The sequence below is a fragment of the Cydia amplana genome, chromosome 11 (assembly GCF_948474715.1).
Source record: "Cydia amplana chromosome 11, ilCydAmpl1.1, whole genome shotgun sequence".
In the NCBI taxonomy this organism is placed as follows: domain Eukaryota; kingdom Metazoa; phylum Arthropoda; class Insecta; order Lepidoptera; family Tortricidae; genus Cydia; species Cydia amplana.
In genome coordinates this window covers 14,883,013-14,955,101 of record NC_086079.1, presented here as the reverse complement: position 1 = coordinate 14,955,101, position 72,089 = coordinate 14,883,013, and the positions used below count along the sequence as shown (strand labels likewise).

Sequence of the window (72,089 nt, the reverse complement as noted above, 5' to 3'; positions counted from 1 at the left end):
GCGGGCAAAATGGACGAGTCGACTCTTGCGCCGCGGCGTCTGCGGGGCGCGGCGCAGGTGGGGAAGGGGAGCCCCGCTGGCGGGGCGACAGTCTTCGGATTTCACCTTCCCTTACAGTATATTTTGAATTTGAATTTAATTTTAAACCGCTTACATTGACAAAGAATTGAAGAATGTTGAATAGGTAAACGAAATCTAATGACCTGCCATTTATTATATTTATTAATTAATGTGTTTACTACGTTACTATTTTCTACGTTAAAAGTCTTATTTTATAAACGTAAATTCTTACAGTTGCTACTCCTTCTAAATCGTTGGAGGTAGATATATTTTATACTGGTTCAAAAATATAGGTTTATATATTGCACACCTTAACTGCGTCCCAGATTTTTGCGACCACCAGAGTTGAAATATGTAATTTGAATTTTTATAGCCCCTCTGTGAAATAATACTCATACTCAGTTTGAGAACATCTTAACGTTTAATTCAATAACTGTTCCGCAATTATGACCGACACATTTATAAACGACCATCAAACCTTAAATCCCTTCATAATTAGCAGTGTAGCAGTTAACCAAACATTATATCCGACGTATCGACAGTCGAAAGTAAATGACTTATAATACATGTGTTTCGACCAATATGTTATTATTAAATGTATCTTACACGGCCCCATAAAGACTCTCATTAAAATTGATGAGACCGTACCTTATGATTAATCCCATACATTCTATCTTACGAAAGAAATCACCGCGTTGAACTAAACGTTATTTCATTAAAACATACTTAAATCAAAAAGTGAACGATAATAAATATATGGATTTTTTTGTAAAATGAAAGTGGAGTTACAAAGCTGAAAAATCAATCCGAAAAAACTGTTTTCTTAAATTGGCTTGTTCACTGCATGCTTAAAATGTCATTCGACAGAACTTGCTAACTATGTAAACAAAAGTTACTAGTAAATTGACATTCAGTGTCAATTTTAGAATGGCGGTTTGTTTACATAGTTAGCAAGTTCTATTGAATTACACTTTACTACTTTACATCCAGTCAACCAAGTAACCGGTTTTTTCTTGTTCTTTATTTTAATTATGACCAAATAATAAAATAAGGATTACCTAATATTCATCGTATTTTCGATTCAATTTTAAATTTCATTTCGAGTGTAGGTAACTCTTTGTGCTCGGGCAACCAATTAATAATATGTAACGTTAGTAATAAACACCTACATACGAATACGTATGTATTAAGAGGTACGAAGTACGAAGTATATACAAAGTAGAAAATTAATTCAATCTATAAACGGTTCATAATATTTTAGATAGCACAGTGCCCGTAGGTATGTGACAATGCGAGCGCGCGAATCAAAACGCATCGTGTGTGCGCCAAAAATGGGTGGGCTCGGTATTTTTGTCTAATTTCGGTTCGAAGTTCCTGTTACGAAGAAGTAATTAAAGCATGATCAATGTCGCATAAGAAGTTGTCGTTAACAAGTAAGTAGTTTAAAATAGGTGTACAGTGAGCAAGGGCCTTTAAAGTAAGTGTGTGATTGCAATACGCTCGAACTAATTGTCGAGCGGCAATCACTGCGTCGGCATTCGGCGACACTTCGATTTTCACTCAGTTTCTTAGGGTTCAGTTATCAAGCATAATATAACGCAATCGCTAAAAAATATATAAAAGATTATTAATTATATCGTTTCGTCCAGGGCCCAGTCCCAGTTTTGTACAACTGGAGGGTCAGATGGCAGTGTGCAACTTGCGACCTATGTAAAGTCTACGCATTATTATTTGTAGGTTACTGCCTTTACAATGCTGCCAGGAAAGCGTTTGTGCTTTGATGTAATAAAAGAGAGGGGGAGGGAATATTCAAAATGGGGGTATTTACCATGTAGGTATATTTGTGTTTTTTTAGAGTTCCCGATATTCGGGCACAGTTGCACTTGCCATTATGCCCTTTATCGCTGTGCAAGTCGGAGATGATGACACATGTCTTGAAATGGTACGTAGGCTTTATAACCTATGTACATTTTTTTAATATATAATCAGGTGTTATTTTCCATATTAATTAAAACAATAATATTGTTATTGTGCTATTCCGCGATATAATAGCGTGCAAGTTAACTAGTGCTAACCTGTGACGGTTAAAATGCGTGTTGCAATTTGCAATGTAAAATATGTAATTGCATGAAAAATTAATACGCAAGTGCCTGAGTATAACGAGTTAACACTAATTGACTAGTACGTTGTTCTATCCCTAATATTGTTTTATTTGCTACAGATCGTGTTAAGTTTCGCGCCAGCTCACTCTTGTCCGCTTTTTTACGATGAAGCCGTTAACCACGCCGTTTAGCGCTTAATCGCCGTTTAAGTAAACTTAACGCGCAATTAGTGGCGATAAACGCGGTGCGCGTGCGCGGGAGCTGGTGGCAAAATTGCGACATTATTTGTCACGTTCTGTTCACGTTCATCAATTGTTTTCTGTTAGCTGTATCTTTGTCTAAAGTTTGCCAATAAAGAGTATTATTCTATTATATCTATTTAATCTAATACATACAGTACCGACAGATGGGAAAGAAAGTTTCTTCGCGCAGCACGTGAAAGCCCCCTAGAAAAACGAACCGACAATCTAAACAACATCGCAGGGAACCGTTTGACAAGGGTAACATACGACTAGTTGTTGGAGGTATATATATATATCACTGCTAGATATCAGATTATCAAGATATAGGTACTGACCTATTATATATCTTGATAATGTTAATGATAAAAAAGCTGATAAGTAATTTAAGTTTTTAACTCGGTCATTTCAATTAGTTCAAATTCGCAGGTACCTGATATATAAGATATTTTATTGATGCATATGTTTTTAGATAAATAGTTATAAATAAACTCAGCTAGGTATAAGAAGTTTCACATCTCATGCAATATTTTATCAATTCAATCGCCTTACAAGAAACAAAAGTTGGTCGCTAATAAAACCACAATTAAATATTTGACATGGTTAAAAAATATCGCCTCATCTTTTAACCTCGTAAAATATTGTCAGCTCCCGGGCTAGAAGGAAATTATAATTTTATTTGGTCACACTATAACTGTCAGCCAACGATCTTGCGCAAATTGTCATAAAAGATTTCCTGGGAACCCGAGCAGATACAGTGTGAAGATTTTATGTAGTGGATTGAATTCCTCATGCTCAATATATCCCCATTTCTGAGTAGAGTATGTGCGGAAAGAGATGAGTCGTGGAATGTATGAGCTTCCTTACATTTCAAGACTCTTCTCTTTCCGCACAGACTCTATCACTCTAACGGTACTCTCAGTATCATTTCCTAAGAGTTTTGTATGGTTATTTGTTAATATCCTGCAATCAATACATATAAAGTCTTACCAATCTAACTCTGTATAGCATATGCAATAATAAAGTTTAAAAATGTCATAATTATTGTCAAGTTTCTATGTAAATATGACGTTTATTACGACACTTCCTCACTTTACTCTATTCAAGTTGGTGCAAGCTTAGACGGGCTCTTAAAAGCTTTGCTGATTTTTTTTTGTTTAAGACACTTTTTACTAATGTTTTTGTTTAGGTCATTCGGTCAATTGTGTATCTAAAGAAGGGGTGTCCCTCATTACACATTAATCCATATTTAGAATACAATACGTATCGCCAATATTTGAGCTATATTAAATACATATTATCCAGGTCATTTTCATCATTAGTAGATAACATCCAGAATAGGAATTTGAAAGTTACTTCCCTCGTACTTCGTTATTTAAAGTTAGTTTTCTCTCAATCGGTCGTTCTTTATATCCCCGCCTCTTTAGTATTTGATAGAAGACATAATTACAGCAATAACTTGCGGGCCGATGGTCGATCATGTCGCATAGTTGGCTATAATCGCCATAGATCTAGTTGGTCTCGTTATAAATCATGGAGTTTTGCGTTCGGATACGTGTAGAAAGGGAAAAATAGAACATATGCCGTGTTTTTTTTTTAATTACCGGAAAACATATCAGACAGCAATTTATTAGCTATATTTGTATCTAGATTTACGAAAAACCTTGCCCCCTTATTCTCATTTTAATTTAAGGATTCATTATATTTAACTAAGCAGGTCGACGTCTCCATCAGTATTAAGTAAATCTGTTTGTTGTTTAAAAAAACGGATAAATTACGCGGAAATGTTTTTGAAAATCTACATCTATAAAGAATATCAGTTTTGAATGATTCAAAAGTTAGTTTCACTAGACTTATATCGACCGGGATATGAACCGTGATTACCTTTTGTTTTCGAGCTCCCGATATTTCGACGCAGTTACATGCATCTTGTTTACGGGTAACGGGTGGGTGTCAAAGTTGTGTAGACCGCGCACGGTCCACCCTCACCAAGGTTGTAAGTTAAATCACGGTTCATATCCCGGTCGATATAAATCTAGTATAAAGTATTTTTTTTATAATTCTGTTTTTTAATTTGTTTGATTAATGACGGAAATTATAAGTTTATCAGCAATACTTCTTCTTCCTTGTCGTAACCTCATGGCTGAGGGACGTGACGATTGTAGGCACTCTTCACCAGTGCTCTCCAGGCCGCTTTGTACTGGGCCTAGTGCATGCTAGCCTGCAGTGTGGCGTTTGTCACTAACGTTATTCTGTCCGCCCAACGTGTGGACAATGGACATACGTCCATCCCTACGCTTCCTTGCCATGCGGCCAGTCATAATGAGCTTTTCCAAGCTATCTGGCCCTGTCCTGCTCAGATGGCCGAAGAAGCCAAGGTACTACACCTAGGTAGTTGTTACAGTTACAGTTCGTACATATATCCGAACGTTCTCATAGACAGTGCTCATTAGCCGCGCGCGCATCACGTAGCGCCATTATTGTATGGACTCCGCGCGTGACAATATGCCGATACAGTTTTGTTCCTAATGATGTCCGATCGGAACATATTTGTTTTTGACCGTCCCTATACGTGAGTAATGTACGAATTGTACGATACATCGCCAATATAAAGTGGTCTATTAAGTAACGGCTGTCTCATTTAACCCATATATGCGCACTGAGCCGTGACTCACTAGAAAAAAACTCCGTGTTACTCATTAAAATGAGCTCCTGAGCATATCCTGTAATCTCAAGGATTTTAGGTAGTACTGGGCTACTGGGCATATGTTTGACAGATTGTAGACTTTTATAGGGAAATAAGAGGGAATAATAGGAATAAACAAGACATAATGTATGTTGTACAAAACTTTAATTAGATATTGTTAAAATTGATTGTCCTTGATTTTCACCCAGAACGCATAAAACTAATTGAAGAATTTTTTTTTCAATGATATCAAACATATCTTTTTGTCAAGCCAACCAATCTAATATCACGTAATGTTTTGAACATTGCTTAGGTAACGTCTCGAGTTTGATAAATATGATGAAAATGAATTCAAACAGATGGCAAACGCAAAACTGAACAAACATTTCGCAAGCACAATACAGGCATTAAATATTCTAATGCATGTGAGAGAGATCAGCGATCGATATCTGGAGATATCCATCATGAGATAGACGCACCCGGTTGTCCGTCATTTGTCGTCGGACGTCAGGCTTTGGTGGGCTTTAGTCATAGACTAGGAATCCTCTAGACGGAGTTTAGAGCAATTATTTCATGAAACCCAAGCTGCCAAAAATACTGGGGTGCGGGGGACGAGGTGAGCGATGAGCGAGTCCCGTGCCGTGATTGGTCCGTTCAAAGACACGGACGTCACACAAAGACACTTTGACTCGAAAATGCATGGAGTAAAACTACCGTATATTTGTGGCAGAGGGGGTAGCGCTACTATGCTCAGTCTAGAGGATGTCTTGTCTGTGGCTTTAATGTAATCGGTACAGACGACTCGGATTAGAATTGCGTTATTCATACGGCAATGACAACAGACAAGCGTGGTCAACTTGAGCACCTAAGAGATCCTTCTGTCGACCTAAAAGCATTGGGACTTGTAATTTTTACTTGAAAATGTATGACTTGTATTTTCCTCGAATAGATATTTTTTTTACATACAAATATATAAAAAAATATTTAAGATTTTAGAGGAAAAACATATAAGCTGAAATTAAAATGGTATTTTGCGTTATGCGTCATAGAATAACGAAATTTATATGGACAAGTTCAAATCCAGAAACGTAGATAGGTGTGACTAATTAATTTAAGTGTGATCTTCTTTCTTTCAATCTTTAAAAAATATATTATTGTTATTTTTTTATATATTTGTATTATTCATTAGTAAAATTCGTACCCGTACCTAATATTAAGTAGGCTTATAATATTTAGGCTAAGACAAGACATTTTCTACAAAAAAAACTAATACATATCAAATTAATTTGGCCTCGACTACAATTTTCAGATATAGGCATTGGAAATTAACTTTTGATATAAATTATATAATACAATTAATGATGGAACAGGTATCACTGAAGTAATTTTAAGCAACAGGTACAATTCAGACAGCAATTTCAAAATATTCAAATAAGCACAAACGGCAATACCTCAACAAATCACACAAATACTCGCGGTTAAATTATCGAGTGGATTCTCACGTCCCGTCACAGCTAATAAAATTTATGTCACAGCGGAATCGATTCATCGGATGCACAGTCGATTCTATTCGGAATCGAATGCGTGTGAGGAAAATTATTAGGCGTAGCGGTAGGCGTGCCACCTGCCATGAGCGGCGATAGTCATCTAAGAACTCGGTAGGCGAGTGGCTGGCGTGCGTACGCAAAACATGCAACCTTGCGTACCTACTGCACAGTATGCAACTATGTTTTTAAATACAATACTTACTAGAAATCTTAATGCAGTTTTGTAATTGTAATGACTATTTTATCGCACTAAACGATTGCAATGAATTCAAATCCTACTAAACTTTTAATTTCTTGTACGATTAAGAGTAACGGAAGATTATATTTTCCAATCTGAATCAATACCAGAAATATGTTTGATTTTAATATAAAGATAAATTAAAATCAACAATGACAAACAACACCTGACAGATAAAGGCCCTTTCACACGCAACAATTAGTGTCAAATTACACAAAATATGATTTGTGCCAACATTAACAATATATTGTCCTATAAACAAACAATATCGTTAACCGGTGTCAAAAGCGACACTTAAATTTAACTGCACCGTAAAGTTAATGACAAAAGAATCGTTAAAATATAAAGCAATAATTATTGAACAATCATTATAATTGACGTAAACGTATGCTCGTATTATTTTATGATCCAATTCATATTGAATAAAGTTTACGGCACAAGTTTAATGTGGGCTGTTCATTAACTAAAGGTTTAACTGTCATATTTGTCGGTGCCTTTCCGGGTTGTTAAGTTGCCTACAATTTAGTATTTATAAATCAAAGGTATTTTAATGTGATGTGACGGCAAGCGTTTTTAATCTCATAATTTATATTGTTTATGTGCGACATCCGTGGTGGAAAACTAAAAGCAAATGGATCACGCTTAACATGGTAAATATGTAATGTAGTCTTAATTTTATTTTCGTGCTAAAATAAGTCGTGCCAATGTATGACTGTAAAGTCGCCTAATGATTGCTGTCATAGACAACAATCGGTACCTACTAATGAATTAAGATAAGTACCTTAAAAAGCTCGAAAAAATCACCCATACTGTGACCAAAACCGACCGTCTATGCTTGACCTGCGCAATAGATAATTGAGCATAGACGATGTAGAGTAAGGTCATCCAAGTGACTTAGGGCCACATGAACCATCCCACTAACCCGTGGTTAACCGGTTAAACCAATTTGATACTGAGTTAACAGTTTAACTGGTTAACCCCGGGTTAGTTCCCACTAACCATCCCTGGTGCAAGTGGCGCTTAGTCAATACGACGCCAGTACCAGGTTGGTGTTAAAAGGCAAAAAAATATCAAATGTGGTCAGTTTTAGTTACTTAAAAAAAAAGTACCTCCTAAGACCCTGCGTAGAAAAATTTTGTACATATTCCAAAATCTTTTTTGAACTTTTATTGAGTAACTAAGGGTTCTAAATTCAAAAACAAAACAAATGCTACTGAGTCTCAAGAGACTAAAAAAATTGGTCTGTCTGAGTCCCGGTAGCCATCTTAGGCGACCCTTTTCACTATATATTTTTTAATATAGTTAAAAATAAAGGTTAATTGTTATTATCTCAATTGTTTACGTGACATCGATCAACAAGCATGTCCTCAAAAGCCATAAACATAAAAAATAATTTTAATATGTGACAGATTTTGAGGGTAAACTTGTTGATCGACCAATATTGCTCAAGAAAGAAATTATGTCAATCGTTATGTTTAATGGCTCCTCTACGCGATGGGCCAGCGCCGGCCACTCCAAGGGACGCCTTTATGCGTTAGAGGGAGCAAGTGATATTGCTATCTCATTCTACCGCATGGCTGCGTCCCTTGGAGTGGCCGGCGCTGGCCCATCGTGTAGAGGAGCCATTATGTTTAAGTTTTATGATAAGCGCGGCCGTGATGGTTGGCTTGACCTAAATTGTGTTGTGACCTTAATTTTGAACCCTGTTTTTTATCATAAAAAATACATTGGTAAGTAAAAACTAATTAGGCTAAAGTTTATGGCTTAGAAAGCTTGAAAGTGATTCATGATATTTGAAATGCATTTGTAATACTGCTGTGCCCAAAGCTTATTTCCAAAATATTCAAAGATGATTTAAAGATGTAACGTCGAAATTATTCTCTATCCAATCATGTTTTGATTACAGTTACAACCTTGGCAATATGAGTAGTCAAACAATTTTCTTGTATTGTTACTTTCGCAACAACAAATCGTTTTTGTTGAAAAATAAATTACCTAACGTTAATTTGAAGGTCATTGGCTATAAGATATCTCTTAACCGTTTAGATGCAGATGCCATGACATGCGTGTCAGCAATATTTTTAATATGTGGCGTATAACATGATAGGCGTGCCATCCGCAACGAATACTGGAATCGCCGCCACAACCAAAAGTTACTCGTACTTTGAATAAGTATAAGTATAGTATTTGAGCTGATATCTCAGGATCAGCATTAAATTGTACGATCAATTCAATTCCTTTAGCTTTATAAAAGTTCTAATATTCTTTTAAACAGCTGGCTCGTATTGAAATGCAGTGTGAGCGTGCAACGGTCGCCGGGTCAAAGGCATAACTCTCGCCTCGCATGCCAATGAGGGTATATTTCAAACTGGCGTGTGGTCGCTTCTTCATACGGTACTTCTATTTCTATATTTTTAACGGAATTCTGGTTTTCGCTAGCGCTGTTGCACTTCTAACACTTGCTGTTCTGTTGTTTTATGCGAATAATTTGTATTTGATCCTCACTTAACTCACTTGTTACTTTGACATCGAGCATTCGCGATACATAGTAAATTGCGGACGCGTCCGAGAAGATATTCGTATAGTCTATGGTATAGTCAAGGAATTTCATTTCAGTACTATTTCGTGCATTGTCACAGTCACTATAGTATGAGGTCCCTAGCGACTTCCATATTGATTGTCACTGTGACAAAGTACGAAATTCTTTCACTGTACATATTTATATGGTTCAGTTTCGGTAAATAAATGTAATCTTGTACCTACCGGCCAGTCTCCAAAATGAGTAATCCTTATTGAACCAAATCCGACACTTATGATTATGTTATGCTTAAGCCCACTTGCACCAATCCACTAACCCGGGGTTAACCGGTTAAACCTGGAGTTACCATGGTTACCAGTACCATTTGACAATAGGTTAACGGTTTAACCGCTTAACCCTGGGTAAGTGGGATGGTGCAATTGGGCCTTAATGGTTAACGATGTAGGGTTAACATAAATTTTAAAACAAAAAAGGTCTTTATGACCTAGATTTTTAATTTTATTTTTGTGTAGGTACCTACTTATTTATTATATTCCACTATTCAAACATTCAGCAGATGTTGAATTGTATGGATTAAAACATCTGCTATCACACCTTAGATTTCCATACACGCGAGGAATGTGTGAACGTTCATAAATAAATCGACTCCCGCGCAGCCTATTTACTAATCAATTAACCAGTATAAATTGACCCTCAAATTCATACTGAATTTTCGTATTTTGAAGTCAGGATAATGTTAGAACATCTATAAGAAGTGTACAGTAAGAATAGTGAATTACCAGGGCAGAAGCTTTTGATATGGAAATAATTGATAGGTAGTTAATAGGGGTCTATTGTCATGTTTATTTCTAGAAGGCTGACGATCATGCGATCTAGTAAAACTGCAATAATATCAATGAAACTAAGCGTTTCTTGTGTCTTTTCTCGTAAAAATTTGAAATTTTAACTAAATTGATGTCGAGAAAACTAGCCCAACCTCGATTTTTCCCACTCGAATTCAAAATTAAGCTTTTAGCCCTACCGAGTTAACATTTTTTTATTTATTTAAACTTTTTTGCACAAAAAACCGAAAAAAAAAAACAAATGGCAGACTTAATGTCTAATGGCATTCTCTACCAATCAAACATAGAAGCTTTGAATGGCCTGATTTTGCGATATTTCTGCAAGTGAAGAAATTTGCAACATTCCTCAAAAGCTATGATAAAAAACAATGTAATTTTGCAAAGGTCTTAGAAACATATTGGTTAGTTATAGCTACATCTAAAATCGTCTTAAATTTAAAATCGTTTAATGGCAACAACTTTTTTCTTTGCTACAACAAACAAACGAATTCGCCTCCTCAATTCCCCTTACACACTTATTATCATCGCATAATACGAAATGCTCCATAACGGTCGGTGTAACGAGCACGTGAAATATTAGCGCGGCTCGATGATGCATGGCGCATTAAGGGAGTCATTACTGCATTCCTTGATAAATGCCCGATTTTCGGCCCTTTGGGAACTGGGTTACGCCATAGAAGGTGCAGAAACTCACTTAGATTAACTACAATCATGAGCTGAAAGAGAAAGTCAAACGTTCCAAGACAAGCAAATTTTAACGCAATGAATACGTTATCAGTACCTAACAGGCGATTTGGTACCTCCGGCTGCCCAACCCACCCTGAGTTGCACCAACTACGCTTGAAAAACTGTTAAACGACACTGCAATGAGCTATGAAATTTCCCGTACCTACATTAAAATTTAGTAAGACTTTTAATGGTGGCAGATTGTTTAGTATAATCCAGTTACCGAAAGGCTGTACACTGGTAGACTTTTAAGGATTTCTTCAACGACCGATCGTTGCTTGCATTGCATGATTTTCTGAAGCGATCTTGACCAGACCGTCGGGCCGTCTTGTTTATGGGCTATCCCTGCTAAGTAAGTTTTTGCGTTTTTATGACATGCCTACATATACGCTTTCCGTTCTTACAAATTTGTGTATCCCTCTTGGCATTTGTGTATGACACGGCCATAAATCTTGATCTATCAGCAAACTCATTATAATGGTATTCTAAGTCGAACGAAAAGCGGTCGTCCCCTTAAGGCGCATGCGCCTAACAAGTTCAGTCACGCTGCGATACCAATACAATAATTTAATTTCCATCTCTCCATACAATAAAACATTTATATTGTCGCTTCCGTATTAGCCTGAAGTGCATTTAACTTCTCCGCAACTGTGCTAAAACGAATCATAAGGCTTGGAAGATTAGGTTGAAATTCCTTTGGAAGTGGGAATCATTGTCGTGCATTATTTAATACCGATATTACTGGTGGCGTGAAGAGTGAATAGCGTAGTAATAAAAGCCTAGTTACTGAGGCATGATGGTGATACTTGAAATAAGGTGACGTTATTTACAATTTGTTTTGAAGCTATTGATTTTGACTCTCGTTTAGATTTTTTCTGCTTTATACGGCACGACAGAAGTTTGAACCCACGATTGTTGAGCACCACAAATATAGGAAAGATTAATAATCAATGGGAACTTAGAGTGATATAAGGACATATAAGGCGCGAAGAAAGAGAAAAAGATTTGATAAAAGACAAAGGTATCAATAAAAACTGCTGTATACATATAAATACACCTACATATATATAGCTAACATGAACAAAAATATAGGTGTCTACCAAAATCCCTTTTCTGCCTGATTCCAAAGATACCTCTCATATAGAATCTAACCCTTTCATTCAACTTTACAATCCTAAATTTGCTAATATGTTTAATCCTAAGACAATCGATTATTGGGTAAAACTGAAGCCTGTAGCGCGATTATGACTAACGGGCGGACACGCCATACATCAAAAATCATTTGCGTTTAGATGTGCGCACGGCACGTCTGTACACGCGTCATTGTATATGTGTGGGTAAGTCGCTTTACTGAAAGTACGCCAGAAGTGCGCCAAATTATGGCCAGATTCGTGTCGCGGGGCGAGGTAATGCGAGTCGAGGCGGGGCGGTGCGTGGCCGTTCTGTATGATAATAGAATATAATATAATATAATTTAGAATAGAATAGAAATAATATTACTTATTCTGTGCTGACGCCGTAACTTGCACCACACCATACCGTAGTATATCGCTGTGCAACGAGTTTGCAAGTAGAGGAGATAATTGTATCACTCCTGTCTGCTGGCGTTACATTTAACAATTTCAGTTCCCACACCTTGTATGGAGCTTTTGTATGAATCTATTATTTGTTCAATAACTGTTTGTATTGTAGGTTATGTATATCTGTTTGGGTGTGAGATGCGTTGATTGCGATTGGGTTCTTTATAGGTAGTCTCTCTAAACAATTGATGAAATTTCGCATAATATATCGGATCAACTTATTACTAGTAGGTTTATTTTCATCCTTAATTTTAATTGAAGTGAATGTTTGTTGCAAGTTAGCAATAACCAGTTTTTTGCGTACAAAGTCGCGAGCAAAATGTATTAAATTCTCTCATCAGATCGGGGAAATCCTGAAGAAAGGCCAGGTTAAGACCACCCTAAACCGGCGAGCGTGCATGTATGAGGAATGTTATGAAAGTAACGGAAGTGAAAGAGGTATGTCAAGATCGTAGCAAGTGGAAATCCGTGGTCTCTGCCAACCCCCCCGGGAAACAGGCGTGATTATATGTATGTATGTATTCAATTAGTAATTTAGTAAGTACTTATATGGCATACGTAAAAGACATAGGCAAAGGAAAAATTTACTACATTTCGAGTTTTATTACCTATTTAAAATGAAATATAAGTAGTAATCATTTATTTACAAACAAGATATATACAGTGGTATTACTAGAATAAATTAAAAACTAGCTTAAATCTAAAATAGGCCCTTGAGGCATTGTACCAAGGATGCTGGCGACATTTCCTTGCTGTATCGCAATGCTGATACGTTGTGCGAGGTAGCCGCCAGCTCTTCGGTCACCAGTTACGTCAACCAGACGCTTTGCGATTTCTGCGAACAACTTATGCGCGCTGGGACCCCATGGACCTAGAGTTTGATATTCTAATTTTCCACCAGGTGCGAAGAGATTGCTGTTTACTTAATATAAATTATGCATATTTTCAAAAACTATTTTCTTTATCCTTTACAGAAGTAATAGGTACAATCTAATCAAAAGTTTACAAAGATATAGGAACTTTACAGTATTCAACGATCCCTATAAAAAAATAGAACGTTGATCTCTTAACGATCGATGGTCAATTTAAAGACAGGTCCAAGCGAGACAAAAAACAAAGATCTTATTGTCAAAATGGCCGCGTCACGATTCTTAACACATTTAATTAGGTACATTGTGATCCTTACAATTTGATAGCAATTTCGTATCTGTAACGCCGGTCTGGTTTTAACATGCATTGTTAGTGTCGAATGATCGACATTGGTTTTTGGTTCAAGAGTGACTTTACATATCGACCGGGAGGCCAACTCAAACTTACATTTTGATGTCAAAATGAAGCCATTTTGTTATCGTTCGTCCGTGCATCTCGCTTGGGCCAATACTATAATGTAGTGTAAGGGTAAAAACACCAGAGCACCATTTTAAACAATATTTATTACGGAATCACAATAATAATCAGAGTTTTGGACTTAGGTAATACGCAACGCCGATGACGCGCAAAAAACCGATCTCTAGATGACAGACAGCATAGTGTTGCTCTATCCCCGGTTCTCGTAGTGATGTCAAGACCGCTGTTTGACGATGCCGCCTTTTAGCTCGGCCATCGCCTGACCCGACCAGCGCCCCGCAGGTCACTGTCATCAGTGCAGCCACTGAAGTCTGCCACAGCCAACGCAGTCGCAGCAAGCTGGGTCTTCACCAGGTGGATGTAGCCTCCACCAGTTCAATATTCTGCGAATTGAACAAGCACCTTTTACGCTCAGCCGATATACAAGCCTTGGTCCTTTTGAGTAATTCGACTCGAGTTCCGTTGAAACGGTCTATTTCGTTATTGTCAACTTACACCAAGATATTTAGTTCTATTTCAGTCGAATTGGAGTAAGGGCTTAAGCCGACTGAACCAAATGTAAGAAAGCATGACCAGGCTAGGTACCAAATAATCCGTGGTATGAGAGGTGTTAGGATATGCAAGTCTGCTCAGCACTTGCTTGAAATACACAAAAGGCTTAATTCACGTGCATATGACACCAAGAGGATATAAATACCAATTAATTAATTATGCAAAATAATAAAATATTGCGATGAGCGTGACATCTAGCGGCAGGTAGATAAACCACCCCCTTTTTTTGTAACACCATCTAACATAAATTATTTTCTTGTGAATAACGTCATATAACTTTGAAGGATTTATTAGATTTTGATAAATTTCTAGCATGTATACCCATGCAGCTAACCCAAACCTTCCATTGAGCGGTGCGTTCATACTGACCGCTTAACGTAACAATGACTATTTGTGTCGTTTTAAAAGCAAAGACTTGGAACAAACTCACAATTGGCTTCTCCGTTGTAGGATGTAAGACTCCCTCGCATGCACGCACAAAAATGCGTACAACTCGTGAGAGGCTAACATGGGACACGTCTCATGCATGTGCGGAGCTGCCTAGGCTAGGACACCACTGCCCTTGTAGGCGCAACGACCGTAGAAGTCGGCCCTTCACGATAAGGTTGTCACGGAGCCCGGTGCACGCACTCGCTCCAACTGGGTATTTCGAACAGGCACTCCCTCCAACTCTACTGGATCCGGTACTTCGCCAGCGATCCCTAGAAGGTATAAGTGCAAGCAACCCTTTCAAGGTAACCTTGAGATCATCAGTCTTAAGGTCATTAAAATATCCTTTTGTAAACAAGGTCTCAAGCCAACCTCTCAAGGTCAACAACAAATAGTACGATACGATATAGATAAAACATTCATCGGTAGTAGAAATAATGGTCCTCTTAAGGATAATATCATATCACATGCAATGGTCCGCCTCTTAAAGCCTGCACTGCAGATACCAGGAACAAACTAGCCTGTTAAAGATAGTCTTGTATCACATGCAATGGTCCGCCTCTTAAGGCCTGCACTGCAGATATACCAGTAACAAAATTAGCCTATTAAGGATAATCTAAGCTCACATGCAACGATCCGCCTTTTAAGGCCTGCATTGCAGCAAATACCCGTAACAACCATCCTCTTAAGGATAGTCTTATATCACATGCAATGGTCCACCTCTTAAGGCCTACACTGCAAATACCAGTAACAACCATCCTCTTAAGGAAAGTCTTATATCACATGCAATGGTCCGCCTCTTAAGGCCTACACTGCAAACACCAGTAACAACCATCCTCTTAAAGATAGTCTTATATGACATGCAATGGTCCGCCTCATAAAGCCTACACTGCAAATACCAGTAAACAACCATCCTCTTAAGGATAGTCTATATCACATGCAATGGTCCGCCTCTTAAAGCCTACACTGCAAATACCAGTAACAACCATCCTCTTAAGGAAAGTCTTATATCACATGCAATGGTCCGCCTCTTAAGGCCTACACTGCAAATACCTGTAACAACCATCCTCTGAAGGATAGTCTTATATCACATGCAATGGTCCGCTTCTTAAAGCCTACACTGCAAATACCAGTAACAACCGTCCTCTGAAGGATAGTCTTATATCACATGCAATGGTCCGCCTCTTAAGGCCTACACTGCAAATACCTGTAACAACCATCCTCTGAAGGATAGTCTTATATCACATGCAATGGTCCGCTTCTTAAAGCCTACACTGCAAATACCAGTAACAACCGTCCTCTGAAGGATAGTCTTATATCACATGCAATGGTCCGCCTCTTAAGGCCTACACTGCAAATACCTGTAACAACCATCCTCTGAAGGATAGTCTTATATCACATGCAATGGTCCGCTTCTTAAAGCCTACACTGCAAATATCAGCAACAACCACCCTCTCAAGGATAGTGACAAGCAACAGGCCGCTCCTTAAAGCCTCTGTTGCGATTACCGGCGCCAGGAAGTAGCCTATTAAGGATAGCATCCCTTGCCAAGACTAAAGTAACAGCCCTTCTTAAAGAGCACATAATAATTAAAGCTCTATAGCAGACATTGAAGAGAGTAAGTAATATAAATAAAATAATCACTCAGTTCTCAATCCGAGTGTCTAATAAAATTAATCAAGCACAATGTGTTTATTTTAGTCGGCAAACCCGTTAACAAAACACATAAGTATGACAACAGTAACCCAGTTCTAAATCTGGGATAAAACAAAATCACAACTCGATTCCAAACTCGAGAGTAAGTAATATAAATAAAATAATCACTCAGTTCTCAATCCGAGTGTCTAATAAAATTAATCAAGCACAACGTGTTTATTTTAGTCGCCAAACCTGTTAACAAAACACATAAGTATGACAACAGTAACCCAGTTCTAAATCTGGGATAAACAAAATCACAACTCGATTCCAAACTCGAGAGTAAGTAGGTAATATAAATAAAATAATCACTCAGTTCTCAATCCGAGTGTCTAATAAAATTATATCTCAGTTCCTAATCTGAGAATATACTCGTAGTCAGTTCTTAATCTGAAAACGGTACCTGAAATAACAGCATTTGCCCTTAACATGGGAAATATAAAATAATAAGCAGTTGCTACTATGCAACCAATTGTAAATGATCATGTGCAACTTGGCTTGCCTCTTCCGTGCCCCTAAATAAAGGCAACACTCTTACTATACCAACATTGAACTACAGTAGAGCCTGAACAGAAGTTCATGTTATCGAGGTTCCTCTCTTACCCAGGTTCGCCTTATCGAGGTTTCACAAATTGTATTTTTCAACCATCATGAAGTGTATATTGATAATGACCAATCAGTCAAATCATGGCACATATGCTTAAACCATAAAGCTTCCAATCCCAAGACACACATGGTTGATTTTCTCCAGCTGTGTATGTGCATTTTATGTGTAGATAACTCAACACATCATCATCCAGGTTAACTTATACCTGCACAAAACTAAATAATTTTGTTAAATGCCATGCAAGCACACATTGTAAGATAAATGAGTTCATAACATAATAAACCACAATTTATGCATTTTTCAAAACAATGAAATACATACTTAGTGAACCCACAAAATTTGCGAAACATATTATTATTTATAACTTCTGATTTATGAAACCCAGAAGTAATAAAAGTGTACTGTTTATTAATGCAAACGGTACCATAACACACTACAAGTTCAGACGAAAACCGTCAATAACTTCAAACAGTAGCTCATGACATGATACTCTTCGGTCAATGTTCATTAGCAGTGAATGGGTTAAAATAGTTATTAGGAAAGCTTTAACCAAGCTATTTACCTTCGTTTAATATTCACCCATAAAACACTTATCGGACTGGAACGTTTAGAGTCCAGTCGCACTTGTATGTAAAAGACATGTATCATGTAGACCGTCAATATCCATATTGACTCCTGAAAGTATTTACCTCGCTTACCATTAGCAACAACCTGCTTTACCAGTGTCATACTCAGCTCAGTAAATATCTTGTTCAATATGTCCATCTCTTTGACAAGATTTTAACCTTGGAAATTCATCAAACTTCATCAGTAATAAAGTTTTGTTATAATAAAATGCATCTGAAACATACTGTTAGAACACAAATGATTATCATTGTCAATAACTCAAACACTTGACAATGTCATGCCAATAAAACTTTCATTAGTTTGGTAAGTCTGTTTAAATATATGTCTTTGGTTCATATTATAACATGACATTTTGTGAAAAATATTTGCAATGCAAACTTTAACCAACATCCCAATGAACAAAACAACAACCACAACATACTATAAGCTGTATGCAATTAATTTGTATAAACATTCATAAGATTTTTCATACATAGAACCAATCAATAATATGTACAGACAGAAATTTTCTCAACATCTCAAATGATTTACTGCCTTATTTATCAGTATGTCTGCAGCTTAATGTTAATTGCAAAGATGCAGGAGGTTATATGTGAAATGAACTGTCTTAAAATATTCAGTCCGAGGAGGCTCCGGATACATAGAGTGACTACATTTGTCACAGACACTACTAACCAGCTTGAAATAAATGTCACCTTTCGCTTATTCACAAAGCGCATTTTACTAACCACACACAGTCAATGTAACACGTACTGACCGTTAGTATACATGTACAACATGAACAAACATTTTATTTCTAAATAAATACCTCATTTTCCATGACATCGGAGATTAGTCACTTATCAACATATTTTCTCCATATAATGAATTAGTTGAACACTAGGACATATTATACCTGGCATCCATAACCAACTAATTTTGAAATATTAGCCATGTCCATCCGGGTTCATTACAGAGGCCTGACCCGATAGCCACTCTAGTGCCTTCAACGACGGTATGGTCGTACAATTCAAGAATCATTGCTGTCAAATTTCTGGAAATTACACAGACTAAAAACATACCAACAAAGCATTATTTCAGTTGCAATAAGCATGTGTAATATCACACACACACAAACACATATGAAACAACAAGTAATTTCTCCTCATTGTTGTTGTAACCAATATTCCAGTGTTTTTGAAAACTTGTAATCTATTTTAATTTGACTGAAAGGATAAAGTATTAAATAGCACTCATTGTTAATCATGAAAGCATATTACCACCATACATATAGCATCAATCAAGGCTACATTACCAAACTTGTTTTATATGCTTTTTACTTGAATGTAAATTTCACCACGACACAGACTTTAGAAAATGTTCATAGCATTTTGTTAATATGTCATGTAGACATACTTAATCACATTATGTTATGTATCTGAAAGCACATAGATTACAAGAATAACACAACATATAAGTGAGGCAGTGAATATTTACCACTATGGCCCCGGAGCATTGTTAGGTGTTGGATCAACACAGACTTCTTACCTGAGTTAACTTTTACCTGAGTTACTCTGTAATCCCAAGGATTTATTTCATTCATACCAATATCAAAATTCAATTGTACCTAATGGTATCTGTCAGCTTATGTCTTGTGATCTTCTGCTGTGAATATTGTAATACATACATGCCAGCAGCTTTATTACACTGTCAATATGTATTATTTTTGACAGTCATGATCATTGATGTACATAAACTGAAATAGGTATCTGAAATCAAACACAAAACACACAAAACACACGGCAAAGGTACGATACGCCAGCCAATAGCCGGCACAGGTTAGTTTTGTAGGCTATTCTTGTAGGTATGATTTTGACACCAATCTTGGACTTTGTATATTTAAGTCCCTAACTGATGAGTGGTGTTGGTGCATTTACTCATTACAATCAGATTAACGATCAGAACAATGAAACAAGGAAGGACTACGCGCGGTAAATTTCGTAATGTCAATTTCGACAAATTATATCGTAGTAGGCGAGGAATCACTATCGCACTTCTGAAGCTGTAAGGGTAAAAACACCAGAGCACCATTTTAAACAATATTTATTACGGAATCACAATAATAATCAGAGTTTTGGACTTAGGTAATACGCAACGCCGATGACGCGCAAAAAACCGATCTCTAGATGACAGACAGCATAGTGTTGCTCTATCCCCGGTTCTCGTAGTGATGTCAAGACCGCTGTTTGACGATGCCGCCTTTTAGTAGGTTAAAGTGAAATGGACGCGCAAATGATAACAAAATGACAGCATTTAGATATCAATTAAGTAAACGTTCGAATTGGCCTCTAACCTCTTGGACAGACAAACATGGAGGTGATTATTATAACAGTGTACAGTTTTGTACATTTTATACACGGAATATTAAGCAACTTTTTTCTTGTAAATTGTCAAAATCTACTGGAAGTTACGTTGTTACATTGCACTAGTTACATTGCATACCTTCTCGGGTGTGCAATCCAAAACGTTGTATGGATCAGTACAATCTGTACTAAGATCCGAATATATTCTGATTGCAAACTCTACCCCACACTAATTAACACCTTAGTTGTGAACGTAAACACATGGGCGAAGCGGCGTTCCTTTCATGATTGATTCAACTCATACTTAGATCCTTTTTTTAGGAAGAACTACTGCCGTATTCGAACTTAAAGATATTCACAAGAGACGACACGTACTAGATCCATTCTAGATACGTTATAGTTTAGATTTCAACTAGTTCTCTTTTGCAGCGCAATTCGGGCAACCAATGTCACTTTTACGTTAAATAGAGTTTGATATCTATTAGATGTGAATTGGATCTCCAAGTCATATCTTGTGGAAATCGTTCAAGAGTATCTCCAGATTTGCGCAAATATCACATTTGACTGGTTAGATCTTAAACATATCGTTATCGTATCTTGGTGATGTCTAAAAGATATCTAATAGATGTCTATTTCAAAATCCGAATCGGGCCCCTACATCTGATTCCAAGTACTATCGTCCACACAGTTAACTGAAAATTCTTAAACTTACTCCAAGGACATAAGTTTTACCGACAGTCAGTTAAAAGTGTTGCTGTAAGTACAGTCGCGTTCACAAACATCTTTACAAGCCAACGTTTCAAAAATATATTGAAACGCCTCTAAGACACTGACAATAAGGTCGTGTAAATATATTTTTAGAACTTAATGCCTTGTAAAGATGTTTGTGAACTCGACAGTACAACCGATTTAAGACGCCGACGGCGTGTCAAGTAAATAGCTAATAAAGTTTGTGTCACATTTAAGGGCCAGAATTGAACCTGTCGCTATTACTTAGTATGGCAAGTTGAGGTTGGAGTTAATTTACTTGGAATCACGTACGCTGCAGTAGTAACGGCGCTGCTTCTATGGGCAATATGCGTTTAGTCACATTTATACGTTTTTAAGCATTTTGTTAAGGGGAAGCTACTCTCTTTTCCGATTATTGAAATAATTATGACGCAATGACTTTACATACTCGTGCGTATGGTTCGTAAAGATTATTGACTAGTTTGACTACCTAATAATATTAAATTCAATTTATGTGTAGTAGTAGTACCTAATATATTTAGTAGGTACAACAAATTAAGAGATTAAGTATAGTATAGCTTCTATTAAAATTTGTTATATTATATTTTTATACATATTATAGGTACAAAAACATGGCGAGGTGTGAAAACTTTAGCGTCTTATGCAAGAGCTAGTTTATTCACCATAACCAGCCTCCAGACCCTGTCCAAAAACAATTGTTTTATTGTAAAAGGTAATACATATATGAGTAATATAAAATAATCACGGAATCATTAATAAAATTATATTTAATCATCGAACCCGCTCACAAAATTTCACCTAATACGACATTTTTGCCTAAGCTGAAACGGAAACTTTCGCTAACGCTCGATCAATAAATTAAAAAAAAAAACGATGGGCCTTCTTAGGCACGGGTAGCTTACAACTTCCCCTTGACATTGCCTCACAATTGCCACCCCACTTCTAACACCAGCTCTATTTAAGGCTACATTAGTGTAATTACCGAGAAAAACCCACTCTTATTAGCCCAAAGGCAATTTCTCACCTCGCGCACATTTTATACAGGAATGTGCATGTAAAAACGGACGAAGTATTTCTCAGAATGTCGGCAAAGGGAGTAAAGGCGAATTAGAACTAATCTTCTGTAATAACAGGTGAGTTAGGATGTCCTCTGTGTGTAATTGGGATCTATATCTGAATCCCTAAAATCTTTTCTCCTATCTTTGCATTCCCTAATATTGTTTGTCATAATGATCAGTTGTCCTAACACTAAAGACCCTAATTTTGGTTTCCCTAATTATTGATTGTTTATCCTAATCTTATTAAGCATATTTTCTTTTAAGCGAGGGTCGCAGTTCTAACCCTAACCTAACCTACTTTTGTGGCAGCAAGTTCTAAAACCTAACCATTTTTCAGAACCTTGCATTATGGAAAATAATCGTTATCACAATTGATCGTTAGGGCATGTGCCCATTAGGACAAACCAGTTAGGGCAAGTGACTTTAGGACAAACGTTGTTAGGGATTCAGAATGACACCCGTGTAATTGAGCGTTTAATTAAAAAAAAAATGTTATTTTGCCTATGGAGCACAGCATATTAGGTGTGAAACTAGTTAAGATATCGCATCCGGATATATCACGCTGCGCTTTAAAACTCAAATTATCTAAGAATAGATGTAGCTAGCAATGTGCAAGTTGCGGATTAACATACTCAAAATTCTCATGCAAGTTTTCACTAAGAAAGTTTCAAAAATACCGAGAACATTTCATGGTAAGGCTCACAATCAAATTTTCTTATGTGGAGATACCTATTTTATATCTTGATATAAAATTAAATTATGTATGATTTTTATACATCTTAGGGGTCCTCCATTAATTACGTCACACGTTTAGGGGGCGGGAAGGGGTCAAGAAAATGTGACATGTTGTGACATGGGGAAGGGGGGAGTCACAAACATTGTGATGTCACTTTAACTTCATCAGTAACCGAAAATTAATTTATATTTTTTTATTCGCTGTACAGTTAAATAATGAGATTTTGGATGTAACTTTCGTTGTGTTATACAATTACTAATATTTATATAGGTATCAAAAATAGGTATAAAAAAAATAATGCCGAGTTAATATTGTCGATTTCGTTGAAAACAAAAGTGCCTAAAATGTGACGTCACACTAGGGGGGGAGGGGTTTGCAAAATGTGACCAAGTGTGACAAGGAGGGGGGAGGGGTAAAAAAACCTAGAAATTCGTGTGACGTAATTAATGGATGATCCCTTATAATAGATTTTACGAAGTTTTTCAGAGAATATTTCCCCCAAATACCTATCCTAATAGTAATATTTTCGCCATATGAGACATTTTCAAATAATTTAAATGTAAAATTCACAGTAATGTAGATGTTTAAATTCAGTAACACTGGAAGTTAAATTACTTGGGTTTAAAGGGTCGTCAAATCTCGAACGACCCTTTTAAAGTGTCATTAATAATATTTACATTAAATGAAACACGATTTTTATGATCGTCAGAATATATCGTTCTGATATGGACGATATCTCAGCATAAATACGCAATAAAAATCAATTACAACATTGCATGCGTGTTTTATGTATTTTAATTTTGAAAGTAAAAAAAAAGCTGTCAAGTGCGAGACGATGCATGTTTTATGTTAGTATTTTAATATTGAAAGTTAAAAAAAAAGCTGTCAAGTGCGAGACGGAATTTGGCAATTTTCTGTTTTTGTTGCTAAGCAAAAACTTTTCTTAGTGTAGGTAATGTAGGTAGGTATATTTTTTTAGTTAAAATCTAAGTACTAACACTTAATTTTCTGCATAACGCATAAAATAAATTAGTATAACTAGCTGACTGACTAGCCCGCGCTCAGGTGCCAAATAGAATAATTAGGACCTTTTTTTGCAGGTAAGTAGCACGTGCGGTTTTACTGAACAATAGACAATAGGATAAGCCTTCGGGGTCTACTAGAAAGCTACAAACTATAATATCGCGTTGTTTTCCTACTTCAAGCAAAATTGTCCATTGGAATAATCACGTTTTTTTAAATGTTTGTTTACCGATTATTTGGTGCTAGTCTGAAGGTTGCAGTATGGTGTCTTTTAATTTAATATTAACATACATTTTTCGTGGCACTATCTCCTTTTTATGTTTCTCTGTTTTTTATAATTTTCCATTTTGTGTTTGTGTTAACGAATATTTTTTTTCTATTCTATTCTATTATATTCTACATAACGCAGATTGGTTTTCAAGAAACATTTCAAAATGAAATTATTATGAATCCCCCAACCCCAAACAGGGCCAACGTACCTACAAGGAACCCTAAAAGATACGCACAGTGAAAGCATATCATGAAAAATAATGTGTTGGAACAATAACATTTTACAATCAGTCCGATCGATTCATTTTTGGTATCGAATCGTTGCCCTGCTTACACATAAGGGCGTATCTTTATACTAAAACCTTGGTGACGTATAATTACGGTTGTGCGGTATGCATGAGATTTTTAGCGAACCAGGTTATCGGGATCTCAGGATCCGTAACAATAGGGATGTTTCCTGTGTTAAAATAAATTACTTTACACCAGAGAGCAGTTGACACAATTTTTATTTATTAATTCAGTTACAAACTAAGGTGACTTGACCGTGACGTCACTTGTGGAGTTCCCATAGTGGCTAGAGTCAGACCGAGAAAAGTCTGCAGCGATTTTGATAGCCCACGCAGTGCAAGTGTCATTTTAAACGTCAAACTTCTATGAATTTATGACGTGTAAATAACACTTGCACTACGTGGGCTATCAAAATCGCTGCAGACTTTTCTTGGTCCAACTCTAATCGTATTGACAGTTCGAAAAAAGAAACTGATTTGACTAATAGAAAGTACTTACTGCTTGGCAAAAAAAAGTAGAAATAAAAAAGTGACAACACTGTAGTGTCGTCCCGTTTTCTTATATAAATTGGTTTGAAAGGGACGACTGTTGCCACTTTTTAATTTCTACTCTTTTTTGCCAATCTGTACCATACATATTGTCTAGTCAAAGAGTGCTCTTATACTGGTTGGCCTAAGCGACTAATAGCCGCTCGGCGTGCGATTATAATAACAGCCCTGGTTGTTACGGCTTTTTATCCACAGATGGCAGCACCATCACATCGATTGGTCACGGACCGATTTATCTGCCGAAATCAGTTGATTGATTATTAATGCGTAACAGAATTTTTAATTTAATGTTTTTCAGTGAAATCCCGGTAACGTTGTTCTTAATTTATTGGTGGTAATTAAAAGTTATTATTTTTATGAGCTTGAGAATGATCTGTTTGGCCATGACTTTAATACAGATATAAAATAAGTGTTGTTATTTTACGGCATGAAAAATTGGACACTAAAAATGTACCAAAAAAGTATTTAAATTAAATGTACATAATAAATAGCATAAAAGCATATTTTCACTCTTAAACTGGCTTTCCAACAAAAACATGACGAATTAAACTGCGAAAATGCTGCAAATATAAATTATTTTACTAATTTAACAGGTCTTTTGAATAGAAGTTTTCTGCCATTTTCGATGAAGTACCTACCTTCGCCGACTGCCATAACCATCCCGAAATTAGTTAATAGGTAGGTACTTAAAAAAAAACAAATGGGCGTTTTTTTTTTGTTGTCCCAAACACTTTTTTTTCAAATTTGGGTTTTTTTTATGTTATTTCTACTCAGAATCACGAGCACTTTCTATCCTAATAGGAGAAAAAAAGTGTCCTAAGGTTTTTATTTCCATTCCGTCACCATTTTTCATAGACTTTGTATGGTGGTCGCGTAATGGAAAGATCGAAAAATGTATGGAAATTTTGGGACACTTTTTTTCTCCTATTAGGATAGAAAGAGCTCGTGATTCTGAGTAGAAATAACATAAAAAATCCCAAATTTGAAAAAAAAAAGTGTTTGGGACAACAAAAAAAAAACTCCCAAGTGCGAGTCGGACTCACGCACGAAGGGTTCCGTACCATTACGTAAAAAATGGCAAAAAATTCACATTTGTTGTATGGGAGCCCCACTTAAAAAAAAAAAATATTTTTTGTTATAGCGGCAACATAAATACATCATCTGTTAAAATTTCAACTGTCTATTCTGACTATCACAATTCATGAGTTACAGCCTGGTGAAAGACAGGCAGACGGACAGCGGAGTCTTAGTATAATAGGGTCCCGGTTTTATCCTTTGTGTACGGAACCCTAAAAATTTGGGTTTCCCTGATTTCATATTTAACAGTCGAGCGACTGTATGTGGTTAATAGAAATTGTAACATAATTTTAGTACACATAATCACATACCGCAGGGTTCAAACATATCATTGTTTATTCACGAAAATTTTGGGCTGCTCCATTTTAATATAAGTATTGGTCATCTCGGTACTATAAGTATGGGGTCAGACAAGCATGGATACTTTTAAGTTGAAATTAAGCTATAACACTAACTGTTACATAAAAGGTCGTTTCGGTCTCGATGAAACGCATAAAATTTTATATTTTCAGTGGAGATGGTGCTGGTTACGGGAGGAAAGCGTTTCTTGGCAATTTTTTTTTAACTTTTACTTTTTAAAATTTTTGGTCCCTACCAAAAATAATCTGGTTCCTAACCAAGTGATTGTATTTACCTAAAAGTGTTGGATTAGTAGGTACTTACCTAAGTTTGTTATGGATGTACTGGCAGGTTAGTAAATTATGCTGAGATAAAGATTAACGATTAACAAATTTAAGTTAACATACTTAATGTCCAGATACCTATGTGCAATTTAGCATCTGACACACGGAGAGCTATATTTCGTCAGTAGCAAAAAAGCATGCAGCGTCAAGGATGTGATATGCGCTTTGAATTTGCGCATTATATTTTTAAGTAAGTATGTAATTTATCTTCTAGCCGCCCACACGTCAAAATTTGCTAAGACAAATGTAATTTTGATTTGTCAAAATAAAGTTACAAAATGGAATGAAATGAAAAAACCTTTTTATAGGTCTCAGGCCGGGCAGCACGGTCGCATTTTTATCGCCTGTCACCATGCCTGTCACGTTCTAACAAGTATCTAAGTGCGAAAGTGACGGGCATAGTGACAGGAGATAAAAATGGAACCATGCTGCGACCGCTGGGCGTCTAGATGTTATATTTATTATAAATCGGTGGTGCTTCTAAAGTCCCACCGCTTGTAGCTTGCGCCGCCCGCTCAAAGCCCAAAGCATATTGTTGCTCGCCTTTATTACGACGCTACCGGAGATCTGCTTCAACCAAATTAAGTGTCATAAATGTTAACACCCCTCGTAACGTTTAACGTTCACATTATCCTCAAACTAACCGCCCAAAAACGACCAATGTGCGGTCAAAATCAAACCACATTTATGACTTTTTTAAGACAGAAGTGGCCAGTTAATAGGTTTTGGTAAAATTTGTATTCGGAAGTGATAGGGACATTGATAAAATTGGACGAAAAGGAATCGTTCGATTACTTTGTTACGTGTAATGATGATGGAATTGTTGATGCGGCTGGGACATAATAATACATGTGGAACAAACTTGACCATTTTGGTTAAGCGACTTATTATTAAATGTAGGTTAAAAGTTTTGAAGTTAATGAGTAGCGCTTTCATACTGTACTTAATTATTTTGAAATTCAATGTCGATGTACCTATTGTTTAATCGATAAATACAACTAAATTATCTACATGCATGAATCACTTTCACATCGTTTGGTTTATTAACCGCTTGAAACAGATATGGGAAAATATTTGCTAATATAAGTAGCTTTTCTACTCGGTCGTAAGAATGACAAATTATTGTTTCTGGAGGCCGCTCACGTTTCTTTTTTTTCTTGGCAAATATATAAAATCGTTTATGATAAATGGAAGGAAAGTCAAAATACTTTCTAAAGGTTGGCCGCTACTTAATTCTCTCCTTGTCAAATAAATAAAATCGTTCAAGAGAAAATAAATAGCGTCAAATGTGTGTATCACGCGGAATACGTTTCTAAATAAAGAGTTATATTTCTTCCATTCCAAGAATTAATAATGCTAATACATACTTTAGGCAGTTATAAGACAAAATTAACGATAACGACCCTCCTTTATACCCCTTCAATCACTCAAAGGAGGTCCAACTCGTTTGTCAGACTATAACCGATTCCTTTTACGTCCCGACGCGTCGTGACAAACTTTAAGGTGCGCAAATAAATCAAGCGAGGCGGACAATCATAGCTCGATGCCGAGCGATATTGCCTAAACTAGAAGAGTACGGTTCCCACGGACTCAGGGAGGTGAGAAGAACCTAAGAGTAAATGCTTGGAAACCGTAGGTGGAGGCGATTTGTAAATAAACAAAAAAAATCATCGGCATTTTTGTAGACCTTGGGAAACTGTACCTACTGAAAGAGCTATTATGCTATAGGTATGGTTCTCTTTCACTCAAATTTTCATTATAGCGTAGATGACTAAGCATAATTGCATACTGAAATAAAAGTATTAATCGCTCTCATTACACTGAAATTATGTGAGCAATGTTTGAGTATCTAATGTTATTATAATTATTTATTCCTACACTACGATGATCCGGACACGTTGGTCTAAGGAAAGAACACTTGATACTCTTGATAGATGGTAACGTTTTAAATACATGTAATTTATAATAAATATGTCATATTGCGTCCGATATATAAGATTTACCTTTGATACGTTTCATTATCATCATCATCTCCTAGGCGTTTTCGGCCACAGCGACTGCTTTCAACCGCTGAGAGCGTCACTGGTGTGCTCTCAGGTGACTGACATAGCCAATCTTTGCAGCAAATGTGCGGCCACACTCGCTGCAGGTCAGCACCCCTCCGACGTAATTATATGTGATGGCCACAGGTGGTCTGGCCTTTAGCTCGTCACGCTATTCGCGTTACTATTTAGTGTCGAGTTCTGAGAGTCGCTTGGTTTCCAATTCACGCACGTGCGTCTGCACAGTATGCCTCCAATGTGGACGGTCACTAGCTAGTGTCTCCCATGTTGTTGGCTCTATATGAGCTCTCTTCATATACCACTTCAACACATCTTTGATACGTTTATAGTTATCGCAACAACTTTTTTGCAATCCCAGTTCTATTTTTTCCGTATCTGCCTCATCCTCTTACGCTTGCTTCGTTGGCGTGACAGCAGAGAGATCTATATTAAATTGCCGCAGGGCCAAAGGCCACTTGTTGAACCCGGCCGGTAATGCTCCCATTGTGCCCGAATTGGGATGATTGACCCCCTGTGGGAGATTGATTGCGATCTATATCGATGTGTTTATTGATAGACTACTAAAGGATTTGCGGAATTGAAATAATTGAAAGCCGAGTTTGTCACTGATAATTGGATCGAACGGATGTAAATAGCCAGTCCATTTGGATGGTGACGTTCAAAGTCGAATTAAGGATCAACGGTAGACTGGGCCGAGCCCGGGCCGAGACGTCCGACGCGTCATTTTCTATGACAGCTGATCGGTGATTACGTGGTGATTTCCATAGAAAATGAAGCTCTGGAAGCTCCGGCCCAGACACGGCCCAGTCTAACGTAAGTATTAGTCACTAGGGTTCAATATAATAAAAAAATAATATCAGCGAACAGCTGACAGTTTTTTCTTCTTTCTTCAGAGGCAAAATCAGATGTGTTGGAGAAGAAAAAACAGTCAGCTCCTTTAAACATCATTTAAAAAAAGGAAAAGAGGAAAGGAGGACGCATTGGTTCTCATTCATAATAGTTGTGGACACTATTAATTCTGCACATTTCGCATCGTTCTTATTTCTAGTCTGTTTGCAGTTTCATAATTTTGTAGTATATCTTAAAGCGTTCTTGTGTTACGTTGTGTAAACTGTAATTTATAAACTAGATTTACATTTCTCCATAAAATTCTTACTAATTTTCTTGCCCATATATGCCTACTAATTCTTTTAATTATGTGCCTGTGTAATCTCACCTAATATAGGTAACAGTTCGCTATTCAAAACCATCGTATCGATATTACTACGACACTAAACACATTCTATCCTTCTCACACGTCACATGTAATGCGTAAGAAAATGAGACCAAACACTGTGCCTTGTGGAATACCAGGTTATGCTGGTGCTGCAAAAAGTAGTGCGACTTTATAGGGAGAGCGGGGTGCTGAGTACGCGGTAAACTGTTCGTATTGATCACGTACGTGTCATAAAATAGCAATAAATCACTGGTATTTGGTAAAGGTGCGATCAGTATGGCGATTCATTTATTTATTGGAGTTTAAAAATCGGACTAATCATTTTAAATAATAAAATAACTAGGTAACATATTTTTAAGCCATATTTGGTCTGAAATAGATAAATAACTGAATGAAGGGTACACAGAAAGTGTAGCGGAGCTCCCTGAGCACGCAGTGGTTAAATAACAATACTATTTAAGCATTTTATAGTATATATTAACGAACGTATATCTCAATGTAAACAACCAAAACCGAGTGACATGATGATGTCAAGCAGACACAAATTAGAACATATGCGAAATACAAAATTCAAATAAAATTATCATAGAGATACTTACATCATCATAAGCCAGTATAAAACTAGTTCACAAATATAAGTATATACACATTACATTGAAATCATACTTTAACACGCCCTCTTAATGTGTATATTCTGGATAACCTCAGGCTTAAGAACGAAATAATAACTAAAACACAATAATATTTAAGACAAAGAACTAAATAATGCCTAATCCAGTCATACAAGCGTGGTGCTTTACCTTCGGTAAAGCCTTTGTTAATATATCTGCCAACATGAAATCCGTTGGCAAATACACCAACTTAATATCCCTATTCTCCTTTAAAGCATTTCTAATAAAATGGTGTCTTATATCAATGTGCTTGCTTCGGGAATGAAACACTGGATCGTTGGCTAGGCAGATTGCTCCCTGATTGTCCGCATTTAAGGTTACTTGTGCAAACTTACCCAATCCGATTTCAGTTAGCAAGCTGTTCAGATACATCGCTTCCTTCATCGATGACGCTAAACTAACGTATTCTGATTCACAGGTGCTCGTCGCGACACACTTCTGTTTCTGTGACTTCCATGACACACACGCACCACCTAACACAAAAGCATAACCAGAGTATGAACGCCTGTCCAACGCACAACCTCCCCAATCTGAATCGGAATATCCCTCTAACGACTTACCCGTCTTTGTAAACATGAGACCATACTCCTTCGTACCTTTTAAATAACGCAATACGCGTTTTGCAGCGATCCAAGCTTCTTTACGCGGAGATTCTACAAATTGTGCTAACTTTGAGACGGTATTTGAAATGTCGGGCCGTGTACCCACGGATAAATACATCAAACTTCCAATCAATTCCCGGTATGGATATCGCTCTTTTGATTTAACATCACTCTGTAGCGGTTCAAATTTCAAGTTCACTTCCATTGGAGTAGATACGGATCCCTTACAATTCTCAAAACCAAATGTCTGTAAAAGATTTTCAATATATTTTTGTTGTGACAACTTAATTTTGCCATTGACATTTCTTTCAATGTCAATACCCAAAATATATTTCGCAATCCCATAATCTTTGAGTTCGAACTCGCTGGCCAGTGACTTTTTAAAGTTTTCTATGCAAACCTTATTTTGTGAGGCTATCAAAATATCGTCAACGTACACCGCAACAAAAAGTTTGGTATTTTCGTCTATATTTTCAAAGTATAGGCATGGCTCATTTAACGATGGCCTTAGTCCCATGCTTTGAAGCTGCTCATCCAGCCTGGCATTCCATTGGCGTCCAGCCTGTTTCAACCCATATAATGACCTCTTAAGTTTGCATGCATTACCTCCCGCGCTAATATCGGTTAACATTTTCTTAGCCCGTTCATGTATGACCGATCCTTCTTCTTCTAACTCCAAGAGTTTCTGTAGACTCTCCTTAAGTAATTCTGGTATTTCCATATATATCTCTTCATCCAATGTACCATTTAGATAGGCTGTATTAATATCCACTTGGTGAATTTCCATATCAAGTTCAACTGCAAGTGATGTTAGCAATCGTATGGTATCTAACCTAACTACCGGAGCAAAAGTGTCATGATAATCAACACCATGTTTTTGGCTGTATCCTTTCGCTACAAGTCTCGCCTTTTTCTTTTCTGTCTTGTCGATGTTCAGTTTCGTTGTTAAAACATAGCGGCAACCTATAATAGCACGGCCGACCGGTCTTCTAGTTATTTCCCAGGTGTCATTCTTTACTAGGCTATTTATTTCCGATAAAATAGCTTCATTCCATTTCTGTTTTTCTTCACTTGATAATGCTTGTTTTAAAGTTATTCCTGCAGCACCAGCGAATTCTTGGCAGTCAGAATATTCCTCTGTGCTACTTTCTACTTCAATCTCTGGTTCCACCTTTTTAGCTGTGTCTGCGAAATCTTGGCAGTCAGATGATTCCTTTACATCACGTTCTGCTTCAATTTCTTGTCTCACTTCAACCATTTGATAAATTTTTCTTGGTCTTCCAATATGTCCTCTTTCTAAGCGTGGCCTACCCGGTCCTCTCTTCATATTCCTGTTTTCTTCACTATAAGAGCCAACATCTTGGTCAGGACTATGAGATGAACCTGCAATCGGTACGAAATCAACTGTGGATACCTGAATGTTTTCTGCGTGCGGTTCTAGTAGCTCTAAATGACTTCTAACTTCCTGAACGCTCTCTGTTTGTGTTTCAGTTTGTTTACTTTGAGGAATGCACATGACCGGTTCCGTGACATTACCTTTAGCGGGAAAATTTATCTCAACTAAGTTGGGTTCTGGACTCTTATTGACATCGATCTGTACCTCATCATTTTTGACTTCCAGTGGATCTGATCTAGGATACTCACACTCGTTTCTCCGCTCAATAAGTTTTTGAAATTTGACATCTCGAGATACGATAAATTTTCGTTCTTGCGGCAGCCAAATCTTGTAACCCTTTCTGTCACTGGGATAGCCTACAAAAATACCATCCATGCCGCGTGGGGCAAATTTGTCCCTGTTCTCTTCTTTATTCAAGATGTGAACCCTAGATCCGAAGGATTGCAGGTAATTTATCGTAGCAGGTCGACCATACCATTTCTCATACGGCGTTTCACCTGCTAAGCTACTTGTTGGACATCGATTTCGGATATGACATGAAGTCAATACAGCATCACCCCAAAATCCTGGCGAGAGGCCTGATGAAAGTAACATACATCTAGCCATTTCCGTTAATGTCCTGTTCATCCTCTCTGCAACTGGATTTTGCTGAGGTGTACCAGGGATAGTCAACCTTCTTCTTATACCTTCGTTCTGCAAATATTCATCAAACTCTCTACTGCAATATTCTCCAGCATTATCTGTGTGCAAGTATATAATTTTTTTACCGGTAAAATTCTCAACATGGTTCTTATAGATCTTAAAAAAATGTAAGGCTTCACTTTTCTTATTAAGCAAATACACTTCACACCATCTAGACGAATCATCAATAAACGTGATAAAGTATTTTCCTCCACCGAGGGCCTCATAACGCATAGGACCGACAATATCCGAATACACAATCCTCAATTTTTCCTCACACGGTCCACTACCTCTCGGGAAAGGAGACGCAATCATCTTCCCACTTGCACAAATACTACAATCATACAATTGATTTAAATCCGTCATTGTAAATTTCACGCCAGCTTTGTTCAATAACTTTGCTAAATCTCTTCCATTTAAATGCCCAAAGCGCTCATGCCACGACCTTACATCATCATTCTTTCCAACAATTACTGAAGCAGTCCCAAGTCGTTCTTCCATTTGATAAAGGTTACCCGAACGATTTGCGACCATAACAATATTGCCACTGTCATCCACAACATGAGCTGAGTATTTATCGAATATAACACTATAGCCCCTATCTGTAATTCTTGCAACTGAAATCAAATTGCATCTTAGATCCGGAACAAATAAAGTATCTTGTAATTCCACTAATGTTTTTAATTTGTCGTTGCATGAAAGTAACCTTACCGTGCCCTTACCTTCTACATTTGCAGACGTATTTGTAGCCAAGCTTAGCTTACCGGATACAGGTATCAGAGAATTGCCAAATTTAGGAGCCTCATTGCAAAGATGCGAAGTGCACCCGCTATCCATGATCCAGCCCTCATTCCCGTTGCACGCAGCAGCCTTATTCTCTGAAATACAATTGAACGTTACAAGACCAAAATTATGACGTTGTGTATCGCGGTCAGACTTTGATACGCACTTATCACCACTCTCTTTGTACCGTTCCTTGTTGTCATTCATTTTACATTCGAAAGCTTTATGTCCATAATCTTGACATTTCCAGCATTTACCTCTGAAGTAAGTTTTACTGGCACCACTCATTGGCTTAAAATTTTTCATTCTTGCAATAAAAGCTCCATCATCTACGCCTTTCTGCTTCCTCGAACAAAACTCTTCGATGATTTTTACCTTTAGGGCCTCTGGATCTGGTAACTCATCCCTGGACTCGATGGCGCACCTAAAATTTTCGAAACTCGGTGGGAGACTATAGAGGAGCATAATGGATATTAAATCGTTATTCATCTCAATCTTCATGTCGGCCAGTTTGTTCCTTACGTCAAAGAAATGCATGACGTGCTCCCGGATGTCACCGTCTTCTTTCATCTTATGAAGCAACAACTGTTTCAATAATGTCGCCTTTTTAGCGGGTCCTTTGGACGCATGCACGCTTTCCAGTTTCAGCCACACATCTCGCGATGTCTTGCAGTCACGTAAATGCCGCAATTCGCTAGGACTTATAGCAAGTATGAGGTCCGACTTAGCCTTTGCATCTCCGACCCTCCACTTGCGCGCTTCTTCCGGCTCGGCCGGTTCCAAACTACTCCCATCCACGTAGCTCCAAGCATCGTTTTTTACAAGAACCGCTTCAGCTTGAATCTTCCACGTCTCATAATTTTCTTGTGTAAGCGGTTCTATTTTGATAGTAGTATTCATTTTGTTAGCCTCTCTACGCCAACTCTACTTCTTCATCAAACGCACGTACCTCAAATCAAGTGTACCTAAAACAGACTCGACTGTAATTTTAAATATACCTCGGGCTCCCTGGGCCCATAACCACTGTAGCGGAGCTCCCTGAGCACGCAGTGGTTAAATAACAATACTATTTAAGCATTTTATAGTATATATTAACGAACGTATATCTCAATGTAAACAACCAAAACCGAGTGACATGATGATGTCAAGCAGACACAAATTAGAACATATGCGAAATACAAAATTCAAATAAAATTATCATAGAGATACTTACATCATCATAAGCCAGTATAAAACTAGTTCACAAATATAAGTATATACACATTACATTGAAATCATACTTTAACAGAAAGAATATAGTCACATTAGTTTAAAGTTAAAAAAGTTGTGTTAATTATATTATACATACAGTGGTAGCAAAAGATATTAGTATTAGGTCATTAAGAGCTCATTTACTTTTTTAGAGTTTATTTATTTATTTATCAAGCTGGTAAAATGATCCATGTAAAAACAATCTATGATATAAAGCAGACTGTCGAAAAAAGACACTCTGCGTGTCAGTTTTTGAACAAGTGAAATTAAATTAGACAATTGCTGCTTAATTACATCAATTTATTTGAAGATGGTTAATACCTATGTGGTAGTTGTCAAAACCCACTTACACTTCAAACATATTTAACTAATGGTTCTTTCAAAAAGTGTTAATCAATCTAACACGACATAAAGGATTTTAATTTTTTTGATCAACTGGTAAAGAGTAAGTACTCTTAAACACATTAATTAGAATTATTGTTGCTGAGTAAGGGTTCCTTTTTCAGTGCCAAAAAAAACTTTTATTTATTATTTTTATGTAGGTACCTATTGATTGTTATCATCCAGTAAGAAAATATAATGTTCCTTTTAAAAATGTGTTCTAGTTTTCCTCTGTGAATGCTGCCTTTAACCCGCCCGCTTTGGCGACGTCAACTCGTGCGCCGCTTGACGTCTGCGCACGCGTTGCGCATGCTCAGTACATACACGCCTTACAGTTAACCCTGTGCAAACAGACATACGCAATTAGCGAAGACTGATGGGCCATTTTAACCTACTGATTAATATTGTTGTCATTTGTGAAAAGGTGTGGAATGATTTGAATAGTTTGACTTTTTTATTATTATTTTCAAAGTACATAATATACTCGTACTTACATTATAATTCATGTTCGTGATTATTATTACTTTGATACCATAAATTACGTAGAATGTAAATATTAAGGGATTGTTACTGGGCTGTGTATATATAGACTAATCGTACATACGTACGAATAGTTGTAAGTCATTGAACTCATTGAATAGACCATGTTATTGTTTCTTTTTTAACAAAAGCTTGGCCTGGATATTAAATAAATATGTTATTCATCAGAAAATGTTATGACTAATAATAATCATTTACACCAGTTAAATAATAAACAGAAATAAAATTACTAAGAAATTTAATACGTAGAAATAAAATTTGTTGGCATCATGACAGTGTTCATTGATAGTATAAAAACAGTGATTTCACACAAATAAATATAATGCATTTCATATCAGTTTATTTATCATCAAATAGCTTCTAATTTAATTTTAGAGGTATTGTATCGAAACAAAAAACTAATAATTTTTCAAACATTATTTATTGAGTCTGTCTTAATTATGAACACTTAAAAGGAAAGGGTAGCTTTTAGATATTTAACAGTCTTCCGATCTTTCTGAAGAATCATGGTTGGCTGAAGAGTCAGATTGTTCCGAAGAAACTTCGTCTTTATTATTTGAAGAGTCTGACTCTTGTGAGGAACCTTCACTTGTTTCTGATTCTGTTTCATTTTTATTTTCTTGTGATGATTCAGACTGAGCCTGATTAGATTCTTCCTTAGCAGCTGAGTTGTTTTGATCTCCTTTCGTTTCGTTGACAGCGGTATCTGGTGACATTGTAAAACGAATAAGTAATACCACGAAATATTTAGTATATTTTATTTACAAACAAGATATATACAGTGGTATTACTAAAAAAAATTAAAAACTAGCTTAAATCTAAAATAGGCCCTTGAGGCATTTTACCAAGGATGCTGGCGACATTTCCTCGCTGTATCGCAATGCTGATACGTTGTGCGAGGTAGCCGCCAGCTCTTCGGTCATCAGTTAGGTCAATCAGACGCTTCGCGATTTCGTTGTACGTATGGAAAAGTTGCTTTGTTTCCAAGCATATAATGTTTTTACTTTTTGTACTTATGGTCAACTAAGCGAATAGCTTAATTGTAAAATATAGTTTTTAGGCTTACATGAGGCTGACATGTTCAACTAGAGTGTCCAAATTCTCAATAAAAATCAGATTAAAAAAAACTTACCATTAAGAATGACATCTTTTAGTGGATTATCTTCAGATTTTTCAACGTTACAGTTTTCATTATCATCAGATGATGTACCTGAAATGATATAGTTACCGTATCATGTATTTTATATTTAGTCAAAATTACTTGCAAGAAGTTTGGTTTCACTTTCACTTTGTTTCACTTGGTTTACGCGAGTATTTTTTTTGTATAATATTCTTTTCTATGTTCCTCTTTGAACCTTACCATTAAGAATGACATCTTTTAGTGGATTACCTTCAGGTTTTTCAACGTTACAGTTCTCGTTATCATCAGATGATGTACCTGAAATGATATATAGTTACCGTATCATGTATTTTATATTTCGTCAAAATTACTTGCAAGAAGTTATGTTTCACTTTCACTTGGTTTCACTTGATTTACGCGAGTATTTATTTTTGATAATATTTTTTTCTATGTTCCTCTTTGAACCTTACCATTAAGAATGACATCTTTTAGTGGATTATCTTCAGGTTTTTCAACGTTACAGTTCTCATTATCATCAGATGATGTACCTGAAATGATATAATTACCGTATCATGTATTTTATATTTAGTCAAAATTACTTGCAAGAACTTTTGTTTCACTTTCACTTGGTTTCACTTGATTTACGCGAGTATTTTTTTTGATAATATTCTTTTCTATGTTCCTCTTTGAACCTTACCATTAAGAATGACATCTTTTAGTGGATTATCTTCAGGTTTTTCAACGTTACAGTTCTCATTATCATGAGATAATGTACCTGAAATGATATATAGTTACCGTATCATGTATTTTATATTTAGTCAAAATTACTTGCAAGAAGTTTTGTTTCACTTTCACTTGGTTTACGCGAGTATTTTTTTTTTGATAATAGTCTTTTCTATGTTCCTCTTTGAACCTTACCATTAAGAATGACATCTTTTAGTGGATTACCTTCAGGTTTTTCAACGTTACAGTTCTCGTTATCATCAGATGATGTACCTGAAATGACATAGTTACCGTATCATGTATTTTATATTTAGTCAAAATTACTTGCAAGAAGTTTTGTTTCACTTTCACTTGGTTTCACTTGGTTTTGCGAGTCTTTTTTTGATAATATTCTTTTCTATGTTCCTCTTTGAACTTTACCATTAAGAATGACATCTTTTAGTGGATTACCTTCAGGTTTTTCAACGTTACAGTTCTCATTATCATCAGATGATGTACCTGAAATGATATAGTTACCGTATCATGTATTGCATATTTAGTCAAAATTACTTACAAGAAGTTTTGTAAAATAATAATAAAATGTACCATTTAATATAACGTTACCCAATGTATTACCGGTTTGCTCAGTTGCGTTATCTGTCGATTTTGACTCTGATGAAGTAAATATAATAGAAAAATAAATTAAAATATAGATACTTGAAAATAAAAAACTAAAGACTCTTATGGTGGTTAAGTACTTTTTGACAATTTTCGCTATTTTTATATTTTTCAAAAAATTAAACAACCAAAAAAAAAATATATCTATAGAACCTTGTAACAAAATTTCAAGAGAATCGGTTAAAAACGCGACCTGTTATTAAAAGAGAACATCCGGCCATACGAAAGCATTTTTGCCAAAGCTGAAACATAGACCTTTGCTAACGCTTGGTCAAAAAGAGGTTTCAACCTATTTTAGTTTATGTACCTTCAATGTTTTAACTTACCATTGAGAATTACATCCTTCATTGGATTTTCTTTGACTTCCTCGGGTTTTTCGTTGTCCTTGTCATTAGGCGAAGTACCTGAAATGTTATAATTATAATGCCATATGGTTTATTCATTTTAAAATTAACAGGCGCACATTACGTCTTTAATGAATAATTAATTTTAATTGTTATTTACCGTTCAAAATTAAATCTGAAAATGGATTTTGAGGCTCTTCACTTGTTTCATGCGAGTCCTCTGTAGATTTATCTTGCGGTTTCTCCGTTGTCGTATTATCGGTGTTAGCATTTTGTGAGATATTTTCATCAGATACACCAGGGTTTGTTTCTCCTTGACTAGGCTCAGTATTGCTGCATTCAGTATCGTATTGGTTAGCATTTATTGGTGATGCTGAGTTAGTATCTTGAGAGTCACTTGTATTTATGTAATCTTCTGAAGTGTTTTCTGCTGTAGTATCTTTTGTATCATTTGGTCTACTGGGTATTTGAGATTCTTCTTTAGTTTGACTCGGTGTCGGTGATAATTCCTCCAACTTGTCAATGTTCTTAAAATCTTCAGTAGTTTTATCATTTGGCCTTACTGGAATTGGCGAAGCTTCTATATTATCAACTGGCTCATTTGCTAAGTCCTTAGGATTAATTGAAATTGTGTTATCATTTTCGGCTGAATCGGGTTTAGCAGGTATTGCCGATACTCCTATTGGGTTATTCGGGACTGGTGATAAATCTTCTGGTTGTGAAGTAGTTGAAACTTTAGATGACAATGGGGCTGGGCCTTCAGGAGTATTTTCAGGTTTATTTTCATTACTGCTTGCAGGTACTAGCAAAGTATTTGAAGCTGCTGGTCTTAATGGAATATGCACAACATTCAGAATTCTCCGGTTACCGCTTGAGGGTGCATATGAAAGCTGCCCAGTATAATGATGATTTCTTGGCTTCTCTGGTACAGATACAGGTGGAGTTACAGGCGCAGATGCAGAGGAGGGGTATAAATCACTATATGGAAGTTTTACTTGATTTCCTGGATTAGTCGGTTGAAAATTTGGATGTCTGATTGGTTGACTAAGTAAGTATAAAATAGACGGCGGCAATGGATTCGCTGAAAAAAAAATATCTTTGAAACAAACGGTAGCAATGCTGTACTTACGAAAGATGTAAAGTTGGTGTCAATGCAGTCATGCATGCCTTATGCCTAAAAATACTATTTTAATTACTTACAAAATTCCAACTACGAAAAAAATTGTATTTAAAAAATATTATGAAAAATAATTAATTAATTTAGTGACTAATTTAACAAATAATCATAATAATCATAATCATAATTTTTTATTGCATGAAAGTGAGTACAAAAGGTGTTAGTATATACAAAAAGTCCATCACAATCTGCCGAGGTCCAGCACGCAATATTTCTTAAATCTAAAAGCTAGGTACAACTAAATTAATTTAGCTATAACTATAAAATAACAAATTAATAAATAACATAATAGGTAATTAAAATATTAAAAACGTGCTAACTACAAATCTTTACATTCCAAATATTCTTTTAGGGAGTAAAATTGCTTGTTCATAAGCCATTCATGTAATTTTCTAGAGAATAGTGGTTGTTGGTTTTCCCTTATTTCTATTGGAATGTTGTTAAACACTGTTATTGCCATGCAGTAACAATTCCTGCTGCATAATTTGGATTTTGCTTTAGGCAGCACAAGTTTGGTAGGGTATCGAGTATTAAATTTACATACACTCTTTAACTATGTGAAAAGTTCTGGATATGTTTTTACAAATTTACCTACCTCTAGTACAAACATTGATGGCAAAGTAAGGAGGTTGAGTTCTTTGAACAAGGGTTTACATGTTGTAAATGGTGGTACATTACTTATTGCCCTTATGCACTTTTTTTGGCTGATGAACAGCCTATCAACCTCACAAGAGTTACCCCACAATAGAAGGCCATATCTGAGAACTGATGCTACGTACCCATGATAGGCGAGGAGAGCTGTTGGTGTATCTATTAGAGTTGAGAGCATTCTTAGTGGATATACAAAGCTATTATTTTTTTTACATTTCTTTTCAATTTCAGGCTTCCATTAAATGTTTTTATCAAGTAACATTCCCAAAAATGTATGCTGATCAGTTTCAGATATTAAATGATTGTTATACTTTACACATATTTTTCCATGTTCTTTCCTGTTACAAAATTGAATATATTTAGTTTTATCTAAGTTAACATTTAAATTATTACATTCTAACCAATTAACTACAAGATTTATTAAATTATTAATGTCATCATTATATGTAGTTACATTTATACAAGGAATAATTATAGAAATGTCATCAGCAAAGAGTATATATTGGTGATTGGAAATGTCAGGTAGATCATTAATATATAGGAAAAATAATAATGGGCCTAATACACTACCCTGAGGCACACCAACTTCATTTTTTAAATAATTGGAGCGAGTATTTGTCTGCATATGTTTAAGCTTGTCCTTGCTTAAGCTTTAAGCTTAATACAATAGCTTAATGGTGGCCTTCGAAAATACACTTGCAATATTATGAGAAAAAACGTTTGAATATTAAATGCCATAATTTGTTGGTCAGTGTACCTGTATTTGGTGCAGTTGGTAGTGCTGATGGTACGGGGAGACTTGGGGCTACTGGTGCCGTCGGTGGTACGGGGAGGCTTGGGGCCACTGGTGCCGTTGGTGGAAAGGGGAGGCTTGGGGCCACTGGTGCCGTTGGTGGCACGGGGAGGCTTGGGGCCACTGGTGGCGTTGGTGGTACGGGGAGGCTTGGGGCTACTGGTGCCGTTGGTAGTACGGGGAGGTTTGGGGCCACTGGTGGTACTGGAAGGCTTGGTGCTACCGGCGGCGTTGGTGGTCGCGGCCATCTAATCGGTTGTGCGTGAAGTAGGTATAGAAGTGAAGGCGGCAATATTTGGTGCGCTAAAACCAGGAAATAAATTAGTAAGGTTGTATAAAAACTGTGTTAAACAACTGTTAGATATTTGCTTACTTGCTAATTGCTTTGGTGCCGCCGGTAGGTCTGAGTCAACATTTGCGCCTGAAACAAATACATGAAGTCCCATAAATTTTAGAATATTAATAACCGTCTTGAGCTCTATTTGACAAATTTTTATTTACTTAACTTGCAATGTTAATATGAGTACATACCTACTCATATCAAGCAACAAACTATGTGTGTAGTTTTGTTATGACAGATTAGGTAGACAGGTAATAATGCTCTTACGATGGGATTGAACTGATCTTTTGGAGGATTTCAGAGGTGACCATAGAAACTCATCTTGAAATAATGCAATCTGATTTAGTTGACCTTTTTTAAAATTGTCTTAATAAGTAATAGACGATTGTTGATAAAAAAAAGTACAAACGTGTATCAAAAATGGAATTGTTGACAACAAATCTTATTTCGTAATAATCTTGTTCCATGCTTTTGCAGGTTATTTGGGGACAACTTTCCTTCTCTCGTCTACCATCTATATGCTTTCTTATGAAATTCTATTCTATTTAATAAGAAACTAATAAAATATTAAGAAAATTAGTAGAGTAATTAATTTAAAATAAGTCTTACTCGTATGGCAACTTTAACTTGAATTTTCTATAAAGCGTATAAATATTTCGTTGTACTAACGCAAGCCAAGATAATCATACTCATATTAGCAAACTATTTAACTTAAATTTAATACATTTGTAGCTAATACAGATAGATAACCACTATGCAAACAGTAAAAAAAATCAATAGGATTAAGAAAGAATTAAGGAACAGTAAATAAAAATGAAATGCTTGGGTATCAAGTTCAGCTCAAAAACAATAGAAAGTTACAGCCAGTTGCATTTCACTGTCTGTCATCGTAAAAACGTTTGCTAAAATCTGGGTGCATTACATTTTTTATAATTACTTTTTATATATTATAGTTTGATATATCGTTATTTCGAATAACGTAATGAATGGCATACTACCGTAAAACCTAATTAACGTTACACATAATGTTATTATTGGTATAATGGTCATAAGGTATATTTACACTTCGTCTAATATACATTGCCATAATTATTACATACTCTAAAGCATATTATTTGTTATAACAAGTGATATCGCATAATTATTTGTGTGGCATAATAGTTGCATGACATAAATGGGTTAGGTTAGGTTGGAACTGCGACTCCACACAAACGAATAACTACCTAGCAAAAGGAGGGTTAGGTTAGGTTAGAACTTTGACCCTCCGTAGAATGAAATACCTAGCAAAAAAGTGGTTTAGGTTAGGTTGAACTGCGGCCCCCGCAGAATCGAATACCATGAAAAAATTGGTTAGGTTAGGTTAGAACTGCGACCCCCCTAGAATAAAATATGTAGCAAAAGAAGTAGCATAGCATAAAAGACGTAACTAAAAATTCAATATTTTATTAAAAAATAATGCAGATATGAATAATATGTAAATTTTTATGTTATTATTAAATGAAATATGACAAAAAATGTTATACAATATATGTATTTATACTTGATAAAATTGTATAAAGTATTACGTTATACAAAAATATAATATAACAAATGTCATTATAGGACATGTGTATATATTATTTAAAAATTATATTACAATAGGCATTATATCAATGACAGTTTAGATGAAATCACAATATAACAAAGGAAATGTATAATGAAAATTACATTATAACATAAAATAATATATCAAATGGCGTTATAACAAATGTATGATAGTTTTTTTATAATTATATTAAGCATTACACACCCGCTAAAATGTATTGTACCGAATAGTTTATAGTACTCTGTGACTATATATATGTTAGTCAGTGTGGGCGTGGTCATAGTCTCGCAGTCTGCAGTTATACATGAAAAATATTGATTAACATAATAGTTATTTATTACAATAGTTTAATAAAAGAATCACTTACGTATTTCTCCAACCAATGCCAGAATAAATACTATGCACAATACTTTTATAGACGCCATCTTTACCCTAGCTTCATCACACTTTTGCGAAGTTATAATTCACTCCGTAACTATATAGCTGATACTTTTATACACATTTAATAACCACCTGAACAAACATTTGCTTTTAAATCGTTAATATGTGGCATCGTACGTTCGAAGAATTTTCTTGAATTGACGGAAAAATAAGTGACGTAAGTTAATGAGATGGTTTTTTATACAAATATTTTGAATATTTATGTGGATCAATATTTTAGCGACCTCTTTCATAAATTCGTCTGCGTCGCGTTTTTCTTTCATTGTATCCATGGTATAATAAATATAATATACTCCGCCTGGTACTCTCTTCCGAGATTCGCGAATGACCTAACTGTCACTTGCCTACGTCATCATGCTGTTTACAGGTTCTCAAACTTTAAAATGTGGGAGAATTTTAACCAACGGTGAAAATTATTTTAACGGCATTAATTTTAAGTTATTCATGTAGAAACATAGAAAAATAAAACAAATCTATACTGCACTTTTCACTCCTACTCTTACAGTTCCGAATAGAGCAGCCAACCATTTTCGTAACAAAACATTAATTACGAAGCTTACGACGTGAAAAGTTTGGAAAACACTGCGACTGCTGACACTGAGCGAGAAGGAATTAACAATTAACACGCGTTCGACAAGGACGGTCGGTCAGGGACAAAATGGCGGATTGTCAAATGTGACAGCGCTATCCTGTGTTGCCAGTAGTGTAAACAGAATTACCCGAACGTCTGAAATTTCTTTCGGGAATCGGAAGATATTGCTAACGAATAATTAAAAATGACGTGTTATTGTAAAATTTAAGATAAAATACATATAAATGAAAATTATTAAATTATAAAGAAATAAATTAACTTATTAACCATAGATATAATGTACCCATGTAACATGTTATGTTGAAATAAAGTGGCAATGTTATTGTGACGTAGCCAAGTGACACTCTGGGAAGAGAAGACCATGTTTTATTAGACCATGGTATCTTGATGTTGTTGTAGTCATGTAGGTTTATAGTAATAAGCAAATGTGTTTTGCCATAGGTATTTTAACACGTTTGGACTCATATATTTATATATGGAAAATTAATCTTAACTCTAATCAACCCACATATTATACGTATATAACGTCAGCGTCAGATGATACTGCCCTAAAGTATAATAATCATGTTTAAATTAAAACACACCATTTCCTGTATCTAATCTATCTAATACCTTTAAACGAGCAATTCTTGTTTATTTATATATTTATTTATTTATATATATATATATATATATATATATATATATATATATATATTTCGGGGATCTCGGAAACGGCTCTAACGATTTCGATGAAATTTACTATTTGGGGGTTTTTGGGGGCGAAAAATCGATCTAGCTAGGTCTTATCTCTGGGAAAACGCGCATTTTCGATTTTTTATATGTTTTCCGAGCGAAGCTCGGTCACCTAGATATTGATTGTTAAATGGAATGTAGTTAGGCTTAATGGTAAATGGGTTTATTCAGGACTTAGGTCAACCAGACTGATAGTAGGTAAGTAAATATGAAAACAATAACTGTTCAGTCAGAATATATTTATTTTGTCAGAAAAACCAAATGTCCACGCATGTCCATTCTATGCTAAAATTATAAAATGTACTTATATTTAATAGTCCTTTTAGGTGTATCACCTTTATCTTCCTAAGGCCCAAGGTCGTACCTATAGTACCTATTCAGTTCGATGTAATTTAAACCATGTTCAATTGGAACAGAGTCGCTTTTGCTTTGTTTCGTTCAATTATCAAAACAACGCAAAATCAACTCTATTTCCTACGATTTAGGTTCAAATTTCAGTGGCAAATTTTCGATGTTTTGTTTGTATGGCTGGGCCTTAGGAGGTTAGAACCTGTTTCAAAGTTTTTTACACTACATTTATAGATGATTAAACTGAACTAATTTTAACCCGGAGTTGAAGGTTCAAATTGACCGTGAGATTAGACGGTAGCTCGGATGCTAAGTAAGAAATTAAAAACATGGTCTAGCGTGTTCACACTTGGCTACTGCCGATTGATAGTATTTCTCAAACTCGGTGGGTAAGCTGACATGTGTCATTTCAATACAATTTTGCGAGACGTTAGGGTTTAAATTATATGGAGATGACACCTGTCACCATATCCATCAAGAGTGAAAATTTTACTTATAAGTCAAATTATACCAGTACTATACATATACAGACTGTACTATTAGAACAGTATTTATAAAACGACGATCTACAATTCTACACGAACGAAATCACGGGCAAAAGCTAAATACATTAAGTAGATACCTTCCAAAAAAAGTCGCTACCCTAGAATATATCATCAGTCATCACGTTATTAAGTATTATAGTAAAGTAACTACAGGCAATGTATTGTTTTAAATTAATTGTACCTAATTTATTATATTAAACTTCTTTGCCTAGGAAAATTGGAGGAAGCCACATAGCATACCGATTATTTTGCGATGTCATGTTTAGGCAAATTTAGAAAAAACAAAATGAATGCATCGCACGTACGCTCATTATAGAGATGTAAACTAAGGTGTGATTTTGATATAACACACATTTTATGAATTGAAGACTACTTGACCAAGTACTCTAATCTAAACACGCTAGGTAATGATAATTACTTTCATTCCATAATCATTTATCATCAATTCGAGCATTCGGCAACCATCAATCAAGAATGGCGCAGCACGGGAGCCGGGTAATGATATAAAACTCGACTCAATCCATCACCAGTCTTGTTTTTAATTGAATTTGAAATAATTATTATAATGAAAGCTACTTTCATCCGGTTCGGAATGAGTTAACAGGGTTTTTTATAGAGCAAGCTATAGACAAAAAATATAATAATACACCGGCAAGCCAGTTCTGTCATTAGAAAAAGGCGGATCGATCTTTCACACAAATTTTGAATTTAGCACCTTTCTCTAAGTACTGGCAAAGTTGGCTATATATTATATGTATTATGCTATGGGAGTATCTGACAAAGTTGGCTTGCCAGAGTTTATGTATTACTATATATGGAAATATAATTCCTTGTTTTTTTAAACTAATAACTACCACAACAAACCCGTAACTTGTATTTACGAGTTACGGCACGAGTAAAGCATTATGTGCGATTGCCAAGTCATTATACGTATTACAAATTAAAGATATCTTATTGATACGGTTTTAACACCCCCTGGCACTGATTATAAAAACCGACTTGGTTTCACATTACATCTCAAAACTTTTTTGTAGTAAAAGCGGTGCGAGACTGGCACCTTTTTACATGTAATGTTTTTGATGGGATTTGATAAGATAAGATAAGATAATCTTTATTGGTACAATACAGGTACACGTCAGATACAATTTTGTACAATATTCATACAAATTCCACATTACAGAGTATTTCAATTGAAATATAAACAACATAGTAATGTCAACAATTCAAAATAGAAACAAAATAAATAAATTAAAACATGTTTTACATAGTCATTGGCAGTGCCATTATTGATTGTCTGTGAAAACTTGTCAAAAAACAGTTTAAGGTATAGTATGTATAAGTTACTCTATGGTATACTTAAGTCAGTAGTGCTGCACTCTGGCGGCACAACATTGCAATAATACTCCCTATTAATATTTCCTAAGCCACTCAAAGCAGTTACTACGATCTTATTACGTCGTTTGGTGTCCACGCGCGTAGTATTATGATTATGAATGAAACCGTCATGAATGGAGTTATCTTTTATCGCGCGATAATTCTTGTAGATGATAGGTCAGCGTGCTTTAGATCTCGTACGATAAGGATAACGGGTTGTGGTTTATAGGAGAGAGTTGAATATGGGTTTAAAAATATGAGCAAGCGTGGACCGAGTAAGTTTGAGATGAGTTCTTTATACTACTAATATTATAAATGTGAAACTTCGTGTGTTGTTTCCTCCATCACCTAATCTAAAATAAATCAAATTTTTTCGCTAGTTTGTACTCTTATAGAGATCGGTTTTAGTAAAATTTTACAGAATTCGCTTTTCTATAAATAAAATATAAACTAAGTACCTATACAATTATATATGATACGAGTAAGTTAGCCAGAATGACTAGTATACATTTTTATAATCTCCTAATAATTTGTTATTGTAATGTAAATTAGGTATATTACATTTAACATAGAGACATGAACGCATATAAACGTACGAGTGCTCAAAATGCTACTGCCCAATAGAGGACACCCTGATATCACCTCTATTGACAGTGACTTACTTAGTTTCAAGATTACATGTGCTGGGACCGCGTCGAGCACCCAGTACGTTTACCTTACCTAGGTATTTATTAAATTTGAAAAAAGAAACTCAAAGTTACTCGCCCGGAGCCGGCGATGTAATCGACTAAGGAACTTTCATCGATCCATTTAAATCGGTTCGCGCCCCAAACTCAGAATTAACCTTAATGTGCCTTGATGACCGGCCGCGGTGCCAGATTTGATGCGTTCTACTAGGGACCTCATATCTAGAGGGACGACATCAGATTTTATTATTCTTTATTTAAAAATAAGCTTTTACCTGCGACTTTGTCTGCGTGGTATGATGATGGTGATTGGTAAAAACTATCATAAATCCTTCCACGGGCCTCAACAACTGTGAACAACACCAGCTACAGCAAAGTTAATGCTTGCAAAGTTAATTAGCTGCAAGGTTTCCTTGTATTCTTACATAGGAATTCGTGGGGAAAATTTTCTTGACAGGTAGGGACTTCCTATATCTCCCTATAACTCAATTATCGATGCTAGTTCTATATAGGTACTGTGATCACTCAAAGGTTTGCTTGTAAAAATATTATGTTTATATTAAAAGTGTAAAAATCAAATAAATTAATAACTCAATTCGCTTTGATTGATAATCAATCAATAAAGAGGTTGAGATAATATTACCTATTTTATAGTGCAATAGGTTTTACGCCCTTTATATAACCTAGCCATTATTTAAAATATGCTATGTGTGAATTTCATACTTGTCTTCAAAACAATAGTTACAAAAAACACACACAATGTTGGGGGATATCACTAGTATATAGAACGAGCATCGATAATTGAGTTTATCGATATAGGAAGTCCCTACCTGTCAAGAAAATTTGCTCCACGGATTCCTATGTCTGCTAATGTTATATTATGCGTGCACTTTTACATATTACGTAATAAGTGAATTGTGAGGATCCAAGAGGAAAGCATTCTTCAGTTAACCGATTTACTCGATATTCGTCACAGCGAATCGATACTTACAAGTCGACAGCGATATCATTACGACGTGATATTTTAACTGAAATATTGAATGCCTTTGTATTGGGCCCCATTACGATATTGCTGGGTACAGGCCCTGTTTAATTTCAATTAGGTACTCTCGTTTCGGAATTTGAGGGGGTTATACAGGAGGATGAAAATTAAGAAAAAAATAAAGCGTTCCTGGATTAAATAGTCGTTTGTAAGGTTAGCAACGCGCTCAGGAGGGACGATTGTAGTTTGTCACGGGCGTATTTAGTAGAAAAAATTAGTTAATATAAGTAGCGCGCGAAGGTCCAATCTAGATTATTAATACTTGATCTTATTTCTATATTAAAAGTGCAATTCAAAAGTTTTTAAGCACCATTACTAGCTAAGTAGTTGATATCATTGCAAAATGAATAAGAAGGCGCTCATAAATTAGGTACCTATACTTATTAATTTAAAGGAAGGAGGGGTAGACAGACTTCAGACAAGTGACGCAGCAAAAAAGTCCACAACAAGGTGGACTACTCGTACCGATCTTATCAAGATTGCAGAAATCCTTTGGACGAGTCACATGTTCGTTGTACTGAAGTCCAAATGCCAGAATCAGAGTACTGACCACTGAACGTCTTTCGGCTGCTATCATAGAATTAATATGACTAGAACAACTGTCAATCTTCAAAAGTGCGACCAAAAATGAAATGCAAGTGTGTGCGTAAATTGTCTATGTGAGATCAAAAATAGTGATGTCATGTTACAACATATTAATAATCTGTCGATGTTTGGTTGCTTTATCGACTACCTTTTCAAATGTGTTATTTTAAACGTTAAAATTCTACGACATTATGACGTATAAATAACACTTGGACTGCGTGTGCTGTCAAAATCGTTGCAGACTTATCTTAATGTAACTCTTACTGTGTTGGAAAGTGAAGTTTAAATTTACCGCTAAACATGAGCACCTTCAAAAAGGTATAACAATCGTTATTATTTGAAGTCGGTTATAAAAGCTAATATCTTAATGATGTCTTGTGAAGAAATAATTACATAGCTAATATAGCTATTAATATACCGAGAAGTCATCGATACTGTCATATGAACATTTTGTCAAGCTCTAGCGTAAAGTAACAGGTTATGTTTTTACACAAAATATTTTAAATTATAGACTAATATGATAAAATATTAGCACACAAAGGAAGAAAAACTTATAATGAACTTTATAAACCGGCTTCTTACACTTTTTACGCTGTTAATTTGACAAAAATATCGTTATGAAAATTTCGCTCGGAATATCATAAATCCTCTGAAATGAGTATTTGCTTGGATTATTTGGCACTGTAACACTGAAATCCGGCACACTACAAGACACCATCTTCACTGAATTACTTTATTTAATACTTTTCGTCCTAATCCGTGTATATTTTTCAATTTGAAAATTACCGTGATACGATCTTGGCCGTCCGCGGCCGTCGTCAAAGTTAAAAGTGGTTACGTTTTCTCATTGGTAGTCTGACTTTTTCGCACTCATGGGATGTTCATATACGCGATGGCTTCCCTTTCGCACACTTAAGCTGTCTGTCAAGCGCGAGCGGGAATCGTATGTCTGTGGCTGCTATGATGATGATCACAAAGACGATCGAGAATCTACTACAAAGCAAAATTTTACATCATAGTTTATTATCATGATGTATCAGTGCCCCAAAAACATGCGCCTGACCCGGGTGTCGGAGTCACGTTCCTGAATCGCATGAAAATTATAAAGGAGTTAAGTGAATTCGCCGCGATCCGGCCGTAATGGCCGCCGCTAATGACAGCTGTCATCGGTTGCGCGCTGGGAAATTTACGAGCTCGATAGTGATGGGAAAATTGTCGATAGAATCGGAGGCAAGTAACCATATCCAACTAATAGGTGTGTATTAGCAATGTGTAGCTTATGTAACGCCGAAAAAATGCAGGAGGGTAGGCTGTGATGGTATGGCCACGTAAGAAGGAGACCACCAGACTGGAAATTTAGCACTACGATTTTCCATCCCTGGTAAAAGAGGCAGAAGTAAACCGAAAACAAGATGGAAGGACGTAGTGCTAACAGATATCATCGAGTTCAAATTATCCGAAAACGACGTCGAGGATAGGGCGAAGTGGACGCGAAAGATACGGAAAGCTGGCCCCATCACTATGTGGAATATATAGCTTGGAAGAGAGAGAGAGAGAGAGAGGGAGAGAGAGTGAGGGTAATGTGTATATACCTAGCTTTCTGTGTATCAAAATCATCATCTTGTCTGTTAAATTGAAATGTAAAATTGAAATTGCAAATAGCCATATTAAACTTACACAGTTAGGAGAGGAAATATTTACGTTTATCGATAAATCAATTATAAACTATCGACTCCTTCGTCTCTCTATGTGGTGAATAAATTTGTGCACAGCCTAATAATCATTGGGTAATAATTTTAGAAAATGACTGCATCGTACGATGCCGTTGTTTTGGTTTTTTTTATTATAAAATGAAGATTTAAAAGTTTTTTTTTCTCTGAGCATATTTTGCAGCGGCCAAATTAGTTATATAATACGAATTTTAAATAATCATCAATAATCACGTGATTTTTGGCTCCCATCTATCACCCACAATCTTTTTTTACTTTTCCTTGCGTCAGTTTGATAACGACACACGATACGTCTACAAATAAATATTAGTCACAGTAATCTCTATAATTTATAGACCTTAAAGTAATAGTTACATATAAATACTTACTTATACACATCCATAATGAACAAATATTTGTGATAAACACACAAATAAAGCCCTTGCTACACGGTCGCCGACAAGCCCCTCAGACCGCGTGGCCTTGGTCTGGACGAACCGTGTAGACAGTTGTTTCCAACAAAATTTGACCAAAACTGACCAAGGTCAGACCAAGGACAGACGGTTAGAAGGCTTGTCGGCGACCGTGTAGCAAGGGCTTTAATGTGTAAAAGTGCTTCGTAGGCAGGTTTACTTCCGACTTGGCTAGGATGCCGTTTAAATATGACATCTATTTTGTCATGTGGAAAGCCATCATAGTACCTACGCCTGCACAGAAGCGCTTGGATTTAGAAAGTTAACCATGGGTTCTCTAAATCCAATGGCGCCTGCATTTAAGTCGCAGCAACATTGTAGGCTTGACGTTCATTTGTTTTTGTTCGGCACCATTGTCCGACGCCGAGTTATAAAATGAAAGAACTGAAAGGGATTGCTTCTTTAATTGGCTTTATTTTTTAACTAGCGACCCGCCCCGGCTTCGCACGGGTTAACAAATTATACATAAACCTTCCTATTGAATCACTCTATCTATTAAAAAAAAAACCGCATCAAAATCTGTTGCGTAGTTTTAAAGATCTACGCATACATTATGTAGTGATGTTTAAACCTTTATACATATTTTTTTAAGAAATAATATAACTGTTTTTCTTTTGTGATTGGAAGTTGACTGTTGACCTGTATAAGATATCGCTATTGACCTAGCAATAAACGATCTATCTATTTAAAAATATGCACTCCAGTAGAAATTACTTTAAAATATAATTATAATTATTCAAATATCATTTTGACGTCAGTGTAAGTTCGAATTGACCTGTTAGCCTTAAAAAGAGCTTAAAAATCTTAAATACCTACATTTGATTGAAATATCAGTGCTTCATGTTTTTTGAAGTGAAAACTCCTTTAGCGGCGCTGTGCACTTTTTGAGGTGGGGAAAAAAATGTTAAACTCGCAAGAGGTAACATTCGTAAGACGTAAGACGGATACGTGACCTGATCGTACAATGTCATTGAGTTTTTCTTTATTGATTTAAATGCCATCTAGTGAGTTTCCCTCTAACTGGTATTAATATAACTAGAGTACTAACAGTGATGTGCTTAGGGGTTTCAAGTAATGCGACCAAATAACGCTAGATGGCGTTAACCTCAATTATACATAGTGCTGCAGACATATTGCAGTAGTAATTGAGTTTTCATTTCTGCCGGCACTCCCTGAGTGCAACCCGTTGCTTTTTTTTTCTAAGTGAGCCTTAATGTTAATGGAGCATAAAATAACAGCCAATGTAAATAAAGTAAAGCGTCTTGTTCGTCTACGCTCCAGTTAAACCGGAAGTATTGTGTGTCGGAAACACGGCAATGTTTACTTAAGTTCGCTTCTTCGTTTTAGCTTGACTTGTAGTAATAAGATGCAGCTAACATTCTCACGAGTTATCTATATCAGTGGCCGTTTCGGGTTACTGATCCTGTCTGATTAGTTAGGGGTATTACAAAAAACTTTGCAAACCTCTGTTATAGTTTTATCTTCTAACAAAAACAAATTCAACACGATGGGACGTCAAGATATCAAAAGCCTCACTGCCGTATCCGAACTTCAAGATATTCACAAGAGACGACACGTACTAGATCTATTCTAGATACGTTATAGTTTAGATTTCAACTAGTTCTCTTTTGCAGCGCAATTCGGGTAACCAATGTCACTTTTACGTAAGATAGAATTAGATATCTAATAGATGTAAATTGGATCTCTAAGCCATATCTTGTGGAAATCGTTCAAGAGTATCTCCAGAATCGCGCAAATGTCAAATTTGACAGGTTAGATCTTAAACATATCGATATCGTATCTTGGTGATGTCTAGAAGATATGTTATAGATGTCTATTTCAAAATCCCAATCGGGCCCTCAGACTCTTGGCCCGTTCCGAAATAAGCTGCCGTATTCGAACTTCAAGATATTCACAAGAGACGACACGTACTAGATCTATTCTAGATACGTTATAGTTTAGATTTCAACTAGTTCTCTTTTGCAGAGCAATTCGGGCAACCAATGTCACTTTTACGTTAGATAGAGTTAGATATCTAATAGATGTGAATTAGATCTCTAAGCCATGTCTTGTGGAAATCGTTCAAGAGTATCTCCAGAATCGCGCAAATGTCAAATTTGACAGGTTAGATCTTAAACATATCGTTATCGTATCTTGGTGATGAGTAAAAGATATCTTATAGATGTCTATTTCAAAATCCGAATCGGGCCCAGGGTTCCGGCAAAATCACATCCTGCTTTCCGCGCTAGGCGAACACACAAGCTCGGGATAATCGAATAACTATAACCGCGAAAATCGAAGTTCGCAAATTGCGGGCATCTTTCTCTGACATTCTAAATACTCATTGGAGTAAAAGAGAAAAATCCCCGTATTTTGCGAATTTCGGTTTTCACGGTACGCTCTCTGGTCTCGGAATCTGTGGAGCTCTTGCACGAATTGTTGTTAGTCAAGATGACAATCGTACATCGACAAACGCTAAAGGAAAAAAAAATCGGGATGGCAGATGCTACGAATAGTCATGTGACTATTTCCATACATTATTTAGGTTTTGATTGACGTTTGTCATCTATCAACGATTGTCATCTTGGCTAGGGCTTTAGGTAGTTAAGCGATAAAGCAGAAGAGGCTTTCGGGCCTCAGATGTCGGACGAGGGAATGTGAAGTTTTTTTCTTTCGATACGCTGCCACGAAGTGTTGGAATAATCTGCCACCACCTATAAGAAATTGTACTTCGACAGCAACTTTTAAAAATAAGATAAAAAAGTATTTAATTGATTTTCAAACTTCCAATACATAAGCTATAAGCTGACGTACGGTGCTAGAATTGAGATGTTATTATTAGTTTTTAGTTTGCAAGTTTGTTTCAAGTTTACAAACAAGTGCGTACAAACCTACTCTATAATTGTTAAAAGCACGGATTATCTACTGTCTTATTGTATATTCATAGTTTATACTCACTTTCTCCCACATGTTAGCTTGGTTTTGTTTTATTTTATTTTTATTTTCATTGTGTTTTCCCTGGTTGCCCTGAAAACCAGCGCCATGGCTAAGTGTCTTAGACATCGGCATATGCTGAGTGGCATCCATTTTGGTGTTAAAATATATTAGAATAAGATGTATATTATAGGTTATTCTATTATAGGTTAAGTTTTATGTTTTACACCAAATAAAGTTTTTCTATTTCTATTCTATTCTATTCTATTCTATTCTATTCTATTCTATTCTATTCTATTCTATTCTATTCTATTCTATTCTATTCTATTCTATTCTATAAGTAATGTATATTTCCCGTCTGGGAAAAAATGTTATGTGTGTGAATTAATAAAAAGGAATATATAATGTATTGAACAATCTAACAAAGATTATTTTAACTTTAGTTTACACTTTATTTACAAATAATATGAATCACCTTTAAACCCTCACAGATGTTGAAACTATCACAGCCATAATCCAGATATTTACAACAGCAAGTATTTTGAAAACTTGTCAATTAACGAATTATCTACGCCCACCTTTAAAAGAAACTACGATACGTTAAATCACCCAACTTGCCTTATAAGCTTAATGAAACAAAGGCATTATTCATATGATATTTTTTCAACCCGTACAAAATAACTTACACCCAATGAGTATTATCGGGCACTCGATACGGGCATAAAAGCCTATAAAATACAATACAACCACGTAAACTTAAAACTACGAAACTAAAATTCATTCAAATTGGGACCTTATCACTGAGGTTTAAAACCTTGCCTGTTAAATAACGGCGGTAAAAATATGTTGGTGTTTCCAAAAGGTCTGCTTTTCTTTGTTGAGTGACCAAAAATATGGCGGAACGATCCGTTACGTATCGAAATTTATTTGGAGATTCGAGATCTTTCGATTTTGAGGACACCGTAGACGTGACCTTTTTCACGGCATTTAAAAAAAGATTGCAGTATATTGCGTGCAACTGAATATCGAGTTCTTTTTTCAAAAATATGAGGATATCCTGTAATATGTCACTGGAGTTGTGTTAAATTTGCGATGACTTGAGTCGTTGTTATAATAACTGTTCCGTGAACAAAGTTTTGTACGGAACACAAAAAATCTGTTGACAAGTCGCTCGAGTTTTTTTTATTCGATATTTTTTATAATATTCTATATCAGAGGCCACCAGTTTATTTTTGTTATGCTTTTCCCGTGTTTTTAGGGTTCCGTACCTCAAAAAGAAAAAACGGAACCCTTATAGGATCACTCGTGCGTCTGTCTCTCTATCCGACTATCCCCCTCCACCTTTATCTCCGAAACTACGGGGTCTAAAATTTTGAGAAAAATACACAAAATAGTTCTTTACCTACAGATGACAGGAAAACCTATTAGAAATGTGCAGTCAAGCGTGAGTCGGACTTAGGTAATGTACGGAACCCTTGAAACGCGAGTCCGACTCGCACTTGGCCGGTTTTTTTTAATCTACTGTACACTCCAAGTAGAATACACTTGGCATCCCATGTATTATTCCTCGGTTTTCTGTGTGTACTTAGGTTGTTGCTCTGTTTACTTTACACTGTCATTTCGCCTCTTTCACACCCAAAACAAACAAATAAGACAGCAGATCCAAATCTCAGCCATAAACTACTAAAGCGTAACGCAATGTCCTATTATACCTATATGCGGATTCAGAACAATCCTACACTATTAACACGCTGCGTCAATCACTTAACTAACAACCAACTTAACCAGTAAATTTATAACCTCTTATTACTTAGGTAAAAAGGCTGAATATCCTTTAATTTAGGTATAGGAAATGTTGGTCTGTTAGTGCATGCCGCCGGTAGGGTACTTTCATGTCAATCTGCTTGGATATCAGGGGTGAAAGAGATGGTATCGCCCGCTGAATAGGATTCCACGGTCCGTGGTTAAGGTGAAATGGCGTAAATTGTGCTTGAAGATAAGGTTTGGATTGTTTACATTTTTAAATACATGTCCACTTAGATGCAAAATATTCGGTAATTAGATAGGCAAAATTGTCAGAACCTCGGCATAAAAACCTATACAAGTGTTTGAAGTTACTTAGTACCATCTCCCGGTCAAGGCTTGGTCAAGGTTTTGACAATTGTAACTGAGTCTCTACTTATTTACTTAATGATGACTCACTTAAGAACGGTCTTGGGTTCGGGCCGAGGTGTCCGACACTTCAGTTTTTTTTTTTAAACCCGACGATTAAAAATAATTTTCTAAATCGGTTCACAGTTCACACATGACGGATTGTTGGGGTAACAAACATAAAAAAATCGTCGAATTGTTAACCACCTCCCTTTTTTTAGGGTTCCGTACCCAAAGGGTAAAAAACGGGACCCTATTACTCTAAGACTTCGCTGTCCGTCCGTCCGTCCGTCTGTCACCAGGCTGCATCTCATGAACCGCCATAGCTAGACAGTTGAAATTTTCACAAATGATGTATCTCTGTTGCCACTATAACAACAAATACTAACAAACACGATATTTTTGCTCTATTTCTTGTTGATGGTGCGGAACCCTGCGTGCGCGAGTCCGACTCGCACTTGGCCGGTTTTTTTGAAATAGCTACCTAGGCTAACAAATACAAATCGCGTCACATAGAAAGCTATTCCACGGAATGCTTTAGATATTCACCCTATCTATGGCAAGAAAACCTCATTTTGCGCTCCGAACAAATTTAAGATAAAAGATAAAAGATAGTTTATTCAAGTAGGCATAATTACAATGCGCTTATGAACGTCAAATAAAGCTAGGTAGACCGGCTCCAACCCTACACCTCTGCCCCGAGAAGATTTAAATCCCCCCTCAATTGGAGGAGGGTATCCCAATATGGGACCGGCAACAAACTCGGCGGGACACATCTTTTCAAAAATAATTACATCTTATAATTAACATGCATTACGAGAAAATAAGGGAAAAAATACAATTTAAATTACTATAGAATTCATGCAATTATACACATAAGGTGTAATAGAAATTTGATTTAGAAAATATACATATGTACATGGAATCATACAAAATCGTAGCTCTTTCAGAAAACATATCAAATTCTTACAAAAGGAAAAGAAAATAAAGTTATTAAAAGAAATGGGAAAACATATTATATAAATCTAATTGATTATTATTAATTACCAACATATAATATTTGATGTGCTTTCCTGCTTACCTGAGCTGTGTCACCTATAACTCTATACATAATACAATGTTTTTAATTGCTACTACTTTTTATTAGTTAGTTTCTGGTTTGGACCATGCATGTTTGTCTGTCAAGTAGTCCTCGACTCTGTAATAAGCTTTTAACATCAATGACTTTTTTAAGTAATTCTTAAGAGCTGGAAAGGGTAATCTTAAAGCATCCTCAGGTAACTTGTTATAAAAATGAATGCATTGCCCAACGAATGACTTTTGTACTTTACGGACACGAAACTTATTCCACTTCTTACCTCCTTCTCCTTAAACTATAGGTATTTTCCCCGCATGTCTACTCCGTGTGACCGACGAGCGCCCAACTAATTGTTTCTGAGGCAATAATTGCCTTTTCCAGACTTAATGGGCCTATTAAAGCTCTGGAGCTGAGCTTTGTGCCTGAGCTTAATTATTGAGCTTCGGTGCGCTTCTTTTAGGTCATTCTGCGAAGTAAAGCCAGAATGAAGTGTGTCTGATGGACTGTTTTTTTTTACAAAAGCTACTTACGGTTTTTGGATGTTATGATTGTTATGTTTCAATTGAGTGTTAGAATTTTTAAGTTTTTACTTACCTAAGTATATTATTATTTTTTACTTTTAAACTGACTTGTTATTGAGTATGTACCTAGATATAAGTAAGCACTTAATTACACCTTATCAGGGGTCGGACAAAAAGTGCGGATGACGTCAAACCACTTATAGGATGATTTCAAATAGTATTTTTGATTTTCATAAACAATTATCACTTATCATTTATCAACCTCTTTATTAAACGATATCGCCACTTGAAATGAGTAAGTACGTTTTTGACTGACACATTGTCAATCAGATGAACAATAAATTGACTTCGTTATTGTTTAGCTATTGTATCTTCACGATTATATTTAGCTAAAATTTAGCTATAAAAGTATAATAACATCAAATTATCTTTATTTATTTTTACTAATCTTACCTACTGTTTCCACTTTTGACTATTAAACCTATTTATCTGAGGATCCCACAGACTTGTTCTAAGTGTTCTAACTAATTTCAAATAATTATACCTTATGGTAACAAGTTTCGTGAAATTTATTTTATTCGCTACATCACCCTACCACCTGATGTATTATTAATTCCATGGATTTATTTACGATTATTTTGTTACTTCATTAATACTACTTTGTTACTACATGTCACACGGAAGTACTACATGTCATACAAACTCAAACATCATCCTGTGTGCAAGATTACGTCATTTTTACGTCATCCGCACTTTTTGTCCGACCCCTGCACCTTATGTTATAAAAATATCTTCAATATTCGTTTTCTTTGTTACATTAAATTTATCTACATTAATTGATATTAGAACTTATAAATAATCAAATCATAAGGACTGGTGATATTATTATTATCCGCCGCATGACATCCACCGTTGGACCAGCGGGCGCAGCATGGTTCCATTTTTATCGCCTGTCACTATGCCTGTCACTTTCGCACTTACATACTTATTAGAACGTGACAGGCATGGTGACAAGCGATAAAAATGCGACCGTGTTACCGCCGCTGACCTTGGTTAACGAGGCCGCCCCGTTGGACCTTAGTGGTGGTGGTCAGTCCACCTTATTGGTTTTTTATGCTGAATTAAAAAAGCTTGAAAACGCGACTTGAGCAGCGGCGGAAGCAGCAAGTAACTGAGGTGATCCATTCCGAGCTCTAGTCCCGACGCATTGCCTCTCGCCACTGCCGGGCTAGCACATGATTGGCGCGACAGTCTCTCACGGCGAGATAGACTACCCGTCCCTCTTTTATTTTATTAACATAGAAAAATACGGGTAGTCTATCTCGCCGCGAGATACTGTCGCGGCAATCATGTGCTAGGCCTACTGGCTGTTACCGCTTACCACCGCCGGGCAGCTGAACCTTGTCAAATTGTCACCATATCGATGTCCCTTCGTTGCGTTTCATCGTTTGATTGATCCAAACTACAATATCAAAACAACCTATGTCTGTACATTAAACAAATCTGATCGCGGTACCATTGTTGCGTAGTTTACGACACGTCCTCTTAATGGTATGATTGTTCGATATAATTGGTGGGCACCGTCATAAGTTTATTGGAATTATGGAGCTTGGCTGCTGATTTGTGTAACTGGGAGTAATGAGATTGGATGAATGGAAGGGGTGCATGGAATACGATAGTAGATATTTGCTTTGCCATGTTGATTGTGACAAAAAGGAAGGACTTGAACAAATTACAGATATTTAGCGAGGATAGAAAAAAAAACCGGCCAAGTGCGAGTCGGACTCGCGTACGGAGGGTTCTGCACCATCAACAAAAAATAGAGCAAAACAAGCAAAAAAACGGTCACCCATCCAAGTACTGACCCCGCCCGACGTTGCTTAACTTCGGTCAAAAATCACGTTTGTTGTATGGGAGCCCCACTTAAATCTTTATTTTATTCTGTTTTTAGTATTTGTTGTTATAGCGGCAACAGAAATACATCATCTGTGAAAATTTCAACTGTCTAGCTATCACGGTTCGTGAGATACAGCCTGGTGACAGACGGACGGACGGACGGACAGCGGAGTCTTAGTAATAGGGTCCCGTTATTAGGTTATTACCCTTTGGGTACGGAACCCTAAAAAGCACATTTGAAGTTGTCTATGTAGCCGTAGCGTTTATAAAAGTAACTAGGTATACTTACTGAAAGAACTTTTTGATACCACAATACATGAAAACAATTAGTGAGCGGCCCCCACAGCCTATGGTAGCGCGTTGCCAATTTATTTCAATCCATTGTTTACTTCCACTAAATTGTAAAAAATAATGAAGACATGGGACACATTTTATCTGCTATTTAAATTGGTAGAAGCTACTTTTTTCTGACTTGTAATGAAATAAATCTATTTTTTGGTTATTTTGACAGTTACTGTAATATACCATTTCTTTTTCTCTTTGTTTTTCTACCAAAACTCCGATTCATATGCAAATTAACTTGTATAGGTATAATAAGTACCATCTTTCTTCTCAGAGTAGGTTGATTAATGCACAATTATGCATTGTGTTGCGCGGCGGCAGATTTAGACTGATAGGCCGTATCGCTGGCGCACCACATACCGACACGCATGCCGATTTATAGGCATTTTCATTTTAACTTGTAGGTATTGTTAAGGTGCAGTAAGTTCAGCCATCAGTTTTTGAAGATAGTAGTGCATTTTATGACAACAAATCAGTTGGCAAAAATTTTACTAGTAAAGTTGAGGCCTTCAGTCAGTGAGAAACCAGAAGCGAAAAGCGTTTCGTGGCAAAGTTTATTTTATTTTACAAGTGAACAGTCAGCGCTCAACGATAGCATCTCATACATACAAATACATAGGATATACATCAACATAAATTTTCCTTGGAGAAATGGTCGATCTCTACTGACTGGAACGTTTCGAGATTTTCTTGGACGAGAAAATAGTTGGTCGCGTTACTCACAAAAAATAAAGGAAAAAAAAACGTAAAAAGGGAAGGCCCTGCAAGGGCAGTTTGTCGCATATAGATAAAGTTCAATTTATTGCACAAAATATAAGCAGATAATAAAACAAGTAGAATTTGCCTTCAGGTAACTTTGTAACGATTGAAAAACAGTGAAACCTCCATTTACCGATTATACGTTAAATGCCTTAACAGGATATTTATATGTTTCACAGGTTGAAAGATACTTCGATAACGTGGTAAGGTCGCATAATATCATCATTTACTCACACTTAAGGTACCTGCTTAATAGTTATTGGCCACAGTGATTGTATCTAGGAAGAGATTTAAGAGATACAAAAAAGCTTAAAGATATAGTGTAAAGTGCACTTGTCAATGATGTTCGAGCTTGGTAGGTGGTCCAAAAAGGCTTTTAAAGGATTTTATGGTTATGATCAAATTTGTAGGTCATGAGATAAGCCCTGAAGAATGACCGTGGGGCTGGTGGTTCGTTTCTAGCGCAACGTATCGGGATAGCGATCCTAAGGGGGAACGCAGCCAGACTTATGGAAATCCTTCCGCAGAGGTCGGACCTGCCTAATAAAAGTAATAAACATTTACGTATTGGATCAAATTACCCGTTTTTTTAAGAATTACCTAGTTTTGTAGGTAGTTTTAATGTAAGGTTAGGTACGTTTTATTCTAATTTTGTTATGAACCAAGTAAGTATTCGGTTTTAAAATACCTGATAAAAATGTAACAACTACCTAATAAATAACAATCATAATCGTACTAACAAGATAATATAAAAATCGTGGGAAATAAATTCGTTAAAGCTATAACTCATGTTGATTTCCAATTAGTATAAAATAGTCTAATTATTTAATATCATAACTGTCTAGAAAAGACAGTGAAATATCTGCATCGTAAATTCTTTGTTAAGACTGTCTCTGTTGTGTTGTGTTGTGTTTGTTCTTGTTGTTGTTGTTGTTTGTGTTGTTTGTTTGTTAAGAGATAATATAAATAAATAGTTGAAATGCACCGCACCGCTCGCCGTCGGCCGGGTGTTCATCCTAACGCCTTAGAACCTGAACGGTCTCGCACTGTACGGTTTAAAAACAATTCCTTCCGCGGTCTCTCCAACTGTGGAATGAGTCGAAGTTTTCTCGATGGGCTACTACGGTATGGGATTCTTCAAAAAAGGAGTTTTTGAAGGGTCGGCAATACCCCTGAAAATTTTAAACCCAGCTGCAAAAAGTGCATGGCTACTTTTTCAATGAATTTTATTCACAAAGTTTCCATGCTATTGCAACCCGCTGTTATGTATAATGACCTCATGGGCTCCCTAAAAATAAAACAGAATTTAAACTCAACCATACCAGTCGTGAGAAAATCGCAAAACGTGGAACTTCTAAATACGCTCCCAGATATTATCGAGCCGGGCGATGACGAACGACGGCCAAACTGCGGATTTATTCATAGACCGCGAGAAATCGATCGCCGGCGGTCACGATCGATTGTTGCCATTCGAATCGATTTTAATGAGCGAACGGTAGTTTTGAGATAATTATGAGGTATAGCTCTTTTAGGTCTGATGATTGAAGATAGAAACAATTTTAATTTTATGAAAATTGATGGAATTATAATATTTACTATACTTATATACTGTTAAACTAAAACACCAATCATCATCAAATAAAGGATTTAATACAATAAAACAGACATAACTTGGAAAACTCCACTACGACGCCGCCATTGCGGCAATGCTCGTCTGTCATTCAGTCCTTGCCGCGCTATAGTGATGTGACATTTTCCAATACCGATTGTTGGGCTGCACTCGCGAAAGCTCATTATCGGTTATCAATACTTACTTACATAGACTTACGTGCAAATCTAATCTAATTGACACAGACAAATACTGGCAAATGGCCTAATTAAAATTTAAACAAAATTTGAAAGCTTTTCGTACTGTTTCAGAATAACCTAAAATTGAAAAGCCTTTTAAATATTTATAATTATGTATGTATATTTATAATAGTGATGTAGATTCACGAATGCTTACTTTTATAGGTATCAACTTTAGGTTCTCCATGGCGTATTAATACCGCTGCTAATAATCTAGGTATTTTTCGACTTGTTGATATATTGCTGGCAATGGCAACATATCAATGTTCAGTAAAGTTGTTCGCTGGTATGGAACAGTATCTTTTTTGAATTATTTTGTTCCGCTCTATATTCATAACCGGTACCGATATTGGGTCACTCCATACAATCCGGTATCAATAACGCAAATGGATATCATTTTTATTCGGGCAAGACTCGGCGGGCGATTTTATAAATGAGCCTATTTTAAAATGTGGGCTGGTTTGTTGAGCGTGTCCTGATTATGGGACTTAATAAGGGCCAATAGTATTAAAATGTTTAAACTATAATATAATATATAAATAAATATAATATAAATATTATAGGACATTTTTACACAAATTGACTAAGCCCCACAGTAAGCTCAAGAAGGCTTGTGTTGTGGGTACTCAGACAACGATAGATATAATATACAAATACTTAAATACATAGAAAACAACCATGACTCAGGAACAAATATCTGTGCTCATCACACAAATAAATGCCCTTACTGGGATTCGAACCCAGGACCGCGGCTTCACAGGCAGGGTCACTACCCACTAGGCCAGACCGGTCGTCAAAAACTATAACTCACTCACTCTCCTTGTGCTCTTGGACTTTAGTGGTGCCTTCAATAATGTAGATTTTGATATTCTCCTAGGTATACTTAATACGCTTAACCTTTCTCAATCTGCTCTTGCTTGGTTTCGAAGCTACCTCTTTGGTAGGCGCCAGCGAGTAAGGGTCGACGACAAGGTCTCCGGGTGGTGTAACCTTACCGCTGGTGTCCCCCAGGGTGGTGTGCTCTCTCCTCTGCTTTTTTCCATCTTTATTGACGGCATTACTAAATCTTTAAGGTCTAATTACCATCTGTACGCAGACGATTTGCAGATTTACGCGGCGGCTAACATTGACGAACTTCCTTCTCTTTTCAGTAAGATTAATTGCGACCTAAGAGCTATTTGCAACTGGACTTTGAATTTCGGGCTACAAGTGAATGCTAAAAAATCGCAGGCAATTGTAATTGGCAGTCCTCATTTTGTCTCCAAACTAGCGAATATGGTGTTACCCGATGTTACCTATGACGGGACTTTGATTCCACTTTCCTCTACTGTCAAGAACTTGGGTGTCATCCTAGACCAGACACTCTCATGGACGCCGCATATATCGGAGGTCAGTAGGAAGCTATTTGCTTCGCTGCACTCTCTGAGGCGAATGCAAAACTTTCTTCCTCTTTCTACTAAAATCTGTCTTGCTCGCTCTCTCTTACTGCCACTCCTCGATTATGGTGACATTGCTTTTGTGGACCTAAGGGAGGAACTGCTTGACAAGCTAGAGCGCTTGCAAAATGTCTGCATTAGATATATATTCGGGTTACGTAAGTACGATCGCGTGTCTGCCTTCCGCTCGCAGCTTGGCTGGCTTCCGATACGTCGTCGTAGGGATGTGCATGTTCTGTCATTACTCTTTAACGTGTTATTTAATCCCGCATCCCCTACGTATCTATCAGAGAGATTTAGTTTTCTGGCTACTGTTAGCGGTCACCGTCTGCGATCTAGTGAAAATCTGACTTTAGCCATTCCGCCGAAAAAGTCGCGTGCGTACTGTAAGTCTTTCACGGCCTACTCAGTTAAGCTGTGGAACGATCTACCAGTGGACGTAAGGAAATCGCAATCTGTTGCCTCACTCAAGGAGAAGTTGAAAAAGTTGTGGTTATTAGACTCCTGGTGTAGTTAGAACTGAATACTTTGTATATATATATTTATATATTATTTATATATAGATTATATGTTTATGTAGTTAGTGAACAGCGGTATGTTTATGTATACGTATATGTATATGTGTATATAGGTTATATATGTATAAGTATGTTTATAGTTTATGCGTATTTATGAGTAGGTAGTACTGGTTTTCTCTTTATTTATTGCTCTCGTCTTCCTTTATGTGTATCCAAAATTCTTATATTGCTATTTGTCCATATTAAATTGTCTTTCACCTGTTAGTGTTTGATCCTTTCGCATTTTCTCAAAGGTTAGCTGGAAGAGATCCCTTTTAGGGATAAGTTCGCCTTTGTACATAACATTCTTATTTTTGTTTTGTTTTTGTCCGTTTTATGTAAACCTGTTTATGTGCAATAAAGTGACATACATACATACATACATAACTATTAAATAGACAAGCTATCTGGACACATGTACGTAGATGGTCAAACAAGCTCTTGATTGTCACCGATTACACAAAAGATCGCCATGGGTGGAAGTTTATGCACAAATAAAACAAAACATTAGGATAAAATAACATACAACATAGATTTCTTCATTGCAAGGATCCGCCTGAGTCTGCGTCGGTCCGCCAACGCGTCTTCCTGTGGAAGCTCCTTTTTATGGAGCGAAAACATATCGATATAGACATTTATGTTGAGGTCTCCTAGTTCTAACAATGGCTGCTATTAACACTCAGAATAATAATTTATCTAGAGGTACAGTATTTTTTTTCATCATCTACTTTAAGTCAACCAACAAGTAGGTACCCCAATGTGCACCACCGATTAACCGATTAATATAGAAAATTTTCGTACCTCAAAATTACCGATCGATACCGATCGAGCCCGCCCCATATTCACGCGGGGACCACCGCGGTGGCCAACAAATATCGAATGAATAATCGATTCGAATAATCGACGCACTGGCTGCAACGTTACGTAATTCCGATTTTGAATTACGAATCCGTTGCGGTCATTTGTCAGCGGCGATGGTGTGAAATTGAGGTTATGTTTTGTTTGCATCTTTGGCATTTTTAAACGTTATGTCCTTCGGTTGCCAACGTAAAATAAAGAAGGTAAGTAATGGTTATAGGTATGCGAATAGCAGCACAACCCTTTCATCACCCTGTTTTTTCAACCGAAATTGCTTCAAGAAATTTCTGTATAAGTAGGTTTTAAAGTAAGCTAGTTAAGTTATTGAACTTGTTGCCATCACAAACATTAATAATTATATCACTTTTTAATTTTTCAAAATACAAAGAGTTCTATTTCAATTTGCGGCTTTTTCTAATGAAAAAACTCAGCAATGAAAATATTTAAGCGTATAATTAGTAACGCTAGTCATCTCGATATTTTCGATAATTACCGGCGCAGCCGCGTTTACTGATTTGTTTAATTAAGACCGCTTTTCATTACAAAATATGTACCTATGTAGCCACAAAGAAATATATTTCATCCGCAGAATCAATCAGTATTAGTGGCAATAACTGTCAAGCCGGGTCAGTTTCACGTTCCTAATAAGTTTCGCTTGTTTTTTATAATTGCACACTGAGTAATGCCATGCTAGCTACCCTGCAATTGCGATAAACTTATATCGACCGCACACTGTAAATATAACTTGATGTATTTTGGGTAGATATCCATGCGAATTTGCAAGTTTCTACCTATGGCTCTTGCTGGCTCACCCACCGAGCCAAGGTACCAACATTGCTAGGTAAAAAATCACTTTAAAAGGGTTTATGATCACCAATTACGATTTACGATACCTACTTATAAGATTTACATCAACGTAATATACATTGCAATTGAACTCAAGGAACTACTGGAGTCCAAATTCTACCTGTATACTATACATACATATTAGGCTGGTTAGGCGAGCTAATTCTGAATAAATAAAAAAAAAATACCGATACTTTGGCCACAATTGATGATGTTGGTACTCTGTGTTTACAATACTATTTTATGTACCTACTCACACATAATGTTTTTGCCTAGATATTATAACCTCCAAGTATAGGACTAAATACAAACTAAATACAAAGGAAGGAAACAGTACTTATACAAGAACAAAATTAACTTCTTACATTTTGTTACAACTCAGGATCAATAATATAATAACTATAGTCCAAATCTTCCTCGTACTACAAACTCGTAGCTACCTATTATAGTTTATATGTGAATTTATGTGAATACAACTACATATATGAATTAGGTACGTAGTTTTGAAATAAAATATTTTTATAAGTGGTAGGTATAAAAACAAAAAAAAAAAATGGTTTGATACTTTATTACGTATTGAGCTCGTCAACCAGAATTGTATTACTGGACTATTTTTAACGGTAGTACTTTTCGACTACTCCGGCCATATTTTTTAACCGTTGGTTTCAAGTGCCCGGTAATACATTTCCATGAACTTACGAGCGTACAATCTTTGCCCCATAACTTATTCCTTCAGAATCAATTTTCATGTTTACACTGACCACTAAAAGCTGGTATTTGGCACCCATTACTTAGACCAAGGGTTAGGGTTGTCATAAAACATAACCTTAATTCACTCGAGAAGTTAATGTGTACAATACAAAGATTTTTGTATATCTCGATGAAAGAAAAAGAAGACATTTTGATGTTTATGTATGGGCCTGGAAAAAAGCTAATGTAATATCTTAATTTAAAAGATGTAAAGTAAGTATCGTAAAATGATGTCTACTTTGCTCCCCATTGGGTAATTACGCTCCAACAGATTTATTATACATATATGAAAACTATATCACAACCTCATTTAAGTGTTACAACATGATAAAAAAAATAAAATTATCTTTACAATCAACATAGACTTACTCTTACGGTTGGTAATGAAAAAAAAAACACCAGGTATTTATACTATTTTTAGTCAATTTTATTTGAATAAAATGTCTAAATAGTTGTGTATAGAGTAGGTAAGGTATATAGTTAAAGTGACATTATCAAACATCATAATCATTTTCCATACCTTCTACAATCTGTCACAATTTTCCTGTTGAAAAGTTTTAGCTCAACGCAATTTTGAATATAAAAGTAAGTTGCTTAACCATTTTCTCTCAAGCGACAGCCCTGCGCCGCACTTTTCTACGAAAGTACTTAAAAGAATCTCGATAACCGAATTTCAATTAAGTGTCATAATAATGGCGGGCGATTTCTGGAAATTTACGCCGCATCACAGTTTCGTGGTCGTTCATTACGCTAAGTACGGGCTTGATGAAATTTCGAATGATAATTCGAGTGATTTGCTAGTAACGAGCCTTGTTCTCGTAGTGTGAAATTCTGTGTTTTTTTCAAGTAGGTAAATAACACAAAACGAAAACCTACTTAGTTCTGCATCCTTTTCTAAACTTTTTAAGAGCCAACAGGAGCTGAGATTTAAATATTTTAGGTAAATATACCCATCTCGCTAACGGAAGCGGCTCCTGAAACTAGTGCGATAAGGACAAGGCGAAAAATCCTGCGTAAAAATGTCAAAAATCGAGTTTTCGTACTCAACTGTTTCCTCCTCCAAAACTTAACCAATCGTAACCAAATTTGGAAATCTAAATGATTATAAAATTATCTGTGTCGGACCGTTTTGCTTTTTTGGCTAATTGATATCAGTTTTGAATACCACGCCTCTCATTGCGGCATAGTCAATTAGGCCATTTTGGCCATTTTTGAAGGGCTCTAGCGCCTTAAAAAACAAAAATATCAAAAAAAGCAAAACGGTCCGACACAGATATTGACAATATTAATCTGTGTTGAAAAAATCATTGCTCTAGCTTCAAAACCCACGGAGGAAACAGTCGAGTACGTTTGTATGGAGAAATGACCACTCCTGTTGGCTCTTAAACGTTCGAGTGGCAGAAAGCTGACAAATGATCTATTAAGTCGTTTGTCATGAATTTACTTACACTATGAAATACGAGTATACTATACAGGGTGACCTTAGCCATTGGACAAGGACAAGGACAATCGTAATTTGTTAATTTCTTTGTAACCGCTACACCGGTTGTTATGATACGTTGTATACTAGTTCTAGATACCCTAATGCGTATGTACATTTCGGCTTTGTCCAATGGCCAGGGACACCCTGTAGAATATAGGTAGGTATCCATTCCAACATCTAAAAAGTGAATTACCGAACTATGTCACGAAAGGGCAATTAGCAAATAATGGTAATAACGGCACGATTCGAACTTTAAGATACGTTAAATATTACGTCTAGATACGATATGCTCTATATCTAGCAGTGACGTTTCTTCAAACAAAAACGTCACTTTTTACATTGACATAATATGTAATCCGTATCGTATCTAGACGTAAGTAATATTTGACGTATCTTAAAGTTCGAATCGGGCCGCTAGTCCCTTTTCTTTTTCTTATTTGTATGATCGTTGTCAAAGGTAAGCCTGTTGATAATTTGTTGATACTCTGGTCACACAGGCGTATTCTGATTTTAATAACAAGTTTTTGAAAGTTTTGGTCATTCCATAAATTAGTCGTTCAGCTAATGACATATTCTATAAATACCTTCAAAAATACCCCATTGACCGAATGACTGAATCATACAATGATTAATCGATTTAAAAAAACAATGCCTACTTATTGAATTAACCGTTAATCTATCGATCACAATTAATCTTAGCTCCTGAGCCGATACTGGCTGCCATTTTTAAATAAATGGCTATTTCGCAATCGCACACATCACACCATAATTATATAGACCTCAAGTTAATAAGCACATTTAACGCAATAACGAGGATGGACATATTTTAAATATTTTACACTTCAAAAAATGCAAAAGTTTAATTTAAAATGACTGGCTGTCACACCGCAGCCTCACATAAAGTCGTAGTTTTTTAACAATAATATTTTACCACCAGACAATTTTTTTTTTCATCTTGATTTTTATTGCCTACAATTAATTTTTTTGTTCGGTTCATATTAGAGATTTTGTACAAGTATGTCAGTCGTAGAAAAAGCCAAAATATTATGCTGCTGCAGCCTTTTGTAAAAAGTCACAGTATGGCCACAACCCGATTTCGTTTTTATGCCATTTATTGACACAAAAGTTTACTGAGTTGTCGGTATTTTTTTTCCAAAATTACGAAATTTTCAACATGCTAAAATCTCTCAAACTTCTCATAATTATATTATTGTACGGGGAACAAAATATTATAACGATGAATGAAAGAGGTAATAAAATAATTTTACATAATAAAAACCCTCTGTTTTTCTTATACAATTTTACAAAAATGTTTAAGAGGTTTCCCGTGAATATTTTGGCTCTTTCTACGACATACATTATTAGTTGCGGTACGTTGTAACAGACAGTCGTTACCTAATTTTGTTGCAGTTCGGTGTGATAGGCGGTCGTGAGTAGCCGGAGTAAAAAACGGCCTCCCGGCGGCACCTCCGCTTTTGCCTACAATTACCCACATAAGGCACCGCTGGCACATCTTTGATTGCGCGTGCGCGATCGAATGCATTATTTATCGGTTATTAATTTTGAGGACAAATAACTAGGCGAGCAAGCTGGGGATGAAAGTTAGCAAGGGGTATAACTTTCATCCCCAGCAACTCAGCACTCAGCAAGGGGTATGAGTACTAAACTCACAATCAGTATATTTCGTTTCATTCGTTCGTTGAGTCTATTTTACTTGTTCTAATTCAATAAAATTATTGGCATGTTTAATACGTAATTATTTTAAGGACTGTTTAAACCTAAAATACACTCCAAAGCAACCAACAAAGTTCAGTTTCTAACGGCCAACACACGGAGGTAATTAATATGATCTCACCGCTTAAGCATCTTGTGCCAAATATCGTTGAAAAGACAATATTAGCACAGCCTAGCCTGTTGGTTCGTGTGCAATTGTGCATGAATCAAAAACCGACGGCCAAGGAAAGCAGACCGTGCGACCGCACACCGGAGTGAGATGTAGGTGTGTGTTCATTGAAAGCTATTTTCTGTTTAGCGATGAGCGATAACGTTTTATAGTTCGTTTTTTTTAGCATTAGTAATAAGGTAAACAATCTTGATGTGTCTTTTAATTGAAAAACACGTTTTAAAAATAAGTCACAGCAAATATGTAACAAATATGAACCTAACACGATCATTTATTTATATTCCTCTGCTTTCAAAAGTTACTGATTTTTAATAAGCGTTTTTCAATTAAAAGATATGTCAAGATCGCTTACCTTCTTTCTAATGCTAAAAAAACTAACTATAGCTACTTCCCGCGATTTCGTCTGCGAAAGATAATATTTTTTGATGAAAACTATCTATCTCCTGAATATTATCATTGCAGTTTCCTAATCATGCATTTTGCAGGGAGCTGTACTGTAACATAACAAGAATTTTTTTTTACATAGCCTACTCATAGCTCAGTTGGGCTTTAAACTTAGTTCACGTACAAACAGTTAATCAGTTAACTGATCATTGCTGAGTTGGGCGCGTGACAAATAATCTTTATCATAG

At 36.1% G+C, this 72,089-nt stretch overlaps 1 protein-coding gene and 1 long non-coding RNA gene across 2 annotated transcripts; one reads left to right on the top strand and one right to left on the bottom strand.

Annotated features, from left to right (window-relative positions):
• Positions 1 to 16,631: 16,631 nt before the first annotated feature.
• On the top strand, positions 16,632 to 17,441 carry LOC134652237 (uncharacterized). The gene is made up of 2 exons (XR_010097176.1): positions 16,632 to 16,689; positions 16,873 to 17,441. It is a non-coding gene; the product is annotated as an uncharacterized LOC134652237 (long non-coding RNA).
• A 20,071-nt stretch (positions 17,442 to 37,512) lies between these two features.
• LOC134652276 (proteoglycan 4-like) lies at positions 37,513 to 44,043 on the bottom strand. The gene is made up of 11 exons (XM_063507448.1): positions 43,933 to 44,043; positions 42,014 to 42,061; positions 41,846 to 41,943; positions 41,605 to 41,782; positions 39,180 to 40,100; positions 39,002 to 39,079; positions 38,439 to 38,516; positions 38,214 to 38,291; positions 37,993 to 38,070; positions 37,766 to 37,843; positions 37,513 to 37,613 (listed from the first exon to the last, which is right to left on the bottom strand). The coding sequence occupies exons 1-11, from the start codon at positions 43,988 to 43,990 to the stop codon at positions 37,513 to 37,515; spliced, it is 1,794 nt and encodes a 597-aa protein (XP_063363518.1). The 5' UTR covers positions 43,991 to 44,043.
• Between the last annotated feature and the right edge of the window lie 28,046 nt (positions 44,044 to 72,089).

Excerpts from the sequence above, each read along its gene's own strand:
- LOC134652276 (XM_063507448.1), bottom strand. The coding sequence starts at position 43,990 with ATGGCGTCTATAAAAGTATTGTGCATAGTATTTATTCTGGCATTGGTT. Across the intron at positions 41,944-42,013 it reads GGCACCAAAGCAATTAGCAA|CGCACCAAATATTGCCGCCT; the intron begins GTAAGCAAATAT and ends TCCTGGTTTTAG. Across the intron at positions 39,080-39,179 it reads TTCAGATTTAATTTTGAACG|GTACTTCGCCTAATGACAAG; the intron begins GTAAATAACAAT and ends ATAACATTTCAG.